The sequence below is a fragment of the Podarcis bocagei genome, assembly GCF_964188305.1.
Source record: "Podarcis bocagei genome assembly, chromosome: 5".
In the NCBI taxonomy this organism is placed as follows: Eukaryota; Metazoa; Chordata; class Lepidosauria; order Squamata; family Lacertidae; genus Podarcis; species Podarcis bocagei.
The window spans coordinates 102440543-102511090 of NC_138129.1; the positions used below are offsets into that span (position 1 = coordinate 102440543).

Genomic DNA, 70548 nt, shown 5'->3' on the forward strand with positions numbered 1-70548 from the left:
GGTAAAACTTGCAAAAATGTATAAAACATGCAAGAAATGTTGGAAATATAAAGAAAAGGATGATACTTTTTACCATATGTGGTGGGAATGTAAGAAAGTGAAGAGCTTCTGGGAATTGATATATAATGAATTGAAAAAAATGTTGAAATATACATTTGTTAAGAAACCAGAGGCCTTTCTTTTAGGGATTATAGGAAATGAAATAAATAGAAAGGATTGTAAACTTTTCCAATATGCAGTAACAGTGGCAAGAATATTACTGGTCCAGAACTGGAAACAAGAACAAGTACCAACATTGGAGGAGTGGAGAATCATAGAATCACAGAATCATAGAGTTGGAAGAGACCACAAGGGCCATCGAGTCCAACCCCCTGCCAAGCAGGAAACAATGAAGCTGATGGACTATGCAGAGCTTGATAAACCAACAGGGAAGATCAGATATCTACGAGATCAAAAGTTCATCGAGGACTGGGGAAAGTTAGTGGAATATTGGGAATGCATAAGTGACAATGAAATAATGTTAGTGGCATTTAAAGAAGCTCTGTAAAAACCTAAGAAATATTGTAAAAAAGAAAAATAGGTGTGGAAGGGTTTGTTAGAAGGCAATAGCTAATTTAGGAAATGTGTAATCAAAAAGTTTAATTCGGATGATTGTCAGAGAGGCTGAAGGAAGTCCAAAAAAAAGAGAAAATTTGTTAAAGTTGTAATGTGGTGTGATATGTATTTTTCATGATGAAAATCAATAAAAAATATTATAAAAAAGAGAACTGACAAGCCACTGTAGCTACAAGAAAATAGACTAATATTTCTAAGATGCAAGTTTGTCTCCTAGTCCAGTGTTTCCCAGCCTTTTTTGGGCAAAGGCACACTTGTTTGATGAAAAAAATCTCGCGGCACACCACCATTACAGCCCCGTGACGTCAGCGCGCAGCGTCACGCCGGGAGGGACGCACGAAAGTGAAAGTTTTCAATTTTTCCCCCTCCCCCTTGCCTTCCTTCTGTGCCAACCGCCAAAAAGCCAAGAATCGCGGGACCGCCGGCGGAGGGGGGGAGGGGGAGCGGAGGCAGCTGCGAGCCCCGTTCCTCCCCATCCGCCCCATTCCGTGCAAGGAGCGCAAACAGGTGTGAGAAGGGGGTCAAACCTGCGGGTAGGCGCCGGGGAACCTCCAAGCTTTGGGGGTGGGGGGGAAGGAGGCAGCAAAGCGAGGCAGGAAGGAGAGCGGGGCTTGGTGAAGTACTCGGCGGCGAAGGCCAGCAGGTCCGGCGGCCGGTGCCGCAGCACCTCCACCGTGTAGCCCTGCAGCAGCTCAGTCAGACCCGGCGGGATCTCGATGCTCATCTTGTAGCCGAGGCGCGCGGGAGACTCAGCGGACGGGACCGGGAGAGAGAGAGAGACACACGACAGAGAGAGAGCGGGAGTCCCTGCTCGCCGTTGCCGCCGCTACAACTACTGTGGCGGTTGGTCGTGGTCGCCACCGCCGCCGCCCACCTCTATCTATCTCTCCCCCTCAGCTTTCTACACGGGCCTGGAGCCGGAGGTGGGGGGTGGCCGCCGCCGCTTTCTCCGCCTCCACGTCCTGCCTCCTCCTCCTCGAGCCCTCCGTCAGCCCTGAGGGAACCGCCGCGCTCACGCCGCCGCTCTCTGACACGCGAGAAAGAGAAAGGAACAGAGCGGCGGGGTAGTCGGGGGAAGGAGGGGCCGGAACGGAAGCGCGAGGCGAGCTGCGCATGCCCAGCAGGAAGCGGCGGAGAGCGCCACAGAGAGAGAGAGAGAAGCAAGGGAGGGCGGGGAGTGGGCGGGAACACGCTTCATGCGTCACAATAACGGACAAGGGGTGCTCGAGAGATAGATTAGGACCTAATTTGACTTTTACAAAAAAAAAAAATCTTTTTAATTTTCCCCACGGCACACCAGGCATCATCTCGCGGCACAGTAGTGTGCCGCGGAACAGTGGTTGGGAAACACTGTCCTAGTCTGCACTATCAGAAATGTCTACAAAGCACTTTCCAAGTGTAGGAATTGAGCAAATGTTGACATACTATGGACAAGAGAGGAAGGGCTTACCAGCATCTTGATACAGTTGGTAGGCTGGGTCCTGGTCTCCTTTGAAAACCCCAATAATAATGACATCATCTCCATCTTTCACAAATTCTTGTACCTGTTTGACAGCCTGTATCTGTTTGGATGGAGGGCCAGCCTGTTCTATCATGTAATCAACAATGCCTGGTTAACAAAAAGAAAAACACAAACTTGTGTTATTGCTTGACAAAAAGCATTTTATTTTCTTAAGTGAAAACTGGTTATGTTTTGCAAGTGCTCTATTCTCTGAAAGAGGCACTAGGTGACCACTAAAAATTAACATGTTCCAAAGACTTGTTTTCCCCAGGGCTTTTTTTAAATAAAAAACCCTGTTGATAGTTTTATTATTGCTAGTAATTTTATTCTATTATGTAGCTGCTAACTATTGCCTTATTAGTGTTAAATTATAGTAGCAAATAAAACATCAGATGAACCATGTTGCAAGTTTTCAAACTGAAAGCAGTAATACATATTAAAAAATAAATAAAGTTTATATATGACCAAACACAACAAGCAGTGCCAAGATTCAAAACAATTTTAAAAGTGCTGTCATCATACAGTACGGAGTTTATCCTGGTTCAAAATGATATCCTTGTGCTATAGTTACTGCTTGTCTGATTATGGTTCCCTGGTGCTTTGCTAATGCCAGTGAGAAAATAGTGAAGCTCAAAAACCCTAGCAATCTTCAGAATACATTGAGGTTTTGTGTCACATCTTCAGGAGTTCCTCAGTTGGTGTGGAATGAGCTCTCAGGCTGGAAGCTTAAATCCACAGAAGAAACAAGATTCCACTCTCTCCCTCCATTGATACGTTTATGCCTTAGGCATGAAAAATGTTGGGCACGTCCCATCCTAATGCCCATGGAGTGTGCCAAAGCAACAGAGAAACACCAGGCAGATCTAGGAAGAGTCAGTTGCTTTACTGACAGCATAATGCATTTTCAGTTACACAGAATTGTAGATCCAGCACAGACTGACTAGGCTCTGGCCAAGAGCAAACTTGCCTTAAACACAACAGTATTTATACTATAGATTGTGGTGAGTCATTCCCACTTGCTTGACTAGATGCAGGTGCAAGACAAAACACACCCAAATTAAACAAAACACTGAAATTAACCATTTTGTCCTTTTTCTCTGCATGCATAAACCCTTATACATTAACAAAAACTTTCTATAACACTTCAAAATAAGGTGCAGGCAATTACCAATCACAGACCAATTATACAAATAGCATTAATAGAAACAAGAAATGCTGCCTAAGTCCAGGGCAGTTTCAACATCATCTTACATACATATAAAATGTAATTCTTAGCTCAGTGTCTATGAAACACAAACAGGTCCAAACTCATGTATTTACTGTGAAGAAAAAGAAGGTGCTTTACAAACCATACCGTATTTTTCTCTTGGACCATTGTAATCAAAAGGTTTGCCTTTGCGGAAGATCTTGAGTAATGGATATCCAGAAATGTCAAATCTCTTAGCAAGATCGGTTTCAGCAGTAGCATCAACTTTAGCAAGGGGAATTGGAGGCGTTCTCTTGCTCAACTCCTTGGCTGCTTTCTCATATTCTGGAGCCAACCGCTTGCAGTGCCCACACCTCAATAGGGAACAAGAATGGGTAACTTGGTAGCCAAAAGCTCTTAAAGATAATGGAGAGAAATCTATTCTCACTGCTTGAAAAGATAGCTCTGTTCCCCTTCCCCTAGTACTTAAACTTCCTGTCTTTTCTGAAGTGCCAATACTTTGATTGGGTAAGATAAAATATCACAGCATACATCTGTATCCATTTTGTAGGCAAGTGCCCCAGAGATGCAGCTGGTTTGAAAATACTGTCAATGTTTTGAGCTGGATCCTCAAGTTCCTATGCAAATTGCAGATAACAGGCATACACACACAGGACCTTGGTTATCCAGTGGCTGCTTAATAACTTACATAAGCAGTGAAAATTGCACATTTGCATAGAGGTTCAACAGACTGAATACTTGTCAATACAGTGGTACCTCGGTTTAAGAACAGTCCTGTTTAAGAACAATTCGGTTTATGAACTCCGCAAAACTGGAAACAGTATCCAGGTTTGCAAACTTTACCTTGGTCTAAGAATGGAATCCAAACAGTGGGAGGGCACCAGTGGCGGGAGCCCTCATTAGGGAAAGCGCGCCTCAGTTTAAGAAAGAATTCGGTTTAAGAACGGACTTCAGGAACAGATTAAGTTTGTAAACCGAGGTACCACTGTATTCAAATGCAGCAAACAGGAAGGCAGAAATAGAAAATGATCTTGCCAATCCTCATCTCAAGACATTACACGTTTTCATTTCATCTGAAGGTATGCCACAAAACTAATAAGATTACAGGTCTACTTCAAGTACTACCTAGAAGCAGCCCACATCAAAAACTGAATACACCATACATACAGCTATAATTTTTGTTACCCAGCCTTTTAAACAAATCAAACTCTTTGAAAAGATAAACCATGGTGTAATGTTTTTGCATATACCAGATAAAAGTGTGCACTGGAGATTACGGAGATACAGTCAGTCCCCTCCCACTAGCTCCAAATTTTTCCAAAGCTCTAAATGCAGCAGGAATATTGACTCCATAAAGCCAAACTGAACATGCCCTATAATTTTGTACCAGGGGCAGGGCACACAAAGTCTGCTTGCGGTTCCTATATCAAATGAAGGAATATATAAACACTGTGAAAGCTAAAAGGCAAAAAACTCTCTTTCCCTTTACCATGGAGCATAGAATTCAACCAGGATTATGTCAGCCTCGTTCACGACTAAATCAAAGTTTTCGCTGGTCAACACTAATGTGACTTCAGGTGGTGGGACCCAATCAGGCTGCGAAACTTCTTTCACTTTAGCCAAAATTTCTACAAAAAGAATATGAAGAGAAAAATGAGCAATGACAGGTGGAAGGGGCAGCTTGTCTACTGCAAAGTCCTTGCATGTGGAGAGGGAACCAGGTCGCCCTTACCTTGACAACAACTATCCCTTTATGCGGAAAGAACCTTGGCAGAATACTTCCTGCCGACTAATTCTATTACCTGCCTATTCTTATCTACATACACTCACCTTGAATTCTAAGTCATGTTACAGCATGTCAGCACACAGATAATTTTTTTTTTTAATCCATTATACTAAATGTTAATCACATAGAAACCTAATCTGTTTGTACACGGCACTATCAGTCTTCCAGCCACCCACTTAGAATGATGGAGAACTGGCAGGTTGGTCCTAGGCTCTTCCGGCTGAGCTATCCAAAAAGCTCAAGACCCTTAATCTCAGGACTGTGGCTTTGAGCCCCACATTTGGCAAAAGATTCCTGCACTGCAGGGGGTTGGACTAGATTACCCTCATGGTCCCTTCCAGCTCTGATTCTACTTCACATCCCACAGGAGTTAAAATGCACAAAAACAAGCCCTTCTTAACTGACTTTGCTCTGAAATTCTATGTTGAAGTTCTACAATTCCACAGAAAAAGGAATTTGCTACCACAGTACTGCTGATTACAAAAATCACCTACAGATTTGCTGCCAGCTCACCTAGCTTGGAGCTGGGGGCAGGAGGCATGGTTCCTAGAAAATCCTTCAGTTAACACAGCTTATTTTTCTGGTGATACTGCAATGTGTTTAAGCCATTTTAAAAGCTTTTAATGCAAAATACTCTGCATCAGGATTATTTCCATATTACAGTGCTGTGTTAAGCATCCCATGCATCCCTTTTCCGGAGCTTCTGCCCCAAGTGGAGATGAAGAGGCCCCTGGTGTGGGGACAGCTAGCACAACTCCCTGTGGAGGGAATTACACAATTCCTTTTGCATCATATCCAGAAACATGGATGTCAATTACGGTATACAAGAGTATTATGGGAAGTCAATTGTACATCCTCTATCAATGCAAACTTGTAACATGCCCTTGGAACCACAGATAGGACCCTCAGACCTCACTGGCTCTACTTCACAACTTGGGTGGTGTCCCTGACCTCTGAAAATGCTGCTGCCTTGCCTGGATGGAGGACAGAGGGGTGTCTAGGTGTGGGTGTAGAAGCTACCGTACTTTTCGCACCATAGGACGCACCGGACAATAGGACGCACTTTGTTTTAGAGGGGGGAGAACAAGAAAAAAAATTTCTCCCCCTCTCTGCCCAGCGCCCCTTCAGTGAAGCGGCAGGAGGCGCTGCACAGAGAGGGGGAGAACTTTCCCCCTCTTGTTTTCCCATTCTAAAACAAGGTGCCATTTAAGGTGCGTTCAGGCGGCTACCTTGGAAGCCTGGAGAGTGAGAGGGGTCGGTGTGCACTGACCCCTCTCGCTCTCCAGGCTTCAGGTTCCTTTCGACCTGCTCTTTGGGGCGGGGAAAGCCCACCACCACCCCCAAAGAGCAGGTCAGGGAGCAGCGGAAAGGCGCAGCGGAGAGGCTCCTGCCATAGCTGCGCGTCACCTCTCCAGCCGGGAGAGGGTTGCGGGGCTATGGCTTCTTTAGCCACGTGCGTGCTCTCCCGGCTGCAGAGGTGACGCGGGGCTGTAGAGGTTCCTGCCATAGCCGCGCGTCACCTCTCCAGCCGGGAGAGGGTCGCGGGGCTATGGTGTCTTCGCTCCATAGGACGCACACACATTTCCCCTTCATTTTTGAAGGGGAAAAAGTGCGTCCTATAGAGCGAAAAATACGGTAGTTTACTGCACAAAGACAAAAGGTATAGGCCTTGTTCTGCTCACTTTTCCCTCTGGCCCTTCCGCTACCACGGGCATGGGGGCCCCGGGCGGAAAAAGGATCCTTACCTGCCTTAAGCCTTCCTGTATTTTAGAAGACACCACTCAGATTTTGAGTGAATGAAAGGGTGTATTAAACAGCCTAAGAAAAGCCTGCAGGATCAGAAGTGTGCTGCTGCTCACCTGCTTCTGTTCTTGAACCCTCATAATCCACAGGCTGCCCCTTCTTCAGAATTTTGATGGTTGGGTAGCCACTCACGTCAAAACGCCCTGACACCGTGGAGGCTGCTGTAGCATCTATTTTGGCAACTGGGATGGGAGGGTCATTTTCTTTCAATGCTTGGGCTATTTTTTCATATTCTGGTGCAAACTGCTTGCAATGCCCACACCTGAAGAAAAACAAATTAATTCTGCAAGTGTTTAACTTCAGCACTCAGTTTCTACAGCACAACTTTTGAGAAACGATAGGGCTGATTTTACAACACAGCAGTCAGGTATGTCATATGTCTGGGTAGCTTGAACAGGTTGGCTCAAATTCTGGAAAGAAACAAAGTCACTGCCCAGAAGGCCAAAGCCCACCAGGAAATAAATTTCAGGGTCACTTAAACACTGGGGCTTTGCTGGCTGCAGGCATTACTGAAGCTGTGTCCAGCCAAGTGCTTCTGGTCTGCTCACACTGCTCCATACAGCCATGTATGCAGCCATACAGTCGTGTTAAGAAAGCAGTTTGACTAGCAGATTTTAGGTGTTCTTCAAAATGACTATGGACTACACTGTGCAAGCGCAGAGCTGTAAGCCATACCTGTGGCTGCAGGAAACAGCACAGCGTAATCATGGAAACTCTCCATTACTTTTTTAAAAGCAGTACCGAGTAAGTCAAGCCTGAGCACAGAAGATTTAGAATTGACCCACACGTTCAGAAAAGTCATAGGGTGCAGAATTCCCAAGACTGTGCCACTTCCGACAACAGATGTGAAAACTCCTTACTTGTCAGATGTTCCTGTGAGGGCTCAGTGGAAGGGAGCAGCTGCCAGGATCATAGAACAGTGGTCTTAAAGGACCTATATTGGCTCCCGGGATGTTTCCGCACACAATTCACTGCTGGTGCTGTCTTTTAAAGCCCTAAATGGCCTCAGCCCAATATACCTGAAGGAGTGTCTCCACCCCCATCATCCAGCCCAGACAGTGAGGTCTTCTGCTGGTTCCCTCACTGGAAGAAGTGAGGTTACAGGGAACCAGGCAGAGGGCCTTCTTGGTAGTTGAGCCCCCACTGTGGAACACCCTCCCATCAGATGTCAAGGAAATAAACAATTATATGACTTTTGGAAGACATCTAAGGGCAGCCATGTTCAATGAAGTTTTTGATGTTTGATGTGATATTGTTTTAATTTGTTGGGAGCTGCCTAGAGTGGCTGGGGGAACCCAGTCAGATGGGCAGCATATAAATTATTATTGTTATCATTATCATTATCACCAGCATCATCAGTGCAGACATAACACACACACTTTTTGCAATTGGATGCAAGTGGACCACGAGATTGCGCACTCCCACTCCAGCATGCACATTTTAACAGCACCAACCATATTTTTTTCTTCTGAACACTTTAAATCCCCTCCATCAACAATTGTGCTTAAGTACAGAAAAGGGTATTTAATAGATAGCACACTGATTTAAAATAAATACAAAGAGGACTAAGTAGCTTTCATCCTGTTTTATGGGAACTCACAGCGGGAAGAAGAAACATCCTACTGCAGCATGGCAGACATGAAATATGAATTAACTTCAAGGAGGAGGATGGAAACACTAGAACCAGACTTACCAAGGGGCATAGAACTCCAGAAGCACAGTGTCCTTTCCTTCAACAAAAGTATCAAAGTTTGCATCATTCAATACGACAACACCATTTTCCTCTTTGATTTCTGAACTATCATCTTCATCATAATCATCAATGTCCTCGTCATCATCAACACTGGTCTCCCCTGGGGCAACAAAGTCTAATTAAGGGGGAGGGAAAAATATAATATTGTTGTCACTTTTTTCATAATGTAAAAAACCCCCATAACATTAAAATCAGCTATAAGAACAAGAATAAAATAAGAACCTAAAATGCACATAACATAGAAATATATTAAATGACAGATCTAAACCACCCCCAAAAAGATGAGCACAGCAAGAGACCACAAACGTACCCAAGTACCCTCTTAATTCATGACCCAAAATCTGGTGTCTAATAATAATAATAATAATAATAATAATAATAATAATAATATCTTTATTGTCATTGCCCCCTCTCGGGGACAACGAAATTACTTGGCTGCTCCATCCACCCAGGTAGGGCACTCCACACAAAATCAAAACAACTATAAAAACACTAATTAAAACAATACAGTATAATACAGCAAGGAAGATTAGATGACTTTCAAAGTCCAGGCTTCCCATTCAGGGCCGAGATCGCTCTGGAGAAGAAGCTGTTCTTAAGACGGCTCATTATTGTCTTCATCGTCCTGTATCTCCATCCCGACGGCAGGAGCTCGAAGAGACAGTGACCAGGATGCGATGGATCTTTTACTATGTCCAGTGCCTTCCTATGGCACCTTGTGGCATAATCTGCTCTAAGGTGGAGAGTGGGCAGCCAACAATGCTCTCTGCTGCCTTAACAACTCTGCACAACCCCAACCTGTCCTGGGTAGTACAGCTTCCGTACCACACAAATAAGCCATAAGTGAGCACGCTCTCAATGGCACAGTGATAGAAGGCTAGCAGCAGTTTCTGCGGAAGATGGTTTTTCCTTAGAATTCTCAAAAAGTACAGTCTCTGCTGCGCCTTCTTCACAAGCCCCCTTGTGTTGACACTCCAGGACAGATCCTCTTGTAAAAACAGAGGTGGTGTCAGTTGCCCCTCCCTGGGCAAATGGGGAGCCACCACTGAGAAGGCCTTCAAATGAAGAGCACAGGGTTTGGGTTGGTTCACTTGGGAAGAGGCAGCCCTTGAGATGTTGGGGTGCTGAGCTGCGTAGGTAAAAAAGGCAAAGGACCCCTGGGTGGCTAAGTCCAGTCAAAGGCGACTATGGGGTGCGGCACTTGTCTGTTTTTAGGCCGAGGGAGCTGGCGTTTGTCCAGACAGCTTTCCAGGTCATGTGGCCAGCATGACTAAACCGCTTCTGATGCAACGGAACACTGTGACGGAAACCAGAGCGCACGGAAACGTCATTTACCTTCCTGCCACAGCGGTACCTATTTATCTACTTGCACTGGCATGCTTTTGAACTGCTATGTAGGCAGGAGCTGGGACAGAGCAACAGGAGCTCACTCCATCGTGCAGATTCGAACTGCCAAACTTCTGATTGGCAAGCCCAAGAGGCTTAGTGGTTTAGACCACAGCGCCACCTGTATCCTTGAGCTGCGCAAGGCTTTATAAGTCCTAAGCACCACTTTGAACTGAGCCCCAAACCTAGTTTGTAGCCAATGCAGTCATGCCAAGATTTATACTTAGACCATTGTGCTCCAGTCAGCAATCTAGTAAGCAATCCTGGCCACTGAATTCTGCATCAGCCACAGTTCCCAAGTTGTTCAAAAGGCAGCCTGATGCATAGCACATTGCACTTGGTTTGTCATTGCAAGCCACGTTAAATCTATCAATACATGTCTTTTTTTTTTAAGCGCTATCCCCCCAGCAGCGTGGCAGCAAACGATGCACCTTTTTTTGCTGCTGCGCCAATCAGGTGTTTGGCGGGGTAGAGTGGCAGCAAAAGAGATAAATAAAAGAAACCAGAACAGACAATTCAGCTGCCCTGCCTATTGGTTCTTGGGCCTTCGCAGCCCAGTGTCTTTTACCCAGAATCAGGAGAGTCCCTCTCTCTTCCATTTATTGTGCTTCTATTAATGAACAGGCCTTACGGTGGAGAATGCTGTTAGTGTGGTGCGTTGGGAATCAAACAAGCCCAGTTCATCAAGCAACAAACATCAATGTGGAAAAGATAAGTCATTCTCTGAACAAGAAACATGCTGCTATAATATTTGGTCACAAAAAAATAGGCATAACATTCACTACTATTATCATGCCACCTGTACAGCTTCTCCAACATCAACAAACCTGAATTCAAGCTTGCTATCCATCTTGTGTTAGAATAGAAAGGTCTCAGTGGCTAATAATCTCTCACCTCCTCACCCCTTGCCTTTTCCTGTAAGACCTATTACAGTCGTTAAGAGTCGTCAACAGGCTCATCTCAGCTATCTGCCAATCTCCGATTCCCACCACCCTTCTGAGTAATACCCCTCCCCACCTTCTCAATATATAGAAGGATCTGGCAACTTCTATTTCAGTGTATCTGAAGAAGTGTGCATGCACACGAAAGCTTATACCAAGAACTAACTTAGTTGGTCTTTAAGGTGCTACAGGAAGGAATTTTTTTATTTGGACAGTGGCTAATAAACTGAGAGAAAAGAAGGTAAGCCATGAAGGACATTTATTTTCTAGCTTTCACAGCCCTGATCTACAATCATTTATAGAAGATTCTTACAACAGAACCCATGCTGAAAGGTACTTGGATAATAATAATTTATTATTTATACCCTGCTCATCTGGCTGGGTTTCCCCAGCCACTCTGGGCGGTGTCCAACAAAAGATTAAAAATACATTAAAACACCAGTCATTAAAAACTGTTAAGCACCTTTTCCAAAATTAGAATATTTAATTCTAAAGGTCCCTAAAACACTGACCTTGGAATAACTCGTAAGTTTCTTCCAACAAGATGAAATGAAAAAGAATTCTGGGATAACAGCAAATTGTGTGAGGGAGAAATGATTGTTTCATACCCAGTACAGTGGTGCCCCGCAAGACGACCGCCTCGCGAGACAAAAAACTCGCAAGACGAAAGGTTTTTTCGTTTTCGAGTTGCTTCGCAAGACGAATTTCCCTATGGGCTTGCTTCGCAAAACGAAGCTTGCCCCGCAAGCTCCGGGGATAGCGGGGAAGCGCAGCGCGTCTTCCCCGCTGTCCCCGGACCTCTTTTGAAGGAAGGGGCGGCGGGGAGAAGATCGCTTCTCCCCGTTGCCAGCCCCGCAATCTCCAGGGACAGAGGGGAAGGCGCGCGCGCCTTCCCCTCTCTCCCCGGACCCCTTTTGAACCAAGGGAAACCGTGCTTTGCAAGACGAAAAACTCGCAAGAAGAAAAAACTTGCGGAACGAATTAATTTCGTCTTGCGAGGCACCACTGTATATAAATGAAGAGCTTTTATCCTGAATTTTGCCATTAACTCCAATTTACACATGCAAGCTGAACTGATAATAGGGTTTAGGCGGATTTAATTACATGTGTTTAAATCAGTATGGTTAAAATTGCAAACAAGTGTCTCCAGAGAACTCATTTGTATAACAATGCAAACAACTGGCACAATCCAGTATGAACATCTACTGTGAAAACACAGTGCCTCAGAGCAGTACACAACACAACTCTGGTTCCATTTTCTGCAGAAGAGGATGCAAGTAAAAAAAACAACAAAGTTGTGCGCACAGGAAGCTGTCTCACAATGTCAGACCATAGTTTTTGCTTTGTCTTCAATACTAAATAGCAGCTGCAGCTTTCCAGGGTTTCTGGAAGGCATCTTCCCACTCCTACCAGGAGATGCCATGAAGGGAACCTGGGACCATTTGCATTTGAAGCATGTGCTCTGCCACTGTGTTAAAGACCTCCCTCCCCGAAGGTCACTCAAGTCAGAAACAGATCTGGCAATTAATAGAAACTTGCATTCAAATATTTCATTTACTGCCTTTTGGTGCTCCTTGTGCCTAGATTTACGTACATAAGGAGGCAAGAATCATCTTTCCAGATGAGACAAAGGGGTTCAGCACTCTTTTCTACATCTTCCTGCAGGAAGAACCACCACCCCAGACAGAGTATTTGTGGCACCTTAAGAGACTAACCAATTTACCACGCATGAGCTTCCCTAGAGGGCAGACCCCTTCCTCCGACGCCAGAGGTGGCAGCTCTGGCCTGTTGCTGCAGCTGCCCTGCAGCCCGAGGCAGAGAAAGCGGCAACCACTGGACGGACCTAACGCTAAGGAGACATTGGGGCCGTTCTCCAGTCAGCCCCGGGAACTCGCTTCCGCCAGTCTTGTCAGAGGCAGGCGAGAGCCCGGGGCGCCTGGCCGGGAAAGAGGCTCTGAAGGCGCCGCGGGGCCCGCAAGCCCGTCCATCCGCCCGCCCGCCCTTCCCGCCACCCCCCTCCGCGCTCACCGTCCGCGGGGCCCTCGCGCTCCGCCTGGGCGCTGGCGGGCGAGGCGAGGCTCGCCACGGCCAGCAGCAGCGCCAGCACGAGCACCTTGGCCGCGCCCATCTCGCTCGCTCGCTCGCTCCCCGGCTCCGGCTCCCCGCCAGGCGGCCTCGGACCAGGCGCTCCGCGGACTCAGCAGGAGCAGCGCAGCCCTTATAGCCGCCAGGCGCGCTCGCCTCACGCGCAGCCGCCGCTCCGCCGAGAGGGGGCGGGGCGGGTGCGCGCGCAGCGGGCGAGGCCTTCCCCTTTGACAGGCGCACGCACACTGCAAGCATGCCCTGAGGTGCCTCTCTCGGATTGGACAAGCCTGGAAGACCACCAATCGCGGCCTGCCACTCGGGGGGAAGCGCCGGCAAATCCTGAAGGGCGGGGCGTGGCAACGAGGAGCCACTTCTCGCGCCGCGATTGGCTCGAGGGTGGCGACGTCACGAGGGAGGCCCTTGAGCTGGGACGGGTCGCCGGGAAGGCGGGAGCCGCTGAGGCGCCTCCACGTCAGCCGGGCGGGCGGGCAGGCAGGCGGGGCGGGATAGGCGGGCGGCGGGCGCGCGCGCTGCCAGAGGGGCCCCTCTCGGCCTCGCCGCGACCAAGGCCCCCCGCCGCCCCCGGGAAGCCCGCCAGCGCGAGGACGTTGCCTGCGCATCCCCCCCGCGGGCCTCTCGCCCCCCAAAGAGGAAGCAGAGCCCAGTTAGGACAATTAGTCAGGCGGGTGTGAGGAACTGGGGAGCTTCCAAGGTCTGCTGCTCATTTATGGCTTTCACATGGGTTTGAAAGGTAAACTCGGTATTCTTCGATATGCCAAGTGATAAAATAGTAAAGGAAAACAGCAATTGTAAATCTCTACCTAAGCACCTTGGGTAGCTTTTTCCTTTGTGTGTTTTTCTGAGAAGATAGGCAGGGGTCAAGGTCTCTAGCTTCATATCAGCACAATGAGATGATAATCCTCTCAGACTAGCCTGCCAGCTTGTCAGAGGAGGAGTTGTGCAAAATGCAATTTGACACTTGAGGGAACTTTCAGCGAGCGATCTTTTGTATCCTTTTGTGTAGCATTGTGGTTGTTGTGGCTTGGCTCTGCTCTTTTGCTTGTCCTTTCATGCTGAGACAAGTACACAACCATTATTAAAGGGTTAACATTTTTCTGAAGGATAAGTGTAGAATGCATATACTTCACTGAGCAGGCACTGGGAGCTGGGGGATGTAGCTCAGTGGTAGAGCGCGCGCTTCGCATGTGTGAGGTCCCGGGTTCAATCCCCGGCATCTCCAGTGTTTTTTCTCTTGTGCAAATTTTCCAATTTCAATCCCCTCTGTCTGCCATTACATATAAAACATGCATACTTTTGTCTATTGAGTTTATGTGTTTCTAAGACGGTTTGAAATTCATTACTTAGAACATTGAAAATACAGGCTTATACGTGAGTTTTCTTCCTCATTTTAAGTAACACAGTTCTTGCGGATTTTCTAGATTGTAAGAAAACACTTGTTACAATATATTATGAATTTGTAATGTAAAAAAAATAAGTTGCATTGGCCGGGAATCGAACCCGGGCCTCCCGCGTGGCAGGCGAGAATTCTACCACTGAACCACCAATGCACATGCTTGAATTTATTCCTCAGATGCTCCTTCTGGGAAAAGTTTTTCTGCCTTACTGACCTAACTAGAAGCTATTTCATCAGTTCCATGAAGTGTTATATTCAATTGGTAGGTGTCTGTATACATGTTTGTGGAGGGGGGAATGTAAACAATGAGGTCAAATGGAATAATAATAATAATAATAATAATTATTATTATTATTATTTATACCCTACCCAGCTGGCTGGGTTTCCCCAGCTACTCTGGGCGGCTTACAGCATATATAAAACATAATAAAACATAAAACATAAAAAACTTCCTGATACAGGATTAGAGATGAAATGGGGAAAAAATGCAGTTGGGCAAATTTGTTAAAATTTACATGATTGCAAAATAAACACAGTAATTTGCAACAGTAGGATTTGATAACTCAAACATCCCAAAATTACTATTCAATCCAGAAATTATAGATGAGATTCTGTGGCTTCATGCTGATGTCACCCTTTTTTTAAAAAAAGGTTTCTTTGTTAAAGACTGGCCCCTTACAAGTCCACAGGAGAGTGTCAAAAGACGCTACAAGTTCTTTTCTGGTTTATGAATATTTCCCTTTATCATAACAGAGTGCCATAGAGGACGTTGAGCACAATGAATTAGAAGTCTTCAGGCAGATCTCTAATTTAGCAAGAGAATGGAAAGCATCAGTACAACCTCTCCCATCCTCTCTGCAGATTTTATATCCAGGAAAAAGCCTTCTTACTGCCAGCATTAGCACACCACTCCTTTCCCAAATGGTGGCAGCTGCTGTCAGGAGGGGCTGCTGGCCTTCCCTAGGCTGGCCTGGTATCACAGTGGCTCAGAGGTCCTGGCGAGGTTTACTGGTATGACCTGGGAATGACCCCAATCCTCTTTTCTCCTTTTGTTTCTTATAAGGTCCTGGAACACCTCTTGCACCCGTCATGGGGTGCTGCAGAAGCTGTGTGGCCTCTCCCTTCTTTACTCTGGTTGAATGAAAAGGAATATTCCATTAAAGTGGGTATTAAAAAGAAAGCTGTAGTGTAGGGAAAAGGATGATGAGATTAGCAGTGGCAGCTGAAATGGTCCCTGCCTTGTGCATTCACATGGGTAGATGGACCCGTGTTTTAGAAATCAGGATGAGCTCCAGGATGATGATAGCATAGGGTCACCTCCTCAACAGGTAGGAAACCCTATTGGTGGCAATGCTTGACAAACTGCAGACCTCTACAAGACCTGGCCATCAGAATGGCTATGGCTGATGGTCAAGCACCATGACCCTGGAGGGCTAGGGCATAAAGTAACCCTCAGAACAGCTCTTACTCCTAGGAAGAAGGGCGATAAGAGAGAGAAATGTTCCCTTATACCAAGATGAGGGATTCCTTTGGAATGCAGAAAGAGTTAATTGATAAGAATAATGATCTGTTGTGAGCTTGACGGAAGTGTACAATAGATGAGCTTTCCTGCTTTGGCTCATCTTCCTTTTTTTTCTTTTCTTTTATCTTTCCCATAGTTGCTTATGTTCTGTGTCATGTACTTCGATATTTTTTGTAGTTTGAAAAGTTTTTTTTCCTTACTATTAAGGAATTCTCCTTTGTAATTTTGGTTGTCTATATTTATATGTACCTGTTTATTTGTACCTGTTTAAAGCAAAATAAAAGTTTATTTTTTTAAAAAAAATAAAAAATAGAGCACTCGTGCTGGATATGTGGTTGGTGCCAGCAGACAGGAACTCCACAATATGCACAGACCATCCAGCATCACAGGTACAGGAGTCTAACTGGTCAAATGGGTCCATGGTTATGTCCATGCTTTGCCTCTTCAGAAGACTCAGATGTACAACATAGCAAGGTGGTTGTTGGCACAGGTACAGTGGTACCTCGGGTTAAGAACGTAATTCGTTCCGGAGATCTGTTCTTAACCTGAAACACCACTTTAGCTAATGGGGCCTCCTGCTGCTGCTGCTGTGCCGACGACATGCGATTTCTGTTCTCATCCTAAAGCAAAGTTCTTTGTTGTTGTTTAGTCGTTTCCGACTCTTCGTGACCCCATGGACCAGAGCACGCCAGGCACTCCTGTCTTCCACTGCCTCCCGCAGTTTGGTCAGACTCATGTTTGTAGCCTCGAGAACACTGTCCAACCATCTCGTCCTCTGTCGTCCCCTTCTCCTTGTGCCCTCCATCTTTCCCAACATCAGAGTCTTTTCCAGGGAGTCTTCTCTTCTCATGAGGTGGCCAAAGTATTGGAGCCTCAGCTTCACGATCTGTCCTTCCAGTGAGCACCCAGGGCTGATTTCCTTAAGAATGGATGCGTTTGATCTTCTTGCAGTCCATGGGACTCTCAAGAGTCTCCTCCAGCACCATAATTCAAAAGCATCAATTCTTCGGCAATCAGCCTTCTTTATGGTCCAGCTCTCACTTCCATACATCACTACTGGGAAAACCATGGCTTTCACTATACGTACCTTTGTTGGCAAGGTGATGTCTCTGCTTTTTAAGATGCTGTCTAGGTTTGCCATCGCCTTTCTCCCAAGGAGCAGGCGTCTTTTAATTTCGTGACTGCTGTCACCATCTGCAGTGATCATGGACCCCAAGAAGGTAAAATATCTCACTGCCTCCATTTCTTCCCCTTCTATTTGCCAGGAGGTGATGGGCCCAGTGGCCATGATCTAAGTTCTTAAAGTTCTTAACCCGAGGTAATATTTCTGGGTTAGCAGTCTGTAACCTGAAGCGTATGTAACCTGAGGTGCCACTGTATTTTCCTCCAGAGCGGACTGACTGTGGGAACCAATGAGCTCTTAGAACAATTGGTCTTTAGTTTTAGGTTTATGGGAGGCTGCACCCCCTTACTCCACTCACCAACACCTTGCCATTCCCCCCACGTTAACCCCCATGGGCTTCCCCATAATAATAATAATAATAATAATAATAATAATAATAATAATAATAATTTATTATTTATACCCCACCCATCTATTTTTTTATCTTGCAGGTAAAAGTGAAACACTAGAATTACATATATCAGATTTAATCACGACATTTCTCTCTAATTTCCCTGTTGTGGGTGAATCCAGAAGTGTTAAGAATGTGGGCCGGCAGGATCCACAAACAAACAAACAAACAAACAAACATATATATATATATATATATATATATATATATATATATATACACACACACACACACACACACACACACCCCGCCCATCTGGCTGGGTTTCCCCAGCCACTCTGTGGGGCTTCCAACACAATATTAAAATACAATCCTTCAGATATTAAAAGCTTCCCTAAACAGGGCTGCCTTCAGATGTTTTCTAAAAGTCTGGTAATTTGTTTGTTCCTTTGGTGGGAGGGTGTTTCACAGGGCTGGCGCCACTACTGAGAAGGCCCTCTGCTTGGTTCCCTTGTAACTTCGCTACTTGTAGTGAGGGAACCGCCACAAGGCCCCCGGAGCTGGACCTCAGTGTCCGGACAGAACGATGGGGGTAGGTATACTGGACAGAGGCCATTTAGGGTTTTAAAAGTCAGCACCAACACTTTGAATTGTGCTTTGGAAACATACTGGGAGCCAATGTAGGTCTTTCAAGACCGGTGTTGTGGTACTGGCGGTCTCTCCCAGTCACCAGTCTAGCTGCCGCATTCTGGATTAGTTGTAGTTTCTGGGTCACCTTCAAAGGTAGCCCCACGTAGAGCGCATTGCAGTAAGCCAAGTGAGAGATAACTAGAGCATGCACTACTCTGGTGAGATTGTGGGCAGGTAGGGTCTCAGCCTGCGTACTAGATGGTAGACAGCTGTCCTGGACACAGAATTGACCTGTGCCTCCATGGACAGCTACGAGTCCAAAATGACTCCCAGGCTGCGCGCCAGGTCCTTCAGGGGCAGTTATCCCATTCAGGATAAGGGAGTCCTCCACACCTACCCATTTCCTGTCCCCCAAAAACAGTACTTCTGTCTTGTCCGGATTCAACCTCAATCTGTTAGCCGCCACCCATCCTCCAACCACATCAACACTCAACCATTACACTTTACAACTGCTAAGCTCACTTTCATCTTCCTAACCCCACTTCTCTCTTCTGTTCTGCATACCTGCTTTACACCCTTTTTAACATTTATGCCCATGCCACCTCCTCCCCTTCCTTTTGTGCACCCCAATGTCAGGGCCTCGCTGGATGAGGAAGAGTTGTGCGCATTAACCACCCAATAATGCCCCCCCTCCCTGGATGACACAGAAGAGGAAGCCCAGAGGGGCTCCTCCTCCTCGTAGTTTATGGCTGCTTAGGACGAGTCCAGAGGAAGAGGACTAGAAAGGGAAGGAGGGGCCACACAAGTCTCAGCAATGTATTCACCTTGACTTTTTTGAATTAAAAAGCTGATCGCACTTCAAATTTTCCTTCTGACCTGTGGATGAACCTGCCTTCCTGATATCCCAAACACCCCCTTGCACACAAAACTACCCCATGGCAACGTGCACCTTCCTCCTCCCGCATCCTTTTCTCCTTCTAATTATGAAGCCACCATACCCTTCTACTCTGTGGACCCTTTTATGCCCCTGCTTTAATCTTCACCCCTATTTTGATGCCTCTTACTCACACAGATATATGGGGGTATTTGGAGAGGGGTAGCACCTCTGCTGGTGGACACGTCATGTTCCTCCAGGGGTAGTTTGCCCACCTTCGGTCCCCATCATGCACTCAGCTCTCACCTTTGGCTCCTAGAAGCTGTCAGTATGCGATAGCAGCCACCCCCACCCCCCAGAATGGATTTATCTGGCCAGCTAATCCAGGTGAGGGGAGCCAATGGGTCTCAAACCCTTGGCGAGTTAGGAACTTCTCCTGCATGGAAAGGCAGGCTCCAGCAGATTGAGTGGATGAGAGCAAGAGGGGGTCCAACGATCAAGAAGGCAGTTTCTGCAGGTGTTGAGGTATGTGAGGGGCAGATGGGGCTTGTCCACCTGGGAAGGTAGCCCATCTAGAAGGAAATTGATCCTAAACCTCCGCTGCCTTGTGGGATATCTTCAGGAGAAGTAAAGACTCAGAAGTAAACCCTACACGAATCCGGAGTGGAGTCTCTAAAATGCTTAGATGAAAATGGTACGCATCTGATAACACCTGCAGCTGAACTGGTGCCAAATGTATTGCTCTGCTTTCCTTTGGACCATATCAGCAAGGCCAAGGGGTGGGGTCTTGTCTGGACAGCACAGAACCTCCATACACAGTCCAGGTTTGTGTCACAGGGAGCTCACTTCAATGCTGCTAACACAGGGGTTTGACTTCACCCCCAGAGATGCACTTCATTGTTTCTTGAGACAAGTTGGATGCCAACAATACTTGCACAGATCACCCCCATATCCACACCTTAGCTTCTCTCCTATTCTGCATCCCCCTTTGCATGCACCCATGATATGTTACTCCATCTTTAAGATGAATGGAATCTTAAGAGCAAGCCTCCCAGTTAGCTTCTTCAGTTAAGATCAGTTGGGGGTGTTGCACACATGTGGGTGGTTTGCTTGCTCACAAAATATCTCTTCTGCTGTAAATTACTACATTGAATCTTGCACTTAATGTTGAGCACACCACATTGTACAAGAAGTGAAATACATTGTGGGAAGGTATTATGGAATATTTGCAGGCTCTGCATCCTTTATCTCACACAAGACAGTTGAGCAATGGCAGAGAGAGATGTTTGAGTACAGCAAGAAGGGTAGTATGGTGAGAGGGGGAAAGTGGTTGTTTTAAACAATGGCAGAAGTTTGAATAAAGCAGTAATGGCCATACATAATTTTATTTGTTTCACCTTTTCCTAGTTCAAATCATGTTTAAGGCGGCTTACAACATGAAAAAATATAAATTGCAAACATAACGAAAGTGGTCATAAACAAATAAAACATCAAAAAGTATGCAACCAAATCAAACCATTTCCACATAAATTATGTAGTAACATTGAAAGGAGAAATGGCAGTTTTAAACAAAAGTAAAGGCTTGAGTAAAGCAAGGATGGTGGAACACAGGGATTTTTAAAAAGTTCTAACAAGAAATTAAAGAGATGGGTTCAACACAGACGCTAACTCCAAAAAGCTAACATTCCTAACTTCCTTCTTGTTGTACTCAAACCTTATTTTAAACAGTCACTTCCTCTCCTCAGTGTCACCCCTGCTTGCTCTACTTAGACTTCTACCATTGTTTAAAATGTCCCCTTTTTATGTCTCAGTGCTCCCACCCTCCCCTGCCATGACTTTATGCAAATCCAGGATTGCAATCTGGCAATGCAAATCCTCCAATGCAGAGATTCTTACATTTCTATTATATACAATGTTTGCATATAAAAAGATAACAAATGTAGCAAATGTGCTTTTGTTTTCCAAATATAGAATGCATGTAAACAAATGTTAAGTACAATTTGCACTATCTTCTGCCTTTTAAATAAGTTGTGACTGCATATTCATATTTCACTTTCTCATTCAGATAGTAGTAGTAATAATTTTTTGGCATTCTCCAGTGTCTTGCATTATCAGGTTCTAATATAAATTAGAAAAACAAACCATAGATGGCTCCCAAGAGGATGGTGTTTTGGAGATCAAAGTCCAACCCTGAGAAATTCTGCTCTGGAAACAACATTGAGCAGCAGCAGCTGGAAAATATTATCCTTTATACTGTCATGCTAAATATGTACCGTATTTTCCGGCCCATAGGGCACACCTAGTTTTCAGGGGGGAAATCAAGGAAAAAAATATTATCCCCCCCCCCCCGCAGCTCTGTTTTGTTTTTTTTTAATAATCATATTTATTAAAATTTCCAATAATAGCAGAATAGAAAAAATAGAAAAGATAAAGAAAAGAAAGAAAAAGAAAGACCAATTTTAAACCCTTATTTTCATAACCTTCTTTCTGGGACTCCCTCCTTCCCCTCCCGACTGTATTCCCCTTTCCCTACGTTGGTTCCACAAGTTCTCATTCCCAATTTAAACCTAATATGATGTACCTATTAGCCAATTTAAATTACAATCTTAACATCACTCCTCATCTTTAACAAAATAGAACAAAGATTTTTTCCCCAAGATCTGCCCCGTTTCCTTCCACGAATTCCCCCTTTCCCCCCAAAAAACATGTTAAATCAAGATACCAAAGTTATATAGAAAGATAAAAGATAGAAGATAGAAGAAGATTCCAAAAGTTGGTTACATAGCCTTTGGATTCTAGAATTCCCCCTCCCTTCCCCGGTTTAGATTCCCCATGTCCATCAGTCTGTATGTTGTCGGCCTGGAGGTCTCAAGTCCACAACCAAATTTTCCTCAATCCATCTTGCCGGTTTTCTTTGAATTTGCTTGTTTTGATAATGTTTAACTTAAAAAATCCAGTCTAATAGAGGCCTTTAATTTCCCTTGGTCATTGTTGCTCCTCCCATTGTTCTTTCCGTGGCATAGTTGGTCCTTTGCTCTTTTGTTTCTTACTTTCTCAGGTTTCTGTCTTGTTCAGCTGCAAAACCATTCTTATTCTGAAATCTAGTATCTCTACAGAGGTTTGTTATTCAGGAACAAAAACTTACGTCCAGTTCCTACCTTACTTCAATAGAAAGATTCTATTGTGTTGTCACCTCTGTAGACAAAACAATATTTCAGTTTTGCTACTTTCCCAGGAGCTAAGACCAGTACACATCCCGGAGTAGTTTTCCACATACGCCACTTGTAATGTCCCAAAGTCCCTCTAGGGGGGTTGCAGTAACTTTGTGTCCTCTAATCCAAAAGTCAAGTTGTTGTTTCTTTTCCCCCCCGACATTTTGTATCCATATTTATGTCCAATTGTAACAAAATTAACCAGCAAAATACTTGTAACAAAGTCCTCTTTGTATTCTCAAGATTTGACAGCTACTTTGACAGCTGTCAAACTCTCCATCTCTCTCCGCCAGGTTCTCCGAATCGCCCCGGTTCCCAGGGGGGGTTTGCCTTTTCCCTCTCACCCTCGACTTTTCTCCTCCAGCACAATTCTTGTAATATCCCATCGTGAAATTGATATTTTTTGTCAGCAATAAACTTCTGAATCGATCTTGGTTTCTCAGTCCTTGTTTTAGCATGTTTACAATCAGGTAGGGGACTGACTTCCTTTTTAGATCCCCCCCGCTCGTGCCGAATCCGAAAAAAATTCCTTTTTTTCTCCTTTTATACCCGGTTACCCAATTACTCACGGGTTGTTGTTAAATGTCCGAATTTCCAATGGAAGAAGCCAGCGCTCTCCGACGAATGGCATGCGGCTGCGCTCGGCAGGGGAAGCGATAGACTCACAGTACCACGCCGCTCCCCGGCACCCGATCCGTAGCCTTTAAAAAGGCTCCTTCACGAGTCGGGAGGGCGCTGACGGTACCAGCCGAGTCCCCATGTCCACGGGCTCCGTGCCCGTGGTTTTTGAGGGTCCCCGTGTCGCCGGCGCGGTAGGACCCAGCCCCTGCTGAGCAGACTCCCTCCGGAGCTCGGAGGGAGTCCGCCATTCGGCGATGGCGCCAACCCGGAAGTCCCCCCCCGCAGCTCTGGGAGCAGCGGACGGGCTGCACGCAGCCTCTGCGCTACTCCAAGACCTTCTTCCTGCTTTTGCGGGAGGTGGCGGAATTCCCCCACCTCCCGCAAAAGCCCACAGGAGCCACGCGCGACTCCTGCGGGCTTTTCGACCAGGAGGGAGAAGGGACTGAAACGGCCAGTCAGTCCCTTCTCCCTCCTCGGGGAAAAGCCCCCAAGAGCAGCACGCTCTTTAAAGGCTGCGCAGCTCCTGCGGGCTTTTCTACGAGGTGGGGGAATTCTCCAACCTCGTAGAAAAGCTAGCAGAAGCCGCACAGCCCCTTTAAAGAGCGCGCGGCTTTTGCCTGCTTTTGCGGGAGGTGGGGGAATTCCCCCATCTCCCGCAAAAGCCCACAGGAGGGAGAAGGGACGGACTCGGCCAGTCAGTCCCTTCTCCCTCCTTGGGGAAAAGCAGGCAAAAGCCGTGCGCTCTTTAAAGGCTGCACGGCTCCTGCGGGCTTTTCAACCCAGCTTGTGGGGCTGGCGATGGGGGGAAGCACTGCCTTTCCCCCACCGCCAGCCTCAAAGCCAGGTCGGAGAGTTGCGCGCCTTCCCGCTGCCCCCCCGATCCTCTGGGGCTGGCAATGGGGGGAAGCGCTGCTTTCCCCCACCGCCAGCCTCAAAGAGCAGACTCTTCTGGCTTCAGCGAAAGCAACGTGAAGCCTCCGGAGCGCAGGCTTCCTAGGCTTCGCGTTGCTATCGCTGAAGCCAAGGAGCCTGCATTCGCCCCATAGGACGCACACACATTTCCCCTTCATTTTTGGAGGGGGAAAAGTGCGTCCTATAGAGCGAAAAATACAGTACTTCTAATGCTTTTATATTGTGCTTTCAGTGTTAGCTTGCTTTGACAATTTTAACAGAAAAGAAGGGGATAAACTTAATCTACTCTAAAAAGAAGTCAACCTTACTTTAGATATATTTTCAGTGGATGCGTCGATTTTATATAATTTTTGTGTACAGCCGTTTCATAAAACTCCACTTGTGGAAGGAGGCATCACTCCCCCTCTCCCTGCAATGACCTGCTTTGCATTCTATAACAGTGTGCATGTTACAGGCATTATAAAAGCACTGTTTTCTATATGTTCTCTAATTAAAATGGTAGATGGGGATAAAACAGCTGGTGCCAGAACCTGAAATGTAGAAATCGATTTGGAACTTTCATACCATTTACATTCATGAGGTTCCTTTGCTATAACTGTTTTCAACACCAGTTAAATACATGTGTTTGGATGAACCTATCCAAATATGTAAAGTTAGTGTGTATTTTAATGTGCAATTTTATTTTATGATGTATATTTTAAACTGCTTATTTTATTTATATTTTGAGTTTAAGGTAAACTTACATTAAACTTGACTTTTATTGTTCATTTTTGTGTACATTTTAGATTCTCTGTAAACCCAACGTAGTAGTTTTTACAATTAAGTAGCATACAAATTATGATCAAATAAAATTCTATTTTCAATTTGATACTACTACTCACAGTCATCAGGTTACTGGTCAACTTATAATTGGAACAATGCATAAACCAGTAGCTAAAGCAAGAGTAGGCAAACTTTGCACCCAACGGCTACATCCAGTCCAGTGGGGGGGGGGGCAGTTGGGGTCCATGTGCCAATGGTGTAGTTCACGTGTGTGCAAGTGTGCATACAGGAGAGCATAGTCTTTTCAGCCTGCTAAACAACTCTTTGAGGCATGTGGACTTTATGAGGAGGAAGAAGGCACAGGATGGCGACTTTCAACATGTGTCCTTATCATCATCATCATCATCATCATCGAAATAGATTGTCTCCCCCCCACCCTTCATGTGAAGATCTCAGGGTGGTTCACAGCATAAAAAGACATAATAAAAACAAGAACAAAAAAACACACCAACCTACTGCCTCTCAGCAAACTTTGCAGGGGGGAGATAAATTTGGCAGGTGGGAAGGCAGCTTGGGCACCCACAGCCTAAACAGAAAAGCTGGTGTTTAGTACATTTGACCATGTGGTCTCCTGTCATAGTTATTTATAAATCTGCTTTGTGGTTTATGCAGCATCTATGAGTAGTTGAGATTGTAAAGCTACCACACACCGTCTCACCAGCAAGAGACATTAAGACTGCCATCCTCTGCACACTTTAGAATAAGTCCCCATTGAACACCTCGGCCCCCGTGGTGCTGAATTTTCAAGGCAGGAAATGGCAACGAGCTGTAGTACATTTAAGAATTTTAACAGTGTTCTTGACCAGTTGCATTTGTGGCATATAATTTTCAGGTCTGGATTGGAAGTGAAAGATTTGAGTCACTTAACCTAAAAAGCAAAACGTACAAAGGGCAATTGTTAGTGATTTTGGTATTTTCAGAACATGAAACATATAATGCTCCAATTGGTTTTAGACAACCTACTCAAATATGTAGCAGTTTTTAGTGTTCAGCAGAAATGCTCCATTTGCTGAACAATATCATACAGCAAATTCACTCTTACTGTTGATAGATGGATAATGACACTAGGACAATCATTATCTCCGTGGCAACAGTACTGCATATGTCAGAGGAACATTGCACATGGAGCGGATGCTACTTTTTACAGTCCTGCCTCGGCTTCCTCAGTCAGATACTCTTTCTGCAAAGCCAATATGCCCAGAGTACAAGAGCAACTAAGGGCAATTCCAAGGCTGCAGATTTACTGCAATGAATGGATAAGCTTGGCATGCCATGCAAATGAGTCTTGTGATACCTTCAAAACCAACAAATTGATTGTGGTATGTTTTGGTAGGAGCCTGTACAAATGCTACTGAAGGTGGCCCGTGCCTACAAGTTAAAACTACACATGCACTAGTCTTTAAAGAAGCACAATAGTGTTGCTTTCTCTGTGGTCAGCCAACATGGGTACCTTTCTACAATTTATTCAAAACACTTAGTAAATGTTCAGTGCTGATGGTTTTCAACAGCAGACAGCCATATGCTTCTGCACAGCCCATAGGCGAATATGAACCAGCCATTCTTCGAATTTTGTTCCCCACTCCTAGCAATTAGCACGCCAAATAATACCACCTCTGGTCCTGGAGGCTCCATTTAGCAATTGGAATGATCAGCAATACTGATCTTCCCAGACTAGTTTCATATTATGTCCCAGTTCTATTAAATTCAACTGAACACATTTCCATTAATATTAACTAAGATGGGAAGTACTTGCCTTTTTGAGAATTTGGCCGTTCTTTACTAACTTCCATTCCAATGAGTCAGCTCATTGACAGCTTATTGCAGTTGGTTTCAGGCAGGAATTCTAGGTCAGTGTCAAAGGTAGCCATTGATATGCTCAGTGAAGAGGTAATTTTGTTCAATCACAAAAGCAACACCTGAAATAAAAGGTAGAACCTATAAATTGGGGCTCTTTGCAGAAGACCTAATGGTCACAACACCAGACCCCCTAAACCAGGGGTCAGAAAACTTTTTCAGCAGGGGGCCGGTCCATTGTCCCTCAGACCTTGTGGGGGCCAGACTATATTTTGAAGGGGGGATTAACAAATTTCTATGCCCCACAAATAACCCAGAGATGCATTTTAAATAAAAGCACACATTCTACTCATGTAAAAACATGCTGATTCCCGGGCCGTCCACAGGCCGGATTTAGAAGGTGACTGGGCCGGATATGGCCCCTGGGCCTTAGTTTGCCTACCCATCCGTAATCAGGGAACTTAAGACATTTGCAACAGTGTCAGGCCTACGGGTAAACTTTGCAAAGTCTGAGGCTATGTGCTTCAACACCCCCCCATACCCAAAAAGAATTCACAAACATCACCAAGATAAAACTTTCCCGCACCAAGTTCAGATACCTAGGGGTACAAATAACCAGAAACCTCAACAAATTATACCTCCACAACCACAACCCCTTGTGGCGACAAATCAACTAAGACCTGAAGAGATGGAACAATACCAGCTTCATTCTCTCAGACAAAAGTCATGATCAAAATGATCACCCTCCCAAATCAACCTACCTGTTCCAAACTCTCCTAATCTGAATTCCCCCAGCCCAACTTCACAAATGGCAGAAAAAAATACACGTGCCCTATTTTTCACTGTAAGACGCACCAGACCACAAGATTCACCTAGTTTTTGGAGGAGGAAAACAAGAAAAAAAATATTCTGAATCTCAGAAGCCAGAACAGTAAGAGTGAAAGCAGTGAAAGCAGCAATCCCTCTTGCTGTTCTGGCTTCTGTGATAGCTGCGCAGCCTGCATTCGCTCCATAAGACACACACACATTTCCCCTTACTTTTTAGGAGGGAAAAAGTGAGTCTTATAGAGCAAAAAATACGGTATTTATATTCTCACATAATAAACCAAGAATAAGCCCCAAATACCTGCACTTCCCCTCCTCAGAAGGAAGATGGGGAATCCCCAACATAGAATCATATTACACCGCCAACCAAGTATGCCACATAATCCCATATATTCTAGAAGACGAGATGAAACAATGAAACAACACGTGGAGAGAGACACAACTGAAAATACCCCCACCACAGCATACCCATTCCTCCCAAACAAAATAAGGGAAATCCCCACAACACTAAACAGGTTTACACAGACCATGCTTAAAGCATGGAAAGAATAAGTAGGTAAATTGTCCCCAACCCCATCCCCACTAATACCCCTGGCACACCACCCACTATTCCACCACGCAGAACAAAACCTTCAGATAAAAACCTGGCAGGCCAAAGGCTTATACCTCCTAGCAGACTTCTACGAAAACAACAAATCCATATCAACACAAGAAATAAAAGACAAACTAGGGCATACCCAGATGCCCTGGCTAACACACCACCAATTACATGCCCTCCTAAGCAACCCAATTGTAAAATCAGCAGCAACTAGGCCCTTGACAACCTTCAAAAACCTCCTTCTAACAACAAAGGGACATGGCAAAGGGCTGGTATCCACAATATACAAAATACTGCTCCAAAACCCCACAAACCCCCTTGACGTAATCAAAAAACAATGGGAGGATGACATAGGCTATGAGATTAACCAACTCTTCTGGACAGCAGTCACACAAGAAATATACAAAATAACTAAACAAGTATTAGAAGTCACCCCAGAACTGGCCCTACTAAAAATCTTCCAATATAACAATGCCCACTCATACCACAAAGAGCTCATAACCCACCTACTCTCAGCAGCCAGAAACATGATAGCCAGACACTGGAGAGACCTGTCAAGAGTAAGCATGGACCAATGGTATCAAATAGTATGGGAAACAGCCTTCTTAGAAAAACTAACCAATAAACTGAAACTGACACAGGGACAAATAGAAGATGCCTTCACCGCTGTTTAGTTCCCCTTTATCACATACATAACCCAACAAGACAACAACAAAAATCCCCCAACAGCATACAAATCAATCTGGCTAACCTGATTAAGAAATACACTCACTCACAGCTCACACACAAAAACAAATCTCACTACAGCCAACCAAAGACAACCAACCACACCCTAAGCCAACCAAAGACAACCAACCACATCTCTCACCGCCAAGGAAATACAACAATTGAATAGCAAGTAATGCTGACACAACCCCTCAGACACACTGAGTAATAGAAGCATAATCACCCAACTCAATCACACTTGGCACTCTCCTCCCCCCTTTTCTTCTCCTTCCTAATTGTTTAAACCAATTCATAAACCAAGAACTTATACATTGACCACTAATGATGCAACATATGTTGTAGATATTTATCCACATTTATTATGCTATTTTTTGTGATATACAAATAACATGAGGAAACTTGGTATACTTATTTGTATAACGATATTCTTGTTTATAAAACCCAATAAAAAAGAAAAGAAAAAAGCAACACCTGGATAGCTCAGTTGGTTTAAGTGTGATGCTGATAATGCCAAGGTTTGCAGGTTTTATTTCTGTGTGGGACAGCTGCATATTCCTGCATTGCAGGGGGTTGGAGTAGATGGCCCTTGTGGTCTCTTCCAACTCTATGATTCTATGATCCTTAGGGTCCCTTCCAACTTTGATTTATTATATAATCCAAAAGGCTTGCAGGCTGCCAAAGAGAAAAGATAACCTGAGTGCATGGTGCAACAAATTCTTGAGTTTCCATTTACCAAAGGGGCTGTGGAATGTTAGCGACCAATATTGCTCTACAAAACTGATCAGCGCCAGAGATTAATTTGAACTTAAGGCATTATGCATGCACAATGCAAATAACAACAGGTTGTGGGCATCCATCTGTCTCAGAAGACAATGGAGGAGTGTGCCTTTGAGAGTGAGGTCAACTGTTGGAAGGTTGCAGCGTCTGCTGTGACAATAGGGTCTGATGATGATGATGACAATAATAATAATAAAAGTAATAATAATAATAATAATAATAATAATAATAATATTAATAATATTAATAATAATAATATTATATTATTATTTATACCCCGTCCATCTGGCTGGGTTTCCCCAGCCCCTCTGGGCAGCTTCCAACAGAATATTAAAATACAATGGTCTATTAAACATTTAAAGCTTCCCTAAACAGGGCTGTCTTCAGATGTCTTCTAAGAGTCTGGTAGTTGTTTTTCTCTTTGACATCTGATGGAAGGGAGTTCCACAGGGAGGGCGCCACAACCGAGAAGGCCCTCTGCCTGAGTTCCCTGTAACCTCACTTCTCACAGGGAGGGAACAGCCAGAAGGCCCTCGGCACTGGAACTCAGTGGTACCTCAGGTTACGAACTTAATTCGTTCTGTTCTTAACCTCAAACTGTTCTTAACGTGAGATACCACTTTAGCTAACAGGGCCTCCCGCCGCCGCACAATTTCTGATCTCATCCTGAAGCAAAGTTCTTAACCCAAGGTACTATTTCTGGGTTAATGCAGTCTGTAACCTGAAGCGTCTGTAGGCCGAGGTACCACTGTACATACATATGTAAACAAACTGTTTTAACTCATGTTATTTCTTGAGAAGATTAGTCCTCTCCAAGGAGATAACGTAAGTGACCAGAGGAGAAATTTACATCTACTTATTTACAAAGCATAAGAATGAGTACCATACTGTAGGTACTTTGAACAACCCTAGCATGGCAAATGGGTGGCGCTGTGGGTTCAACCACAGAGCCTAGGGCTTGCCGATCAGAAGGTTGGTGATTTGAATCCCCGCGACGTGGTTAGTTCCCATTGCTCGGTCCCTGCTCCTGCCAATCTAGCAGTTCGAAAGCACACCAAAAAGTACAAGTAGATAAACAGGTACCGCTCCGGCGGGAAGATAAACAGCGTTTCTGTGTGCTGCTCTGGTTCGCCAGAAGCAGCTTAGTCATGCTGGCCACATGACCCGGAAGCTGTACGCCCGGCTCCCTTAGCCAATAAAGCGAGATGAGCGCCGCAACTCCAGAGTCAGCCACGACTGGACCTAATGGTCAGGGGTCCCTTTACCTTAGATGTTCAGAAAGCACTACACACTTCTGATAAAGAGCAAATTAAGCACATGCTGTTGAATTGTACCAAGGGGTTCATATGACAGTAAAGCAAGACCTGGTTCTGAATGGAGAGATTAACCTGTGATGTCAGCGAGTGTGGTGAAAACCTGGATCTAGAAGTGTCCAATTTATCTGCACCACCACCAGATATGAAAGACAAATCTTTCCCCACATCCCATCCATCATATCAGAGACAAAGATGGGTCACTCTGATAAAGTCTAATGGGCACACCACCACCCAAAAATTGCCTTCCATGTCACCTCTTGGATTTTCGCTGAGTTTTTGAAGGAGGACGAGTCCACAAGCAGTCTCACATACTATATAGTCATTCATCTTTACCCCCAATTTTTAATGCTCATGCAGGGCCGATAGTTACATTGATAAGGAGCTTATAATTCCTTGAGGCTGCCCCTTTGAAGTCTAGAATACAGATCGCCAGTAAGTAGGAAATGAGCGTAGTTATTTCTGCACATTTACTACCCTTTGATTCCTAACATTTTTTGCAGACTGAGGAAGGTGAAAGGACTAAAGGTCTGAGTCGGTAGCAGGCAGCTCCTGATGTCCCTACGAACCTTGTGGGCTGCCGTAGAGGAATACGGGGTTGGATGACGGGCGGGAAGCGCCTTAAACAGAAAGCGCTGCACAAATACCTTCTTGCTGTCTCCTTGGTCCCACAAGCCCCATCTCGGCCGACCTCGGGCTGCTGGGACTTCCAATGGGTGGGGCGGAGGGGTTCGGACGGACCCCAGGCCTCTTCGCCCGGCGCAGGGCTAAGCGAGGCGGATCCCACGGAGGATGCGACGGACGCGGGCCGGGCTGCTCTTCTCTGTGCTCTTCCCGAGGGGCCGGATCGGGCGGGCGGCGGGTCTGAGGCGGCTAGACGCTTAGCCTTGAAGCCCTTGGAGGCCGGAAAACAGAAAACAAACACACCACCACCACGCCGGAAGCGGAAGTGCCGCCGCCGCAAATCTCGTTTCTTCAAGACTCCAACTTTCCCCGCCTCCCATGGGAAAGTGACAGAAAGCCCCATCAATCACAGCACAGCGCGTCGCGGTACTTCCTTTGCGCAGTCATAGGAGGCAGCAACAGCTCCTCTACCGCAGGAGAGATTTTATTCAAAGGACCCCGTGCGGTGCGATTGGCCACTGGGGACGAATAGGAAGCGGCCGGCCGGCCTGGCCTCAATAGTCATTGGTAGCTTGAGTTCGACTGACAGGAATGCCTGCCTTTCCGTCGCGGCGCGTACGGGGCGGGGCTAAGGAAGCGCAGGCAGCCCCGCTTAAACATTATTGGTAGCCCGAGCGTGAGTGACAGAAGCGGAACCGTGGCCTGCGTCCCTTTGGCTAGGCCGCGAGGTCGCCTGAGGGAGCCTCCGGCGAGCCCGCAGCCATGAGCGGGTCTTTCTGCCGGCTGCCCGCAGCCCTGCGGCGGTGGCGCGGCGCGCGGCCCACGACACTCTTGGCGCGGCCGGTGAGCCAGGCCGGCCCCGGAGGCGGCGGAGCGGAGGGCGGCGAGGACGTCGCTTCGGCCGCCGGGTCGAAGGAGGCGGTGGGGCGCCTGGTGCGCGCTCACCCGGTGGTGGTGTTCATGAAGGGCAGCCCCGCGCAGCCCCAGTGCGGCTTCAGCAACGCGGTGGTGCAGATCCTGCGCCTGCACGGCGTCAGCGACTACCGCGCCTACGACGTCCTGCAGGACCCCGGCCTGCGCCAAGGTAGGCGGGCTCGGCGGAGGGGCCTCTGAGGGGAAGGCGGGCTGAGGCGGGCTTGCGGGGCGGCAGGGAAACCTCGTTGCTGCTGCTGCCCGCCTGCATTTGCCAAGGCCTGAGCAGTGGGTTCCCCCCCCCCCGCCGCCCCTCTTTCCTTAGAAGGGCCTGCTGTGGTTCCACGGAGTCTTCCTCATTAAGTTTCTGTGCCTGGCGGGTGGGAAGCGTGGCTGCGGGTTACGACTGTGTGGCCGGGCGTGGGACCCAGTTCTCGCTCCCCGCCACCCCTCGCCCAGTCTTTCCCAAGGAGCAGAACGGGGAAAGTGGGTGCTGCTGGGTGCCACTGCCTGCAGGCGCCCTGAGCCTCTTTCGGCAGAAGAGCACAACCCTCCTCTCTCCCCTTCAATCTGATGTTTCCCGAAAGGCTGTGTGAAGTGTTGCGTGTACACACGGACCCATCCAGGCTGCCGTAGCCTCCAGCGCTTCTCTCCACCGGCCTTTCCTGCTCTCGAGTAATGTGAGGGGAAGCGGTTGCTCTTTGGTCCTGCCTTCCCCGCAACTTGGGAGCTGGGTGGAGATGTCCGTGCAAGTGCTCGGATGATCCTTGTAGGATCGCCAGTCTCTTTTTGCAACTCAGGAGGGCCCTGCGACCAAATTGAGATTTCCAGTTTGGGGTTTGCATAAGTTGTTCTTAATATTTTATTATTTATTAAATTTATATACTGGATACAGGATAAAAGCACAAAATAAATACTTAAAAACAAAGCAAAACAATGACACCCCCCTCCCACAAACACATTTAAAAGGCTGTAGAATATAAATCACCCAAAGGCCTGGTTGAAGAGGAACGTTTTTGCCTGGCTTCTAAAGAGTTATGAGATTGTATCATTTTCAGAGCACTTCTAGAATATACCCAAGAGCTTGCACCACTCCCTCAACTCCAAATGTCTGTCGGGAATAGATAAATAATTTGGACCGAGATAAAGAATTTGTATTTGCCAAACAGAGCAAATAGGTGTTGAAAAGCAGTAAAATATCCTAATTTTTTTTAAAATATCTTTGTTCAAAAGTTTCTGTTTAATGCATTATGAAAGTCTTGATGTAGTTTCTGTGAATCTGTTGGCCAGGGATCAGGGTTAGAATTTGAATCTTGAATGAGTTGCAAGAAGAAAAGTTTTAACGGAGGAAACGAGCCAATGCAGTGTTTTGAGTGTTAGCCTAGGACCTGGGAGACATTTTCACATTTCTACTCAATCATGAAGGTGACCTTGTGTGAATCAGGCTTGGCTGAACCTTCCTCACAGGTTGGTTGTGAAAATAAAATGTGGAGGTGAATGATGTGCTTTACCTTGAGCTCCTTGAAAGGATATGTGGGATATAAATGTAATAGTAAAGATAAGAATGCAGTGCTGTTTCAACATGCTAAGTAGCCACTGAATATAGAGAGACAATTGAAAAATGGGGCAGTGAGAGCAGAATATTTTGCTTTGGGGGAAAGTGGCTGGATAGAATCTGGAACCAGGGTTTCTACTTTTTGGAGGAAGGATAAACTGCAACATGTGTTTTGCAGGCAATGATTGATTTATACACGCCTAATTAATATGCAGCAGAAAAGAGGTTGGACTGGGGGGCAGAGTGGGCTGATGCACACTCCACTGATGTGCGCAGGGGTCAGGAACATAACCCACACACAAAATGGTTGTTGCCTCTATTGTAATATTTTTAAAAAAATCTAGATAGCAATTTTTTTTAATTGTGGGAATTAATCAAACTGAACTGATGATTCCTCAGGCCAGTGTTTCTCAAATGTTATGAGATTATCCTGGATCCTCCATACCCTAACACCAATCTTGGAAACTTGCTGTGTGTACAGGGGGTTATGTGTGCAGGGGGCTGGACTAGATGACCCTTAGGATCCCTTCCAACTCTATGATTCTATCTGTTTACAGCACCACACTAGTTTTCTGTAAGTAGCTAAAGTACAGTACTGGATTTGATTGTGGGGAAACCCCATTTCAAATTGCAATGGACAAGCTTAATCTATGGGGTTGTTGGAATGAAATGCTGCTCTGTTCCCCATATAGCTTAAACAATATACTACTGCTTTCCACTTGCCTGGCTCCAAAATGCCCTTGTATAGTTTTGTGTTTCTCCTCGGTACTTCTGTCTCTAATCTGAAATAATTGGTTCTGCAGCATTTTTTAAATTTGAATGAACTGATTCTATTCCACAATTCCATGCTTGGAAACCTCAGGTCTTTAATTAGTCAGTTTTGTCAGCTTAAATTGTGTTTTACACAGTAGCAAAAGGACAGGTCGCCTACCCCAAGTCGAGGAGGAGAAGAGAGAAGGTGATACAATAAGCCAATAAGATTTGCTAAAAGGCTATGGGTTGTGTGCTTCCTTTCTTTTCTCCAGTATAGTCTTAACTGCCTTGCCTGTTCAAAAACACTGTTATAAGTTGTCTAATGTATTTGGTTTAATTTGTCTTTCTGTTTTGATTCAGGAATCAAAAACTATTCCAACTGGCCTACTATTCCCCAGGTCTTCCTGAATGGTGAATTTGTAGGGGGCTGTGATATACTACTTCAGATGCATCAAAGCGGGGACCTAGTGGAGGAGCTTAAGAAATTAGGAATTCGCTCTGCACTTCTGGATTCGGAGAACAACCACGGAAAAAAATAAGCAAGTGACTGCTATGACTTTGACAAAGACAACTTTTGACAATTTGGTACCAGAAAAGCCTTATGCAATTTAGCTCAGAAAGGCAACTTTTTGAACTAACAATGAGGTTTTATCATTAAGCATTATGTTACCCACTCTACTGTACAATAGACTGATATGTGGCTATTCTGTCTTGAATTTTTTTTAAGCATAGCTCTGTAAATCAAATGTTTTACAATCAAAGTAAATAAGTAGTTCACTTCTATTTTTAATGATTTTGTGTTCATTTTGCTTGAGTCACCAAAAAGTGGAACTTCTTTTTCTGGGGTGTTTCCATACTAGCTGTTTATACTCCAGAACTGTTACTCTTATTTACTCACTTTACAGTATCATTAAGTTTTTGCTGTGCTTTCACTGTGGTTATTTCATATTTCCCTATGCTGCATAAAGTCTGACTTTAAAAGAAGAAAGAACAATGCTAGTTCCACAGGTGCAGATGGCCTAGCACTTCTCTTCCATTTTGAGATGTGTAGTGGCTATTTTTAAATTGGTGCTAATGCACTGTGGTGAAATTTAACAGATTAAAAATAAACAACAAGGAAAGGAAAAGACAAGCATTTAAGAATGGTGTGCGGCAATAAGTAACTATTTCCTGAAGCACCTGATGAGAGAGAATGAAACAATTTGAAGAAGTAATCAAATAAATTTAAAGTGACTGCTTTGGGATTTACATCAGGCATAGGTTGAATTAGGCAAGTTCAAGGTAATTTGTTACCTGACTACTCTTCTTCCACCAGCAGAAACTTACAAAGATTTATCCCAACACATATGCCCCTGAATCCCAACAATGCTAACAACAGGAATAAACTCCATTTAAACTCAGTGGGATTTTCTTCTGAGTAAATATTTGAAAGTAGGTCATTGCTGCTACTGTTTGTTTCTTCTCCCGTTGCTAGGGTTGTTGAACAAAAAGCAGGGTTGTTTTTAAAAGTTCCTTAAAGGGCATCTAAGTAATAAGACAGTTGCTCTTTAAAAAGCGCTATAATGCATTGAAACTGCTTTTAAAAATCCCATTGAGGAATTATTAATGAACAGTTGCCTGGATGTGAATTGTACTCTTCTGCACTGGTGTGAGTGTGAACATAGCTTAGTGGAGTGTTTATGTGGAAAAGGCACAATAATCCCTGCAGTGTGGAAAATCTATTTCAAGTCTGCTCATAACTAACACTATGTAAAGCAGTGATTGGGTAGGTCTAGGAGCTGTGCATCTGGAAGCATCCTTGGATCATCTTCATAATTTGCAAATTGTGTTCTAGGCATAGTGTGAGTTTCCTTTGCTTCTCAGTGAAAAATGAAGGAAGTTGATGCCTTCGTTTTATTTGTGTAGAGTTTAGGAACCTAATCAGCCTATATTTAGGGACACATATTAAGAGTGCAGTAACTTCTTAGCTTGAAAACAAATACCACAGTAGTCATAGAATCATAGAGTCATAGGGTTGGAAGAGACCACAAGGGCCATCAAGTCCCAACCCCCTGATTGTAGTCATGATTACTGTTTCCAAAGTCAATAAATGGGTTTGGGGGGAAAGCCAGAAGTTTGGATTAAAAGCCAGGAAGTAACTTCTACCTCTGCCCAAAAGACTGCCTCAATTAATATAAAGTCTATAATCAGTGCTTTAATATATATAAACTTAATTTTGTGGCTCCAAATGGAAAATGTGCAGTTTTGGTATCACAGACATAGTTTATTGCTAGTGTCCATTTTTATATAAGTGCACAAACCCCTTGGGATACAGCATTGGAACCAATAATTGGGTGTTTAACATTCTGAAATATTTTGTAAAGTTATGCATGGACATGTGTTTTTTCAAATCTGCAGTGATTTGTGCTTCACTGTGTTACGGTAAAATCTGGGTGCGGGGCTACTCTGCCACCCAGCTCGTCGGACTAAGTCCACGGGTCCCTGCGGAAGAAAAATGAGCTCAGCCGGAGACAGGAGCAAACTGCAGAAGATCCAAGTTTATTGCGCAACAGGTTCAAGGCGAGATTGAAGAGCGAGAAAGGGGTGACATGAACTTTTGAAACTTCCCTCCATGTCCCAGAATACAGTGCAAAATACATCCCAGTTACATCATGAATACATTAAGGAGAGGTTGGGTTACACAGGTTACATCATGAATACATTAAGGAGAGGTTGGGTTACACCGGATTAACATATGGAGGAGGGAGGGGGGAATATGCAGAGCTGGAGATATGTGCAGATAAGCACTTCCCGAGTGCCGGTGATGGGAAGACAATGGTCCATGTATGCATGGTCTGTCACCTGGCATCGCCCGGAGGAAGGGCTTGGCAGGGCGATTTGACCGGATTAGGGTCTTCCTGAGTACGTGACGCCTCGCTCGGGGGATCATGGAGGCAGGGGAGGTGTCATGGAGTCCCGAGGAGACTGAGCCGATTGACACCAAAAGCAAGGAAATCGGAGTTGTGGTTGATTTTATACGAATTTCTAAAGATTTTAGACCATTTTAGTCCATTTTATATTGGTGATTGAAGTCGGAAACAAAATAGATACATTGTAGCAAGATTTGACACTTTTATGAGTTCACAAGTTTCGGTTCCATTGTTCTCCCAGCGGGGAGCCGTCAGCAGCTTGTCAAGAGGTTAAATGAGGCGTTGTGGTCTTAGGTTACACCCCTTCTGTGATGTATGCATAATGTTTCTGGGGGTGGTCTTGATCTAGAGAATGGGAATTTCAAAAGTCTTTATAAGCCCTTGCACGGCATTTTAAGGGGTCCTCTTCCTCTCCTGCGTGTGAGGGGAGCACCCTGTTGCAACAGATCAATAAAGATCAGGCTTACTAGCTGCTTTGCTTCTCAATATTCTCTGGTTAGCCTCTGTTATTTTCTCGTACCAATAGGGAACCTATATAAGGACTCTATATGGGCTCTTGGATACCCCATAAGGGAAAAGGGCATATTTTTATTTACAACAGCGTGCAGGAGCTCGCTGAGCTAGCTCTGCAAAGCAAATGCATGGTTCTGATTGGATAGAACGCAGCCATTGAAACGAATGGGGGATACAGCTTCGGACGGTCAACCCACAGTGAGAGCGGGAAAGAGGCATAAGAATTTGGGCTTATTTCGCCCGTAATAGCGGATCGGTGTAGGAAAGGGAAAAGGCACTCCACTTATGGGGCCTGGGGCAGAGTGTGGCGCCCGTGCAACGGTGTGGGGGCTGAGGGGTCCACGTGGGGCTGGGAGCCCTTGAGGTCATCGCCTCGGACCCTCTGGTGGCCGGTAGAAGGGTGAAGGAAGGCATGCCCCCGCCCCCTTTTCGTATCAACTGAAATATATTTTCTATCCAGTTGAATGAGGAAATAAATCTGTTTCATGTTGGACTGAAAAATGTAGACAGCATAATATTTGTTGATTTTTTTAAAAAAAACACTCCATATATCAAGCTCCCTTAATGTTTCTGTTTCTAGGCACAAAAATATATTCATTGAAAGCTTACACATTGTTTTGTGCAGCTACAGTAGTAGTAAAATAAGGGCCCTCACTATTTTTAAATAGGCGAGCAGTTTGTACCATTGGATACAAGTAAATAATCTGAGATATTTGTCTATTATTGATCTGTGATTATTTCAAGTTTCCTTTTGAGGTAAAGGGCCTAGAACATTAATTTTAAAATCCTGTCTCTTCACTGATTCCTTGATATTTTTTAAAGCCAGCAGTATGATGGAAAGCTCTGAAAACATATAAGGAACAGTTTTAACATCACAATCCTAACCATGTCTTCTCAGAATTTAATAGGACTTATCAATATTAAGGAGCATGAAGGCTGGAGGGCATTGAGAAAGTGACATGTTGGAGTCATGTCACTTCCATTTCTCTGTGTACTTTTCACTCTCTCCCCACCCATTGCAGACATGTGACTCCCAGAAGCTTGTTCCTGATATGTAGGAACACATACTCCAGCACTGACAGAGATGTAGACGATAATAAAGTGAATGGAAATATGTTAGACAAAGTTGGCTTTGCTAACCCAAGGCACCCAAGACTAAAAATGATGCTGTCTAGTCTGCACTTGTGCAACATCACCCATAAGTTCGGTTTCAAGTCCAATATGATGGGAGAGCTTATGCTTTGCATTCACGTTCCCCAGGGTGCCGTCCAGCACCTTGAGAATGTGCTTCCAGTTGGAGCAGGCCACCTTGGACACGTAGCAGTACAGGAAGCAGTGCTTGTTATTCACCAGGAGGTGCTTGAGTGCTATCCGTTGCTGCCGAGAGCTCCCACATGCGAGGTGCATCTGCTTGACCGCACGCAGAACGGATGGTCCGGTTGCAGATGCCACGCAGAACCTGCACAGCCATGTCCTCCACCCTGGCGCTGCCACCATGCCTAGCCTCTGTAATAATAAAATTTAAGGTCATATAGATCAACACAGGAAGACTGACCTGAAACCATTTTGACTCCCAAGCTGACCAAATGTTTTTTCTGCAAGGAGGGTGGAGGTCAGGGAGCCCTCCCATTGTCTCAGGAATTGAGTAATCACCATTTCAAAGGGTGACAGACTACCAGGAAAGGCAATCAGATAAGGCATTATCAGATAACATGGCAGACAGGAAAAACAACATTCAAATTTCTGTTGTGGACCACCTTTTCTGTGATGTAGGTATGTTTGTGTGGGATGGTCTTGGGTTACACCCCTTCTGTGATGTATGTATGGAGGGGTGATCTTGAGTTCCAGGGCAGGGAATTTAAAGATCAATAAAGATCAGGCTCACTAGATGCGTTGCTTCTCAATATTCTCTGGTTGGCCTCTGTTATTTTCTCCTACCAATAGGGAACCCATGTAAGGACTCTATACGGGCTCTTGGATACCCCATAGGGGAAAAAGGGCAGATTTTGTTTACCACACCTGGAACTCACCTCAGAAAGGGTGCAGCAGTGGGGGTTCCACCTCTGCCAGAATGCCTTTCTAGATCATCAGGAGCAGGACGCTTGCCACCAGGATCACACTGAACATCAGCATGGAAGGCACAATGCAGGCATGAGCCGCTGGTGCCACCCAGCAAGCGGGCCTGGGAGACGCCCCCACGGGGTGAAAGAGCACGGAGACTCGGCTTGCTGGGCGGCCTCAGGCTGGAGGGGAACGCGGGTGCTGGTGCCACTTGATGGTGAGCCTGCCAGCCTCAGCCCTGCCAGCAGCCGCCTGCTTGGCTCTGGCCATCGCTGCCTGCAGAGGGCGCTTGGGCTGCGGGGCGGCTGGGCAGGACCTGCCCCCTGCTGCTCTTAGCGAGCAGGGCAGGCGCCAGGGCTGATGGGAGTTGTAGTCCAAGGCCCCTCTGAGGCCCCGCAGGAGGGGCGAGGGCGGGAGGTTGGGAAGCGGCCACGTGAAGGCAGGCAGGCAGGCAGGCAGGCAGGCAGGCAGGCAGACAAACGGCGGCCTGCTCGGAGGCGTCTCCTCGAGGCCGGAGGCGGAGCGGGAGGGAGGGAGGGAGGGCGGAGGCGCCGGAGGAGACGTCAACGCGCAGTCCAGCGTCGCTTCCTCGAGAAATCGCCGCGAGCGCCCGCATTGGCTTTCGTTGCACCACGTGCTCCGGGCGCTGCCCTTCCATTGGACGCTTTCTCTCGCGCTCCGAAGGCGGCGTGTGGGCAAAGCGGTGCGTGGGTCTCGGCGCCTGCTGTTGCTCCGAGAAGGGCAAGAGCCGCCTCCCGCCGCGAGGGTCCCCGAGGAGCGGCGGCCGAAGGAGCAGCCGGGCGCCGGGAGAAGCGCCGCTCCAGTCCCTCGCTCGGGCGGGCGCCAGGTGAGCCTCGGGCCCCGCGGGGCCTCCGCCGCCGAGAGGCCTCCCCCCCCCGCGCCCCTTCTCCCACGAGGGGACTCGAGGCGCCGCTCTTGCCCTCAGCCTCTCGGGAGTGGGCCGCCTCCCTCCCCGGGGCCCGGAAGCCTCCTTGGGTCGCCTTGGGCAGGTGTCGTAAGGAATAGTCATCCCACGAGGCCCCGTTTCTCTGAAACGCTCCCGCTCCGGCGCCTGCGGGGATCCGAAGAGCCTCGTGCCCTTGGAGCATCCCTGTGCTGAGCTTGGCTTTCCTGGTGCTGTAGTCCACAGTCTTGCAGAAATGCAGCTCCCAGTGGCAGCGCCAGGGTTAGCGAGGTTACAGGGAGCCAGGCAGAGAGCCGTCTCAGTAGTGGCGCCCGCCCTGTGGAGCAGCCTCCCCTCAGAGGAAATAAACAGCTACCTGACTTTTAGAAGTCATCTGAAGGCAGCCCTGTATAGCGAAGTTGTTAATGGTTGAAGTTTTTAATATTCTATTGAGTTCTGCTGGGGAAACCCGGCACGATGGGCGGGATATAAATAAATAATAATAATAATTCAGAAAAGCTAGGAGAAATGGCACCCTCAACCTAGGTTTCAGTCACCACAACAATACATACAGGCACGGTTTTTTTAGACAATTACTAAACCAAATGAGGATAAGATGGGGGATTTAGCTAAAGATGGAATAAATGCTGTGCACAAAAGACAAGTTATTTTGAAACAAAGAATCAATTAAGTCTCCTTCACTGGAGGTTTTAAAACAGAGGTCGGATGGCTGTTCGTTATGGATGCTTTAGTTGAGATTCCTGCATTGCAGGGGGTTGGTCTAGATCAGGGGTTGTTCCATCAAGCACTGGTGGGTGGTAAGGAAATCTTACCATCAAGAAAGATGCATTAGTGGGCGGTAGGTATAAAAAGATTGACTATGCATGGCCTAGATGACTTGGGGTCATTTCCAACTCTACAATTTTATGATTCTAAGTTGCAAAGCAGTTTCATTCCAGCAAAAGTAAAAACCAAACCTCTTTTACGCAATTAGAGCAGATAGCTTACTGAAACCTTTATCTTCATAAATTTGTAAAAAAAAACCTGCATAGAGAATTTATGTGGTCCTTTTTGTGGTACTTGGAGGGTACAGGTCGTACAGTGAACATGCACAGTGGGACTTAAGTTTAGGCATGTATGGGACAGTAACACCCATCCCTCGCAAGAGAAAAACAATTCATTTAACTGTGAAAGAGCTTTGTACAACAATGAAAGGGTTTTCTCTTCCTCAGCACATCAAAAGGAGCAAGTGGAAAGGGAACACTTCAGTTAGTGACACTGCTCTCACCCAGCCACAGGAGATTTCGGTTGCAAATCTCAACGGTTGCAAGGGGGGCACTCACTCCTGAGTTGCAGAAAGCAACTGATGACTGGTTAATTTTGAACGCTGGGCGGGACGCAGATAAATTGCATGATAATGGCTTCCCCCAAAGTCTTTATTCTAACACTGCAATCCTGAACACACTTACTAGGGACATGAATAAATGCTATTGAACAGAATGTGGTTTATTTCTGACAGAAGCATGCATAGTATTGTGCTGTACAATGAAGACCTCTGTAAGTGGTGAGGTTTTTTTTTAGCCTTGATGTGTAATGTGTATTTTTTTCTTTGCTCTTTTAGGAAATGGATGGAGCCTTTTCTTCATGTTGAATGTCTACTTTTCAGACTGATTGCTAAACTACTATGGCAGGTCAAAGAGGAAATCACATGCAGTTCCTATCCCCCTTGTCTTCTTCCACGGTGAACTGTCATAAATCTCCATCATGTTCAAGTAAAATTCATAGTATTTGCATGGTGTCCGACTTTTTTTATCCAAACATGGGAGGAGTGGAAAGCCACATCTACCAATTGTCACAGTGCCTAATTGAAAGAGGACACAAAGTTATCATTGTCACTCATGCTTATGAAGACCGTAAAGGCATTCGTTACCTCACCAATGGACTGAAAGTCTATTATTTGCCATTAAGAGTTATGTACAACCAGTCTACTGCAACAACTCTCTTCCATAGCCTGCCTCTGCTCAGGTATATATTTGTACGTGAAAGAGTCACCATTGTCCATGCCCATAGTTCATTTTCTGCTATGGCTCATGATGCCCTGTTCCATGCCAAGACAATGCAACTACGGACAGTTTTTACAGACCATTCCCTTTTTGGATTTGCTGATGTTAGTTCGGTGCTTACAAACAAACTCTTGACTGTATCGCTATGTGATACAAACCACATAATATGTGTTTCTTACACTAGCAAGGAAAATACTGTGTTGAGAGCAGCACTGAATCCTGAAATAGTTTCTGTCATTCCCAATGCCGTTGATCCTACTGACTTCACTCCAGATGTATCTAGAAGGAACAAAAGCACAATAACTGTTGTTGTTGTCAGCAGGCTTGTATATAGAAAAGGTAATGAGATCCAAAATATACGTGGCACTTAATGTAGCTTCTTTCTAATGCTATAGAGTTGATCAGAAATTGCCTTTCTGTTTGTATCTACCTTTTAAATTTACTTAAGTTTTGCTGCATGATATTATGGCTGGTTTTATTATTATTTTATTATTTACTAAATTTGTCAGTTGTTTTATCTTACCCAGGGAAGCCCAAAGTGACTTACAGCCAAACAAAAAGACAATAAATCCCACACAGATGCATTGAAACAAAGAGAATAGAGAAATACATTAAAAGCATCCCACCCACTTCTAAAAGGTCACAGATAGTTAAAGGCCAAAGACCTGGTTATAGAGGAAAGTTTCTGCTTGGCACCTAAATATTTTAAGACTTGGCAAGCATAAAATCCTGTTTAGATGTGTGGCAGACCGCATGCAGTTGCATATGGATTCACATGCTGCTTGGCAGGAACTGCGTGGGGCTGCCAGTTTTAACAAGTGAAACTACATGCTGTGATATCATAGGATCATGATGACCTGAGCAAGAGCTATTGTTGTTGCAGGTAGAGGGCATAGAAGAACGGTCATAATGCATACAGTTGGTTCTGTTCCTCCAAACATGCAAATACATAAAATAAAAAGGAATGTTGTGAGATATAGGGGTGCCTAAACCAAAAACCTAGGATAGACAACAAATTCAGAGCAAAGAGCAAAAAAGGCATTGGCCCATTAACTCTTTCTAGCAGACATTTTTATCTTCAGCACTGGCACCAATGTTTTTTTTTCCTGGGATGCTCAGGGATACGCTGTACCGGCACCATTTTTTTTTTAGAAGAAAAATACTGACTGGCACAATGTTTTGCCTTTAAAAAAATTGCTGTCGTGTAAGTGTCACACTTACGGGACGCGGGTGGCGCTGTGGGTAAAAGCCTCAGCGCCTAGGGCCTGCCGATCGAAAGGTCGGCGGTTCGAATCCCCGCGGCGGGGTGCGCTCCCGCTGCTCGGTCCCAGCGCCTGCCAACCTAGCAGTTCGAAAGCACCCCCGGGTGCAAGTAGATAAATAGGTACCGCTTACCAGCGGGAAGGTAAACGGCGTTCCGTGTGCTGCGCTGGCTCGCCAGATGCAGCTTTGTCACGCTGGCCACGTGACCCGGAAGTGTCTCCGGACAGCGCTGGCCCCCGGCCTATAGATGTGAGATGGGCGCACAAACCCCAGAGTCTGTCAAGACTGGCCCGTTCGGGCAGGGGTACCTTTACCTTTACCTAAGTGTCACACTAAGATTGGGGAGCCAGTGTTGAAGTTCTTGCTCTGCCGTGAAGCTCAGCATGACCCTGAGTCACGTCATCTCTCAGCCTGTACTGTTTCACGGGGCTTTTCGTAGTATAAAATGAGGCAAGGGAAAGCCATGCACAGCTCCTTGGAGGAAAGGCAGGATATGACTGCAATTAATTTAGGGGGAATGATTGTGAAAGTGCAGTGTGCTACCTTCCATTCACCAGTACAAGGCATGTTGGTAATCCACCTACACAATATCTAGTGCATTTTCCTTTTGGACTGTTGCCTCTGGGCTAGTAGTTTAGATACTAGTAGAGAAGCCATCCCTGCTACCTTTTCTCTGTTAGTGGACTTTATTCCCTGCTGTTCCTGACAGTAGCCATGCCACCTCACGGCTTCCAGTCTTGTGTTACATGGGAGTAAGTTCTTCTGAACCCAGGAGGACTTACTTTTGAGGAAACAGGTTTTCTAGTGCAACTGCTAGAAGAAAGTAATTGTTCAAGACACTTTATCTTCTCTTTCTCTTAAGTTTTGTTCTGTCTTATATATTCTCCATTAATCCTCCCTGCTTCTGTGGGTAGGACATATGATTGTTGTCTATTTCCCAAAAAGCAGCTTTTGCACAAAGCTTTGCTTGTAGTGTAGCAGATACTTAGAAATCAGGTACCACTGAGATCTTGCAGCAGTAATGAAATTTTTATGGAGTAAGATAGAGTTGAAGTAAATTTGTAAACTTCAGAAATAAACTCTAAATCTGGTCACAGTAAAAAATCAAGGAACCCAATACAGTACACTATAGTTTTTTATTTGCAATTTTATTAACACAGTTTTTTTGTCATTTTCTTTTGATGCTGACGTATGATGGAATGCTTTGTCAGGTAGATAAGTAACAAATCTGAAATACCAACTGCCTCTAAATATTATGTCTTCAGGTATAGATTTGCTTAGTGGTATAATTCCTGAACTTTGTCAGAAGTATCCAGATTTACATTTCTTAGTTGGAGGAGAAGGACCAAAAAGAATTGTATTAGAAGAGGTACGGGAAAGATACCAGCTGCATGACAGGTACTTGCCTTGCTCTTGTTTTATTACTGTTGTGGTGATTGAAGGGTCAAAGGAAGAATTGGGTGAGCATTGGGAGGAAGGCTGCAAGGGGGAGGTGCATATGGCTAATGAAATTTGCATATAATTTCCACCATCCTGCCAGATACTGAGCAGCACTTGGTAGCATGCTGTGATTTTTCTGGAACATTCTTGTTTTGGAAGAGTGCTCTCAATTCTGGCATATTATAAATTCGTTTAGGTGAGTCACTCTTTTCCATGTATGCAGCTCAGTGCACATGGGGGTGGGGGATGGCACACCAGTCTGATAATCCGCTGTGGATAATCCCCCAAATATGTAAATTTGTAATCTGGAAGGTGCTTGATGGTCAATCAGTATTCAGTTCTTCAAAATCTTTTCAAAATTGCTTTCTTGCTCAGTTTAAATAAGATGTCCAGTTACTTTCTTAAGATACTTGTATTTCTTCTATTCCTTGTTGGTCCACATTGAGCTTCTTCACTGAACTAGCCACTATAGCCCCAAACTCTTGTTCCTAGTCATTCACTACCAGTCCAGATTACATTAGCATATACAGTCAAACTTCGGCTCTCAAACACCCCCATTTTGGAACATTTCGGCTCTCAAAAGCCGAAAACCCAGAAGTAGAAGTTTGGGTTTTTGAATGTTTTTCGGAAGCCGAACACCCAACACGGCTTCTGCTTGAGTGCAGGAGGGTCTTGCAGCCAATCAGAAGCCATGCCTCAGTTGTCGAACATTTTGGAAACCAAACGGGCTTCCAGAATGGATTACGTTTGACAACCGAGGTTTGACTGTATGTGAAGTTTGGATTTTTTTTTATTTTTTTTTTGCCATTTTACTGTCCATTCACCCAGTTTGGAGAAATACTTCTGCAGCTCTTCACAGTCCCTTTTTGTTTTGTTCAGCTTGAACAACTTGGTATCATTAGCAAATTTGGCTACCTCCCTGCTCATTCCTAGCCCTTGATCATTTTATGAGCAAGTTAAAAAGCAAATGTCATAACACTGATCCTTGGTGAACTCCCATTTTCTGCATCACTCTTTTGAAAGAACTGTCCTTTTAATTCTACAGTCTGCTTCCTGTTTCTTAACAAAATACTGATCTGCAAGAGGACTTCTCCTCTTACCCCGTGAGCCTTTGGTGAGGGACTTTATCAAAAGTCAGCTCTTTACTTGGCACAAAAGTCTTAATGTTGGCATTCCCTGGGGAAGAGTGTTCCAATAAGCATACTTGCTCCTTTAGGAGGAAAGGCAGGGTACAAATTTAATAAAATAAAAAATTAAATGAATAAAACGGCAGCTAGTTGCCCATCTCTTTAGGCGAGTGAAAGTGGAAAAGGAAAAATGTATATACGGTCAAACCTTGGTTCCTGAACAGCTCCATTTTGGAATGTTTCAGCTCCCAAACCATTTCCGCTCCCGAATGGTTTTTGAGCGTTTTTCGGAAGCTGAACATTCGATGCGGCTTCCGCTGAATGCAAAAAACTCTTGGAACCAATCGGAAGCTGCACCTCAGTTTTCGAACATTTTGGAAGCCGAACGAGCTTCTGGAATAGATTATGTTCGACAACCAAGGTTTGACTGTATTGGCAAAGAGCAATCCTCTAAGTAACCTGGCCCCAATATGTTTAGGGCTTTAAAAAATAATGCTAGGACTTAAAATCAGGCCCAGAAATGACATGAAAACTAGTGCAGATAACTGCATTGCTCTGTTTTGGGCCTGCTAAACTGTCTGCACCATTTTAAAAGTCAGCCTCACAGTACATGACGGCAATCCATTTTGGAGACTATCATAATGGATACCCATCACAAAGTTTTCTCTATGTGGTGTCATTAAATGTTGGCTGAATTATGCCCGTTATGGATTGTATCCGAATGTGTGAACCAATGCCATTTAAAAGCATTGTGGAGCTTGTTTTGATATGCAGTCCAGCCCATCAGTGTCAGTAGTGTAAATAGCTAAGAAAGTTCATAAGCCACAAAATTAGTGATATTGACAAGTGCTTACGTTTAACTGTGATCATACACATGGTTATGAAGACTTTTGCAAAGATTACCTTTAAAAAACTTGTTTTCTCTAATTGCATGCAGAGTCCGTCTCCTGGGAGCTTTAGAACATCAGGATGTTAGAAATGTCTTGGTTCAGGGACACATTTTTCTCAACACTTCTCTCACCGAAGCATTTTGCATGGCAATTGTGGAAGCTGCCAGTTGTGGTTTACAGGTAAAAACAATTTCCTTGTTTAGAGAGACTAGTTGGACATTTTCTTAATAACATAATATACAACTACGCATTAACAAGCAGACTTTTGAATAACATATCTGACAGAAGTGTCTACACTTATAACTACAAGTTCTTTGGAAATGAAGAATCAGTTTGCATGGGACTTACAACTTGATTGTCAGTTCTCTGTATTCATTATGTAGAATTTTAACATAACTGGCTTGCATATTTCAGGAATACAAGGTGTGTTTGAACCTTGATTATTTGGCTTATTCTCATCTTTGATTCAGAAAGAAGCATTTGGACAACTGAAGACTCAATCATTATCCTTAAAAAAATTCATTGACAGCTTTAAACATTAGATTGCCACATTGTGTATCTAGTGAAGGAGAGATTATACTACAGTTTAGCAATATAGGAGAAAGAAAAACAATATAAAATGAAAATGTTGAGGTAAAAGATTGAATTAAATCAAATTTTATTTTGGTTCATTTGGAATATCACTCACTGTTTGGATTAAATTTAAAAAACCATTTTGAGTCTCTGAATGTTCTCAAGTAATTACAGACTTCCATGTTTTCTGACGTGGCTGCTAGATTAAGCTAGGCAGAAAAGAGTGCAAGTCGCAAGCACTGCTGAAACTGAACAGGAGGAATTATAGATTCCTAACTGGCTCTTTTTATTCTAGTAATGTTTGGCTGGCATAGACCAAGGAATGGGTGAGGAGCAATCCAGCTCATCTATTCATTGGTTCTGCCTGCTGCAAGTTGTTGAGATGGTGCTTCTACAGCAAAGGGAAGGAGTTTGGTTTCTCCTTGCATCTCTCTGAAGCGGCAGGGAGGCTGGAGTCTGAGGTCTCTGGACTCTTTGGTATCCTTCAGCCCTGCAGAACTTTGGGAGAAGCCCTCTCTCTGTTTCTCAGGGGTGTGACTGCTCACAGCTCCAGTGGGATGATGAACCCTGAAAGGTGCATTTCCACCTTTGTCACATAGATCTCAATTTATGATCCACCACCTATGTATTGTGTCCTGCCAGGTGATTGATAAACTGCCCCTTCTGGCTATTGCAGGAAGACATAAAAAATGTAGCCTCTAGGAACTGCTATGCATATCTGTTGTGCTGCTCAGTTTTGAGGATTCTCCTGTGCTGGCCTTTTCTACTCTATTTAATATTTTCACGTATGTTCATATAAAATTGGCTTAAGAGGTCATAAAGTACACTGATTACTTCATTTGATTAATTCATCTTCATTTGCTTGATTTATTTACATCCAACCTTTACACACACACACACACACAGAGTGCTTTTTTCCTGGAGGTATGCAGGGGTACGCATACACCTAAACATTTTGTGAATTTTGTACTTTTGTCCATTTGTTTCCCCCGATTTGAACTATAGAATGGTGATTTTCTTGAGTCAAAATGAGAGTACCCCTAAATATTTTTAAAGAAAAAAGCACTCTGTGTGTGTGTGTGTGTATACTTTTCAGCATACACTACAATTAAAAAACAACTAATCCAAATAATAAAAAAGAAAAGAAGAAGCATAAAGGGGGGGGGGGATAGAAAGCCATCTTTCAGAGGTGCAGCTTAGCTCTTGTCCCCCACAGAAGGTGAGGGGCCCTCCCAGCTCCCACTTGGGAGATCTTCCCTGCCTCTCACGCATGGTCTTTCACCTTCCATCCAACACCTTTTGTGCATACCTTCATTAATCCAGAGTAGAGAAAGCAGGAAATAAAGGTAATAAAAAATAAAAAGAAAGAGAGAAAAAAGAGAAATAAAGATGACTTTCATCTCTTTAATAGAGAATTGCATTCCTTTCTTATGCTAAAGAAATTGTTTTCACTTTTGTAGCACTTCACAAAAAGGACAGAGCATTAAAAGTAATATAAAATAAAGATTATTAAGCACCCTTATCCGTTTATAATCTATCTTAACCACAAATAATTAAGATATGTTTTATTTTTATTTTTCTGGCTGTTAGGTAATGTCTCATCTTATGCCAGCAGTCCATTTGTGTTCTAGGTGAAAATTAAGTGGTGGATAGATTCACGTCCGTCGTAATTCATCCCAGTCTCAGAAGTAATTAAAAGAAGGGAGCTTTAGCTGACCTGATGTCCCAAGGACTAACCTTCAGGGCTATTATGCAGGCACAATGGTGATTCCTTGCTCCCAACACGTTCCCTCCATCCAAAAACTTCATCTAGTCCAACCCTTTGCAATGTAGGAATCTTAGCTAAAGCATCCATAACACATGGCCATCCAACCTCCGCTTAAAAACCTCCCAGGAAGGAGAGTATCACCTCCTGAGGGAGACCATCCCATTGTTGAACAGCCCTTACTGTCAGCACTGTTTAGTTGAAATCTCCTTTCCTGTAACTTGGAGCCATTGGGAAAACAAGCTTGCTCCATCTTCCATGTGACGGCCTTTGAGATATTTGAAGATGGCTATCATATCCCCTATCAGTCTCCTCTTTTCCAAGCTAAACATGCCCAATTCCCTCAACCATTCCTCATAAGGCTTGGTTTCCAGACCCTTGGTCATCTTGGTTGCCCTCCTCTGCACATGTTCCAGCTTGTCGACATCCTTCAATTGTGGCACCCAGAATTGGACAATGTATTCCAAGGCAGACCAAGGCAGAGTAGAATGGGATTACGACTTCCCTTGATCAGGACGTTATACATCTGTTGATGCTGCTGTATCACACGGTTGACTTACATTAAGCTTGTGGTCCTTTAATCTCCCTATCTTCAAAGGTAGAGAGTAATAACAAAGGTTTATGTTTTGCCTATTGTTAATCACAGCATAATTATCTTGTTGTAGTGTCAGCAGTCAATGACTAGCCAGCCAGCTTTTCTCCTGGAAGTCCCACATTCAGTCTATCTTCAAAAAGACTGAAGGAAGCTGATAGCAAAAATAAAAATATGGATTTATAATGTCAAAACGCCACCTTCAATCTAATACAAAAGAGCAAAATTAAAACAGCTTGTCTAATGGATTTGTAAGATATTAGTACTGGTGGAGGGTGTTTGGGCAAGAAGTGACCTGTTTTGACAACGGGGCGGGGGGTCAAAGGAGAGAGAAATGGCGCTGAATCCTTTCTTGAGGAGTTTCCACAGTCATGAGTCTCCCTGTGTAATTTTGGGCCATTCATATACTCTTCATCTGATTTACCTCACAGTGTTGCTATAAGGATAAAAGTTGAGATAGAAGCTGAGAAGGCCATTTATGCCACCTAGATGGAAGGGCAAGACAACACATTTATTTATACATTTACAGCTGATCATTTGGAGGTGAAACATTCATTACTGTGTTGTATTATTGATATAGTATTTTTGAAACTTAAATTGCCTGATAAGTATAAAATAAATTTTCCTGCTATTTTAGGTGGTGAGTACAAGGGTTGGTGGGATTCCTGAGGTGCTGCCAGATAATTTTATAATCTTATGTGAACCTTCCGTGAAATCTCTCTGTAATGGTTTGGAAAAGGCAATTCGTCAACTGAAGTCGGGATCGCTTCTGTCTTCAGAAATAATACACAACAACGTTAAAACTTTCTATACTTGGAAGGATGTTGCAAAGAGAACTGAAAAAGTAGGTGCACTTCCATATTCTGAGACCCATTATATTTTCCTGGTCTTTGTTTTAGTGTAGGGGGGGGGTGGAACCTGTGGCCCTCCAGGTGTTGCAATGCCCATCAGCCCCCAAAAGCGTGCTCAGTGGTCAGGGATGGTGGCAATGGCAGCCCAGCAGCATCTGAAAGGAGCAGGGAGGCTTGAGTATTTTTCAGAGTGGAGGGTGAGCAGCTCTACAAATATGTTGTTTTTATGTCATACTTTGTTGTGATATTACATAACAGAAATAAGTTCTCAAATTCCTTGTGCTGGTAGCATAATTTGCAAGCTTCATTAAAATTGCCTTCACCTGGGCCCTTGCATAACATCTCCTAGTTGTTTCACTATTTAGCTTGTTGGTGTGGAAATCCTTCTAACTAACAGTCTTTACTAGATACTCCTAACTTATTTCCACCAAAAACCTTCACATACATTGTACTCTGTACTGGAGCAACCCTAGTCAGATGAGTAAATTCTCCTCCCTAGATGCAATGTTATCGAGAATCAAGAGCCTCCCCTTGCAAAACAGTCTGTGGACCTGCTGCTGAGAGAGAGCTGCTACCTATGGACCTCTTTCTGAGATCTCTCCTAAGCCCCACAAGTGCTTGTGCATATGCAGAAGTACACCCTGTATTGGACTTAGAATATAATCAGCCTTATAAGCAGATGTCTTGCCTATTAGATGATGCAATCTAAACATTGCAGACAACCCTCATGTATTCCCCCCCCCCTTTCTTTCTTAGGTGTATGACAGAGTGGCAGGTGAAACTGTATTACCAATGGGCAAACGACTTGACAGACTAATCTCTCACTGTGGCCCAGTGACCGGCTGCATTTTTGCTCTTTTTGCTGTGCTCAGCTTTCTTTTCCTGATCCTCTTGAGGTGGCTGACACCAGATTACCTTATTGATGTTGCAATAAATGCTACAGGAGAAAACGGGGCATGGACTCGACAATATTTCCCCAGTAAAAACAAAAAAGAGAAGACTTCGTTCTGTTAAAGGTGCTAACAAACAGGACTGCATTCTCCTATGGTCTAGCATTGGCTGTTAGATTTACATTTGCCAAGCAATGTTTTTATAAATTATTGGACAATTTTTCTTGATCTTTGGAAAGAAGATGTTCTACCTCAGATTAGGATAGTCTAAAATGGCTTAGGATAGTTATGCTTGCCAAGACTTGCCACAATAGCTGATCACATTTCTTTCAACCTGAATGATTTTGTCTAAATATGGAGAATCTCATTGTGGCAATTACTGAAAGAAAGACTTGGGTGAATAGGTGGAATTTTACTGCTTTCCCTATTTTTAATATCCTTACCTTCCCCCAAGCCTTAAAGATGAACCTTCTGTTCCAGCGCAAACCAAGTGGAGATCAAAATTGTAACTCTAGATGTCAGGTGTGCTTTTTAAGGGTCAGACACCAATGTGAGACACAGGTCCCATAGAGGAGATTGGACTGAATCTTTCTTTAGGTTTCTTGGGCACTAATGAACAGTATGAAAATAAGCATATTTTAATTTTTTGCATGCTTTCCTGAATATACATTTTAAAATGTGTTCTTTGGAAGAAGTTGCTTCTTGCTGGTGTTACAATTTACTTTTTATGGTTTTGTTCAGACACATCTGGAAACTGCTTTCATGCTGTACGGATAAGCCCAAGAGAGCCTCCCTATCTCCAGGGTGCAACAAGGAGGTTGGAAGCTTCTGCTTTTATGTAAAAAAAACCAAAACCAACCCAAATCCTATGGTTCCCCTTTATGGATAAACCTGGGGGATTGTTATTCTGAGTTATTCAAACCATAGTTTGTTGAAATAAACCAGGATCAACCATGGTTTCAGATCCTGGTTTGTTAACTAGTGCAATTCTATCCAGCTCTGAGAAATCCAAATGGTTTACTCCCAAATCCGTTTGCATAGGATTATAAAATATGGCAGAAATAAACCATTGTTCCCTAAATTCATTAATTACAGGGAACTGTGGTTTGCTTTAAAGTAGAATTGGAACCTTCCAATTTCTTCATCATGCACCTGGCTTCCCAGTTTATCTGAACTGTCCCTATGTTTTGGCTATTTTGTTATTTTTAACATCCCATTACAATATTGATATGACAATCAACACTGTTCTCTGTGCTTTGGGGTCTGGGTGTTTAATTTGTCTCACTGTGGCTCCTAGCTGCCTCCTACTTTAAGGGTAGCAGGCAGACACCACTGGAAGAAGTCCCCACAGGGACTGAATATGGGTAAAATGCAAATCAGGTTAGAACCTAGTTGCTTAGTATTTTTAAGGGTGGCTCTTTTTTTTTGGCTGTGAAAGTATGAATGCAAAATTAAGAGATCATGTATGAATAATGATTACTGCATGTGCTGGATATGTGCTTCTGGAGGGGGGGACTGTATGGATGTTGTAAGGTACAAGTGCCGAGGTTTTTAATTAATTAATTAATTAATTAATTTTAAGATCCTGTTTATTGTCCATGCGTCTTTTCTGCCACCTTCTTCAGCTTAAAGCTACGTTCCTGTGCATCCTTATTGGGGAATAAAAGGTAAAAGACCCCTGGACGGTTAAGTCCAGTCAAAGGTGACTATGGAGTACGACACACATCTCGCTTTCAGGATTCGAACAGCCAACCTTCGATCAGCAAGCCCAAGAGGCTCAGCGCCACCCGTGTCTCTGTGCCAACCTAGCAGTTTGAAAGCATGCCAATGCAAGTAGATAAATAGGTACCGCTTCGACAGGAAGGTAAACGGCATTTCTGTGCGCTAGCCCAGTGTTTCCCAACCACTGTTCCGCGGCACACTAGTGTGCCGCGAGATGTTGCCTGGTGTGCCGCGGGAAAAATTAAAAAATTCGAAAGATTTTTTTATTTTAAAGTCAAATTTTCGATTGGGGCGCCGTCACTAGATGACCCCTGGGGTTCCCTCCCTCCCTCCCGCTCTGCGCCTCCCTCCTCCTCCTCCTCCTCCGGGGAGGTCCTTCATGGCTCTCGGCCAAGGCTTGGCGGCTGCCACTCACTCACTCGCTCGCCCATCCGTCCCTCCATCCCTGCACCCGGCCTCTCCCCCTCCGTCCCTGGCGCGGGGGCTGCCGGGATCCGTAGTCCCCTCGCCCTTGGGCTCCGCGCCCGCGTGGGGTGCGCGAACTACGTTTCCCAGCGTGGCCTGGCGGGCCGGGCATTTTGTTTGAAGCGCTCTTCTCCCGGCCATGGAATGAGCGCAGCGGCGGCGGCCGGGCGGGCAGGGGCTCTTCCGCGCAGACCCCGCGCAGCCTGCCTGCGCCCCCGCGGAGATCGGGCGGCAGGATGGAGCCCGGGGATCCTCGCGGAGGCGGAGAGGCGGAGGCTGCCCCCCAGGTAGAGCTGCGTCGGGGGGGTTTTATTTTTGCAATGCTGCATCTGCGCCGGAGGGGACGCATCGGACCGCGGGGAGACCCCTTGGCGGGCGTGCAAGGCAATGCATGCGTGCAGGCGTTGCATGGAGTGCAGTGCAATGCAATGGCAACGCGGCGCCCTGCATGCATGCATGCAACTTCCACCGGCGCTCCGGACTTGGCAGGTGAGGGGGGTCCCCAGTGGGCGGTAGAGAGAGCCGGGAGGGCGAAGGGGAGCCGGGGGGGAGCAGCGCTGCTCCCCGAGCCGAGCCCGGGGGGAAACTTCGACGTCGTTGCGCCGGGTGTTGGAAGCGGAGGCTGGCGGGGGCCCCTCACCTGCAAAACCTGGTCGCCTCTCATATATTTCGTGCATTGCATTCATCGCCCGCTTTCTCCTCCAAGGAGCTCCCGGGGGCGCGCGTGGTTCTCCCCGTGTTATCCCGCAACAAAAGCCCTGCGAGGTGGGTCAGGCGAGTGGCCCAAGGGAGCACCCAGGGATTGTCCTGGCCAGGTGGGGTGATTTGAACCCTGCTCTCTGCCCGGTCTTCGTCCTCATTTAGCCCCCACATGTGCATGACTGTGCATGACTGAGGTTTTCCCCCCTCGTCTTGGCTATGGTGTGAGTCTGTGCTGTTAATTAATGGGGTTCTGCCTTCGGAGAAGATGAGCCAGCCCTCAAGGAGGTGATTATGTAATTTGCTAGCAATTCATGTCCCTCCCGGCGTGACGGTGCCCGCTGACGTCACGGGGCTGTAATGGTGGTGTGCCTCGAGATTTTTTTCATGAAACAAGTGTGCCTTTGCCCAAAAAAGGTTGGGAAACACTGCACTAGCCATCTGTTGACAAACGCCAGCTCCCTTGGCCTGAAAGCAAGATGAACGCCACACCCCCAGAGTCGTCTGCGACTGGACTTAACTGTTCAGGGGTCCTTTACCTTTACCTATTGGGGAATAAGTTCAGTGGGACCTAGTGGCTGTGTTCACATTTAATGCTAAGCCGAAAATATGAATTCCTACTTTGCTTCTGCCTTCTGCAAGTGGGGAAACCAAACCACAAAGTGGTTGGCTTAGTATGTCATCCAAACCTGGAATCATACAGTGGTGCCTCGCAAGACGAAATTAATTCGTTCCGCGAGTTTTTTCGTCTAGCGAATTTTTCGTCTTGCGAAGAACGGTGTCGGAAAAGTTTTGGAAAAGCTTCAAAAATACCAAAAACCTCAAAAAAGGCTACCACACCGTGTTCTATGCGTTGCTCCTCGAAGTCAAGTCGCAACTGTATTAACGGTGTTAAGAAAAAGGAAACAAACTTGCAAAAAACACAAGACGTTTTCGTCTTGCGAAGCAAGCCCATAGGGAAATTCGTCTTGCGAAGCAGCTCAAAAACTGCAAAACCCTTTCATCTAGCGAGTTTTTCGTCTTGCGAGGCATTCGTCTTGTGGGGCACCACCGTAGTTGTTTCCCACAAACAAACCACGGTTGCCATGACTTCAAGTTGGCTAGTGGTCATGATTTGTTTGAGTTCAAATGTCACAACCCTCCATGGTTTATTTTCCTGAAGCAGGAATGCCTGTGTCAGTGCCTAGCTTGAAGTTTAATCCCTAGTGGTTTAATAAACTTTATTTTCTGGCTTCGCATTACATGCAAACACAGCCTGTGGAACCTGATTCCAAGTAAACATGCAGAGAAGTGAGAAGTTGACAGGTTTGTAAAGACCATTGGAAATTATTAAGGAATTGAAACATACCTTCAGTTCACACAAATAAGCAAATGTTTTAAGCAAAGTATTTTCCTCTATTTTCAGTGTATTAGTACAAAGTTTTTGCATCCCTCAGGTGCATGCATGTACTTTTTTATGGGGTGAGGTGAAGGGGTTGGTGCTACAGGCTTGCTTAAGGTGGCATTTGGTGGCTTACAAAAAGAACTTGCACAAGTTAGACCAACTGTCAAACAAAATTGGAAGCTGAAAATTTGCATCTCTTACTGACATTACACATTGGTGAATGCAATGTTAATGTGACTTACCAGCTTTTATCTTGATCACCAGTACTCAAATAGCATTCCTATGTCCTTATGTCATAGAATTGCTTTAATAGCTGAAAATTCTAATTTTTTATTTTCACTATTGTAAGGCACTCCAGTTTCCCTGTAGTGTGAGATACTGAGTGAGCAAGGTTAGATCATTTTGTAATTTTACACATTTTTTCTGTTTGGGAAACACAGGTAGGAAAGAGGCACAATTTTTCAATCTAGTCAATAGACTATCAAAGGGATGTAGAGGCTTTTTGGAAGTGATCTTGGTCCATGCTATTTTCCATATGGCAAGTGTTCTATCACCAGTCGGGATTTTAAAAAAATATTTTATTAAAGTTTGTAAAAGAATACAAAGATTAATATCAGATATCTTTTTATCAGGGTAAAAAACTAATCTAAATAAAAACAGTCCAAAAAAGGGGGGGGGGAGAGAAGAGAACTCCTAACTTCTCAGGAGTTAGGTACCAATTTTACATCATTTTGTAATAACTCTCTTTTAAATCACAACACAATGTGTATTTTAACCATTTAGTCCACATTTGTTCCTGTTTCATCTGTATATTAGAACCATTTATTTTGCCCATTTAATCATGCATTATTTAACTTGTTTTTCTTGCATTTCAAATTTCAACTAAGTTTATATATTTCTGCAATAACATGTTTGTCATCTCTACGCAATTGTATTTCAATATGTGTCTTTTTTTGTTCTATACCAAAAGTCTTATTATCCAACTTAAATATTTCTGTTAATTGTAAATGAGAAAACAGTTGGAGGCCATAACCTTTCACTGTTTACTGTTCCCTTGTTTTAATTGTACAGTCTCCTTGATTCCACATTTTTCTCTCTACTGTCCTGTATTGGGGAGACCACGTCATTCCAGTCTCCCATAAGGCACAAATTTTCATATGAAAAGTCCATCAACCTGTCCACAAGTTCTTTATAAAATACAGATTTCTCTTCATTTGGGGCATAAATGCCTACAACCAAAGTTTCAATCTCTTAGATATTAATTTCCACCCCAACATATCTACCTTGTTCATCGGAAAATATCAGTTTGAAGCAAAATCGGGAATGTATATATAGAACTCCATTTTTTCTTCAGTCCTGCAGGGATAGATTCCTCACCTATTTTCTTTTATTATTTTTTTATATAAATTTTTTATTGCTTTTTTTTCCAAGGTCAGAAAACATCGTCAACAACATAACAAAAGCGATTTTACAGAAAAAAGAAGAAATTATAAAAGAAAATTCATTTTTCCAGATCTATTTTCGTAGTCAACTGGACTTCCCCAGATCTTCCATCCCTTGCTTTCTTTACAATAAAAATAAACAGCAAATTGATACCTTATTTTATGTGTTTTTGTGCTTTCATTTAGTTATATCATCTGTAATTTATACTTTTCAAAATCATAACTTAATTTCCATCATTTATAGATCTCAATGCTGAAGCATGTTTTTCCCAAAAACTTAGCAAATTCTCAACATTCATATAGCTTATAATGTTTTTGTAGATAGTCCTTAAATTTTTTCCAATCCTCTTCCACTGCCTCTTCTCCCAGATCTCGGATTCTGCCGGTCATTTCGGCCAGTTCCATGTAGTCCATCAGCTGCGAATGCCACTCTTCCAGCGTGGGTAGCTCCTGTGCCTTCCAATGTTTAGCTATAAGGATTCTTTCTGCTGTAGTTGCATATAAAAAGAAAGTTCTATCTTTCTTTGACACTCTCTGGCCCACCATGCCCAGGAGGAAGGCCTCTGGTTTCCTGTGAAAGGTGTACTTAAACACCTTTTTCAACTCATTATAAATCATTTCCCAAAAAGCCTTCACCCTCGGGCATGTCCACCAGAGGTGAAAGAATGTTCCTTCAGCCTCCTTACATTTCCAACATTTATTGTCAGACAAATGGTATATCTTTGCAAGTTTGACTGGGGTCATGTACCACCTGTATACCATTTTCATAATGTTTTCTTTTAAGGCACTACATGCCGTGAATTTCATACCGGTGGTCCATAACCTTTCCCAGTCTTCAAACATAATGTTGTACCCAATGTCCTGAGCCCATTTTATCATAGCTGATTTAACTGTCTCATCTTGAGTATTCCATTTAAGCAACAAGTTATACATTCTTGAAAGCACTTTCGTCTTAGGTTCAAGTAGTTCTGTCTCTAGTTTTGATTTTTCCACCTGGAAACCAATTTTTTTATCCTTTTTAAACACCTCTAGAATTTGGGCATAATGGAACTAGTCTCGCACCTTTCCCTTCAATTTTTCAAAGCTCTGCAACCTCCAAGTATCACCATCTCTTTCTATTAACTCACAGTATTTTGCCCAGCCACTCTCCATGTTACGTAGTTTAATGGCTTTAGCCTCCGTCGGTGATAGCCACCTCGGGGTCTTATTTTCAAGTAAGTCCTTGTATTTAGTCCAGACAATAAATAGAGCTTTCCTGACAATATGGTTTTTAAACAGTTTATGAGACTTTACCTTGTCGTACCACAAGTATGCATGCCACCCAAAAGCATTGCTATGCCCTTCCAGATCTAGGACATCAGTGTTTTCCAACAGAAACCAATCCTTCATCCAGCAGAAGGATGCAGCTTCATAATACAATCTTAAGTCCGGCAGGGCAAATCCCCCTCTTTCCTTCGCATCTGTTAGTATCTTAAATTTTATTCGGGGCTTTTTGCCCTGCCAGACAAACTTCGTGATGTCCTTCTGCCACTTTCCAAAACACTCCACTCTGTCCACGATCTGGAGGGTTTGAAACAAAAATAACATTCTTGGCAATACATTCATTTTCACTGCTGCAATCCTTCCCAACAAGGAAAGTTTCAATCTTGACCAAATTTCTAAGTCCCTTTTAATTTCAGACCAACATTTTTCATAGTTGTCTTTGAATAAATTCAAGTTTCTCCCGGTCAAGTTAACCCCCAGGTATTTCACTTTTGTTACCACATTTAATTCTGTTTCCTTCTGAAACCCCTCTATTTCTAAAGGTGTCATATTTTTTGCCAAAACCTTAGTTTTTTGTTTGTTCAACTTGAATCCCGCTACCCGACCAAATTCAGAGATTAGCTCTAAAGCTCTTTTTGTACTAGTTTCTGGCTCCTGTACTGTCAAAACCAAATCGTCTGCAAAGGCCTTCAATTTATATTGCTTTTCTCCGACCTGTATTCCTTCCACCTGCTGGTCCTTCCTAATCAAGTTCAGCAACACCTCCAGGACAGAAATAAATAACAAGGGTGATAGGGGGCATCCCTGTCGTGTCCCTTTTTCAATTTTAAACTCCTCTGTCACCACATTGTTTACTATCAGTTTAGCTTTTTGTTCTGAATAGATTGCTTCAATACCATTTTGGAACGCCCTTCCCACACCCATCCCTTCCAAATTTTTCTTCATAAATTTCCAAGATATGTTATCAAAGGCCTTCTCTGCATCTATAAAGATCAAAACTGCTTTTGTGTTCAAATTTGTCTGTAATAACTCCAAAACGTCCACAATGTTCCTGGTGTTGTCAGACAAATGCCTGCCAGGGAGAAAGCCTGCTTGGTCTTTATGTATTACTTCGTTTAAAACTTTTTTCAATCTGTTTGCTAAAATATCAGCAAAAATTTTGTAATCCACGTTTAGGAGTGAGATGGGACGGTAGTTCTTAAGTTGAGTCTTTTCAGATTCCAATTTTGGTATCAAAGTGATGAATGCCTCTTTCCACGATTCTGGTGCCCCCTTCCCTTCCATAATTTGATTGCATACCTCCATTAGTGGCTGAACCAGATATTCCTTCAGTATCTTGTAATATTTGGAGGTAAGTCCGTCTGGACCTGGGGATTTGCCTAATTGCATGTTCTGAATGGCGCTTTCAATTTCCTGTTGTGTTATTTTATAATTCAGGGCTGTTTGTTTATCTTGTGTTAGTTTTTGCAGGCCATAACTTTCTAGGAATTGGTTTATCTCGGTCTCTGCTTGGTGTCCTTGGGTAAACAATTTTTTGAAATATCTCTGGAAACACTTTCTAATTTCTTCTGGTTTCTGAATACATTCTCCTTCAACCTCGAGATTAGTAACAAAGTTCAATTTTTGTCTCTTTTTCAACTGCCATGCCAGCAGTTTCCCACATTTATTTGCCGATTCAAATGATTTTTGTTTCATCTGTTTGATTTTCCATTCAACTTCTTGGTTTATCAGTTTCGCATATTGTGCTTGATGAAATTTTATTTCTCTTAAAACCTCTTTTGATTTTGGATTTAATCTCAACTTTTTCTCTCCATCTCTTATCCTCTCCAAGATCTTGTCCTTTTTACTGTTCTGAAGTTTTTTCTTAATAGAGTTCTGTTGTATCAAAAATCCTCTCATAACAGCTTTGCTCGCGTCCCAGATTATTTTCTTTTCCACCGAGGTATTCAAATTTATTTCAAAATAGTCTTTCAACGTTTTTTGGGCCTGCTTTACAATCTCCTGATCTCTGAATAAAAAGTCATTCATTCTCCATCTGAAGGATCCAGCTGGTGTGAGTCTCAGATCCATTTTCAAAGCATTATGGTCGGAGCAGGTTTTAGGACAGATCTCTATTTTTTTTGCCTTAGGTGCCAGTCCTCTAGATATCCAGATTTGGTCGATTCTTGTCCAAGATAGGTGGGCTTCAGAAAAGAATGTTCCCTCTTTACCTAAAGGGTTCTTTGTTCTCCAAATATCAATCAAGTCCATATTGTCTGTAAGTTCAAAAAAAGTCTTAGGAAGTCTGCCATCATTGGTCAAGTTTTGGTTTTGTGACTTATCCATGTAAGTGGAGACAACCCCATTCATGTCTCCCATCAAAATGATGTTAGAATAGTCAATATGGTCCAGCATTATCTCATGCAGCTTCTTATAAAATTCCGATTTCCCATCATTTGGTGCATAAATTCCTACTATCAAAAATTTTTCTCCTTGTGCTTGTATTTCAATTGCCAAAATTCTTCCAAATTCATCTTTAAACACCAACTTTGGTGCTAGGCTCTCTTTTGCATATATCACTACTCCTCTTTTTTTAACCTTGTCTGATGAAATAAATTCTTGGCCTAGTCTCTTGTTGATTAACACTCTCCTGTGGAGCCTAGTCACATGTGTTTCTTGAAGGCAAATGACATCTAATTGTTCTTTTCTCAATATGTGAAATTTTTTTTTCCTTTTTTCGGGAGAATTTGTGCCATGAATGTTCCAACTGAGAAGCTGTAGAGACATCCTGGATCGGTTTATTAACCAGTGGGGGTGTCTCCTTTATCGTCTTTGACTGGAGGTGGAACCGGGTTAAGGCCAAACGAAGGAGGTGGCCTAGCTCCTGCTGTTCCTTTCCGGAGGTCCTCCCCGTGGTCGTTTAGGAACTTTTCTTGCTCTTCTGCTGTTCTTATTCTTACCTTCTTCCCTTTCAAAGTGAAGGATAGTCCTTGAGGGAATTCCCACCTGTAGGCAATTGTGTTGTTTCTCAGTAAGCTTGCTAGATCTTTGTATGTAGTTCTTAAATCCAACAACTGTTTTGGTATGTCTCTGAAGATTTCTGCTGTCTTTCCCTGAATTACCAATGAATTTTTAAAATGTAGGCCGAGTATATTGTCTTTTTCCTGCTTAGATCTCAAAATGATCAAGCAGTCTCTTGGTTTATCCTTCTTGGCCACTCTTCCCAATCTAAAAGCGGTAACAATTTTAAAGTCCTTCTCTTCTGCCAAACCCCAGAACTTGGATATTTCTGTAGTCAGAAAGCCGATCAAGTCTTCTTTTTCTGATTCTGGGATATTTCTCAACCGAAGATTGCTTTCCCTGTTTTTCAGTTCAGCCATAGACAGGTACGCTTGCTGGTCATTAACCTGTCTGCACAATGGTCTTACTTCCCCTCTTAATTCCTCAATCCTCTCTTTATTTTGGTCTGCTTTGGTATTTGCTTCCTGAGCTAATTTTCGATTTTCTGTTGTAATCTTTTCAATTTTTCCTACTGCCTGTATATTTTGAGCGACTTGATCTGTCAGTTTATTAATTGTGGCTGTCACCTTATCAAATTTAGCCGCTTGTTCCTCAAATTTAACTGCTTGTTCATCAGCTTTCTTATTTAATGCTGCCAACTGTTCCAATATTTCTTTAGAAACAGGGTCCAGCCCTCCTGCGGCCATATCCCCAAAAGTTGGCTGCTGGAGTTGTCCTTCTTGCAGACCTGTCACAATAGGAACAGATGATCTGCGTGGCTGCACCGGCAAAGTTGATTGCAAAAGTTCAGTTTGTTTTGCTTTCTTAGCAGCCCTTGTTTTTCCTGCGCCGCTCATTCCACAGCTGTCCAGGCGTCAAGGTCAAATTGTAAATCCCATGGGAAAGACAATCCAAAAAGAGATAAACATCCAGACATAAAAATTCCAAATCAAACAGCAGTTCTCAGAGACTAATAAATCCACAATCCAGCAGGGGGAGCTCCCCAGAGATTAGGGAGAAGGATAGAAAATTTCCACCATTAAGTTCCCAAAGAAAAAATAAGTAAAATCCAAATCAGAGGGGGAGTCCTCCAAATTCAATTTTAACTGCAGAGAATAAAAGTTCTTTGCAAAGGTGCATGCAACAGTTCCTTTTTTTTACAGCTTACAAAGTAGCCCAGCATAACTTTTTATGTTTTTATATATAGTTACCGCAGTCTGATGTTACTTTGTATCCAGACAGTCCGAGAGCAGGGTTTCATAACTTTGTAATCCACTGAAGGATAGAGAGAGGAATCACAGTCTTTATCCACTTATAGGTCTATTATAATTTTTCTTTAACTTTTAAGCAATCAAATCCGAATTTGCAGGGTATATTCCAACTTCTTTTGAGCTCCTTTTAACGCTTCCGCTTTAAAGAGTCTTTGCTCGATACTTTAAACAGAGCCGGAAGACTGACTTCCTTTTTAGCGTCTCCCGCTTTCAGCCAAATTTCGCCAAATTAGGTTCATATAAAGCCTCAAATTTCTTACTCACGAGTCTGTTGTTTCAATACAGTTGTTCAAAGAAGAAAGGTCAGCGCTGGTCAGCAGCAGCCGCGCGGCTTCGCTTCCGCGGAAAGAGCGATGGATTCACAGCACCGCTACCCCCTCCACGTTCCGAAGCCCCTTACGGGGTCTCTTCTGCGTTTCCGAGGTCGCTCCTGGTGCCCGCCGAACCCCACGGCCACGGGCTCACTCTACCCGTGGTTTGTCTGAATGGGTCGTCGCTGTGCCGCAGCGCACGACCCTTTTCCGCGGAGCCCCTCTTCAGCAGCTGAAGAGGACCGCCATTGCTGAACGCGCCGCCTCCGGAAGTCCTCACCTATTTTCTTTTAATCAAATATTTTATATCCCTTTTCTTGATATGTGTCTCTTGTGAACAAATTAGATTGTTTCATTTGTTTTCAAACCAATAACTTTTCTCTCTTTTGAGGAGCATTTGCTCCGTTTATATTTCACATTAAATATTTGAAATCCACATCTGGGCAGATTATTTTGTCAAGTCTGTACTTACAGCTCCCAGTTCTGTTCCTTCAGTCTCATCTATTTACATAACTGCCACACCTAGTTTAAATTTCTCTTGCTTTCTGTACTGAATCCAGTCAATATCTGTGATGTTTAAAGGTGAAAGTCACTCCCTCTGGTGTGTTCCATCTAATTTGGATTCTTTTCTGTGTAAGTTTATTTGACTTTCTTTTATGTGGTGTCTGCTGTGGGATTTATTTCAGTACAATCACATCTATATTGTCAATTTTCAACCTAGTCTCAAAATGCTGCTGCAGGACTTTGTCTCTAATTTTCTTTCTAACAGATTGGACCAGAATATCTCTTGGCACCTTTCTTAGCTTTGCAAAACGTGAATTACTTCTGTAGATTTTGTCTGTTTCTGCCTCCAAATCAAGAAGGAACAAAAAGGGTTTTCTTGTGTGTGTGCTTCTTTGTGGCTGATTAGCTGCTCTCCTTGTGCAAAGGTCAGAGGGGGCAGGGTTTCTGTTGAGGCAGGTGATTAGCTGTGGGAGGAGCTTATCAGAGCTTGCAGGGCAGCAGCTGAAGAAGGAGCAGTTTGATCCATCTTTTAGATTTAGGGGAGCTAGTCTCAAACGTTTGTTGGGGGAGACCTAGGTTTTTTTGGGGGGGAGTTATTTCACCTGTCTTCACGCTTTTTATGATGGAGGAACTGGAGGAACGTGTAGCTACGCTCCAAAGAATTAGAGAGCTGGAGCTCTTCTTGGAAGCAACAGAGCACACCGTCTCCACCAAGGAGGAGACAGGGGACTCCCCTGAGAAGGAGGCTAGTTCACCAACACAGGAGCCAGATATATGGAGAAACGTGACTCAAAGAAGGAGGAGGCCCAGGGTTCGCTCTGATTGTTTAGAAATACACAATCGCTTTGAGGTCCTCTCCCCTAGCATGGAAGACGAAGAGCAGACTCCATTTGAGGATCTCTCCCTCATTACAGCCGATCAGGTATATGAAGACGAGCAGCAAAGTCAGTCCTCAGGGAATGTGCAGGCGACCTTGGAACGGACAGCTCACGGAAGAACCCCGACCAAACCTAAGAGGAGGCATGTAGTGGTGATAGGGGATTCCCTACTGAGGGGAACAGAAGCAGTGATCTGTGGGCCTGACAAGATGTCTCGGGAAGTGTGCTGTCTCCCCGGGGCTAAGATCCAAGATGTAACTGAACAACTGCAAGGAATCATAAAACCCACTGACAAATACCCCTTCCTCTTGGTTCATGTGGGAACCAATGACACTGCAAGCAATAGCCTCCAGAAGATCAAGAGACTACGAGGCTCTGGGCAGGAAATTGAAGCAATTAAATGCACAAATTGTCATCTCATCTGTCCTCCCAGTTGAGAGAGGGAAAAATAGTGGAAGTGAACAGCTGGCTTCGCAAATGGTGTAAACAGGAACGGTTTGGATTCTTAGATCACAGACTGCAGTTTCTTGAAGATGGACTTCTGGCAAGCGATGGGCTGCACCTCACAACGGTTGGGAGGAATGTTTTTGCCAAAAATCTCAGAAACCTCACCAGGAGGGCTTTAAACTGACTAATGTGGGGGAGGGAGACAGTGCTCCTGAAGGCAGGAGTCTATCAATTGATGAAGATGATCATCCAAATGTCATAGACCAAATGGAGCAAACAGCACACAGACCTAGTGGTGGGAGGAAAAAATCCTTAAATAAGAGACACGGGGGAATGATTAATGGACTTCAATGTCTGTACACTAATGCACAAAGCATGGGAAATAAACAAGATGAGCTTGAGCTCTTGGTACAGCAAACTAAATATGACATAATAGGCATCACTGAAACCTGGTGGGATAAGTCCCACGATTGGAATGTAATAATGGAGGGATACAATCTATTTCAGAGAAACAGACCAGACAAGAAAGGAGGAGGAGTGGCGTTATATGTCAGGGATGTGTATACCTGTGAAGAGATCCAAGATTTAGAACCTCAAAGCCAAAGTGAGAGCATTTGGGTCAAAATTAAGGGAGAGAAGAATAACAGTGACCTCATTGTGGGCATTTACTATAGATCCCCAAGCCAAACGGAGGACATAGATGATGCCTTCCTGGAACAGATGGCCAAGCATGCAAAAAGAAGGGAGATAGTAGTAATGGGGGGACATCAATCACCCGGATATTTGTTGGATGTCAAACTCAGCCAAGAGCATAAGGTCAAACATTCCTCACTGGCCTTGCAGACAACTTCATTGTCCAGAAAGTGGGAGAAGCAGTAAGAGGAACAGCCATTTTAGATCTGGTCCTAACCAATGTTGATGACCTGGTTAGTGGGGTAGAAGTGGAAGGATCATTAGGCGCGAGTGATCATGCTCTTCTGAAGTTTACTATACAGCGGAAAGGAGGAGCCAAGCATACTAGGACTCAATTTCTTGACTTTAAGAAAGCCGACTTCATAAAACTTAGGGAAGTGCTGTTTGAGATCCCATGGACAGTAATACTAAAAGAAAAGGGAGTTCATGATGGCTGGGAGTTGGTTAAGAGGGAGATAGTAAAAGCACAACTTCAGGCAATACCAATGAGACGGAAACATGGAAGGTGCCTAAAGAAGCCAGGGTGGCTATCTAAAAAACTTTTAACTGAGTTAAGATTAAAAAAGGATGTGTACAAAAAATGGAAAAGGGGGGAAACCACCAAAGAGGAATTCAAACAAATAGCCAGCACATGTAGACACAAAGTCAGAAAAGCTAAAGCACAGAATGAACTCAGGCTTGCTAGAGAGGTTAAAAGCAACAAAAAAGGCTTTTATGGGTATGTTCGTAGCAAAAGGAAGAACAAAGAAGCAGTGGGGTCACTCAGAGGAAAAGATGGTGAAATGCAAACAGGGGACACAGAAAGGGCTGAACTCCTCAATGCCTTCTTTGCCTCAGTCTTCTCCGATAAAGAAAACAATGCCCGACCTGAAGAATTTGGAGCAAATGATTCAGCAGAGGAAACACAGCCCAGAATAACTAAGGAGATAGTACAAGAATACTTGGCTAGTTTAGATGTATTCAAGTCTCCAGGGCCAGATGAACTGCATCCAAGAGTATTAAAAGAACTGGCAGATGTGATCTCAGAACCACTGGCAGTCATCTTTGAGAATTCCTGGAGAACAGGCGAAGTCCCGGCAGACTGGAGGAGGGCAAATGTTGACCCTATTTTCAAAAAGGGGGAAAGAGAGGACCCAAATAATTACCGCCCAGTCAGTCTGACATCAATACCAGGGAAGATTCTGGAGCAGATCATTAAGCAAACAGTCTGTGAGCACCTAGAAAGGAATGCTGTGATCACCAATAGTCAGCATGGATTTCTGAAAAATAAGTCATGTCAGACTAACCTGATCTCGTTTTTTGACAGAATTACAAGCCTGGTAGATGAAGGGAACGCAGTGGATGTAGCCTACCTTGATTTCAGCAAGGCATTTGACAAGGTGCCCCATGATATTCTTGTAAAGAAGCTGGTAAAATGTGGTCTTGACTATGCTACCACTCAGTGGATTTGTAACTGGCTGACTGACCGAACCCAAAGGGTGCTCATCAATGGTTCCTCTTCATCCTGGAGAAGAGTGACTAGTGGGGTGCCACAGGGTTCTGTCTTGGGCCCGGTCTTATTCAACATCTTTATCAACGACTTGGATGATGGACTCAAGGGCATCCTGATCAAATTTGCAGATGACACCAAACTGGGAGGGGTGGCTAACACCCCAGAGGACAGGATCACACTTCAAAATGACCTTGACAGATTAGAGAACTGGGCCAAAACAAACAAGATGAATTTTAACAGGGAGAAATGTAAAGTATTGCACTTGGGCCAAAAAAATGAGAGGCACAAATACAAGATGGGTGACACCTGGCTTGAGAGCAGTACATGTGAAAAGGATCTAGGAGTCTTGGTTGACCACAAACTTGACATGAGCCAACAGTGTGACACGGCAGCTAAAAAAGCCAATGCAATTCTGGGCTGCATCAATAGGAGTATAGCATCTAGATCAAGGGAAGTAATAGTGCCACTGTATTCTGCTCTGGTCAGACCTCACCTGGAGTACTGTGTCCAGTTCTGGGCACCACAATTCAAGAAGAACACCCTCAAACTGGAACGTGTCCAGAGGAGGGCAACCAAAATGGTCCAAGGTCTGGAAACGATGCCTTATGAGGAACGGCTAAGGGAGCTGGGCATGTTTAGCCTGGAGAAGAGGAGGTTAAGGGGTGATATGATAGCCATGTGCAAATATGTAAAAGGATGTCACATAGAGGAGGGAGAAAGGTTGTTTTCTGCTGCTCCAGAGAAGCGGACACGGAGCAATGGATCCAAACTACAAGAAAGAAGATTCCACCTAAACATTAGGAAGAACTTCCTGACAGTAAGAGCTGTTCGACAGTGGAATTTGCTGCCAAGGAGTGTGGTGGAGTCTCCTTCTTTGGAGGTCTTTAAGCAGAGGCTTGACAACCATATGTCAGGAGTGCTCTGATGGTGTTTCCTGCTTGGCAGGGGGTTGGACTCGATGGCCCTTGTGGTCTCTTCCAACTCTGATTCTATGATTCTATTCTATGATTTTATCCATAGTCTTTTCCAAAAAGCATGCCAGGGAATTAATGACTTTAACCCTAATATCTTCACCCTTCTCTTCAGGAATTGTTCTAAATCATAGGTAGAACTCTTTGTCTCTCAATTCTAATAATGCCAAATTATCCAAATATCTTTCTATCTCTCTGTCTGACTTCCCAGAATTTCCACTTTATCATTTAATTGCTTCATTTCTCCAGACAGTTGCATATAAAAGGCTTCTATTTTATTAACAGCCCCTTTCTAACCATGTCAAATGTTCACCTGTTTTTTAATTCAAAATGTCCGTGTCCTTTTAAATTGCCTTTATGATTTCATTTTTAATTTCATTCATCTCTGCTTTAAGAGATTTTGCCTGTTTCAGCACCATCTGCTGTATGTAGAAGAGTCTGTTCCATGTCTTATCAGATGATAGTGAAATAGTGATAAATAGTGTGTATGCTGAAAATGTCAAAGAAGCAGCAACATTATTTGTTTTCAGTAGAGGAGACTCCTCACTCACATGGAGGTTGCATTCCGGGGCCCCGCACACATAAGTAAGATGCTTGTTTTCTGTCTCCCCCACTTTTGCTTGTAAGGGTAAGAGGGGAACAAGGGGCAGCGGAGACCCTCTTCCTCCCTTCTCACCCTCAATCTCACAAGGAAGGGCAGGGAAGCTGTGCAACTCAGCCGGCCGCAAGAAACAACTTCCCTCCCATCAGCTGTTGAGCGGACGAACAGAGCGCAGCAGCAGAGAGCGCTCCCGCCTGCCATTGTGCAACCAAGGACGGCGCGTGGTTGGCTCACATGGAAATCAATGGCAGAAAGACAACACATTAAGGGGGAAAGCTGCCATGAAATGAATCTGAAAAATCCTGGAATGAAAGGACAGAAATTGTGGCATCAAGGAAGCCATTTTATTTGTATGCCACTTTCCAGAGTTAAAACCATGCTCAAGGTTTCCTGCTTGGCAGGGGGTTGGACTCGATGGCCCTTGTGGTCTCTTCCAACTCTATGATTCTATGATTCTATGATTCTATGATTCTATGATTCAAGGTGGCTTACAACATACAGTACGCCCACAACTTACGTGTATTTGTGCACATTCAGCTTTACATGTGGGGCAAAAAAATAAAAAGGGGATGGGGTTTGGGGGGAAATGACTTTGACATTGCAGCCCACCATTGAACCCAATGTGTTTTTGGTATACACTATTTTGGCTTTAGGCGCAAGACCCTGGAATGTAACTCCCACATAAGTTGTGGGTTTATTGTATTAAAAAAACACCTAACTACAGACATACCAAAAGTAGTCATAAACAATAAACAAAACATCAAAAATTACACAACCAAATTGAACAATTTCCACATAAATGATAAGATACAAAATAAAGATACAAAAAATTAACAGAAACAAGAGCAACATCCCACCCCCAGGCACCACACAGCCACTAAGCAACACCCCAGGCCAAAAGTCTGTTCAAGACCAGGCCAGGTGGGAAAAGACCTGCAAGGCAGGAAGCAGGTCTTCCAGGACTCTCAGCTAAGTTCCATAACTACAGGTTGGGTGAATGCACTGCATGATTCATGAGTCAGCAAGAAGCAGGGCTGGAAAATGACGCTAATGATGATGCTAACCTTTCTGCCTAGCAAGGCTTTTTGGGAATCAGAACTCTCTGGAACG

At 44.3% G+C, this 70548-nt stretch overlaps 3 protein-coding genes and 3 long non-coding RNA genes across 8 annotated transcripts in view; 3 read left to right on the forward strand and 3 right to left on the reverse strand.

Annotated features, from left to right (window-relative positions):
* Positions 1 to 13196, reverse strand: part of PDIA4 (protein disulfide isomerase family A member 4) — a 22344-nt gene extending 9148 nt beyond the window's left edge. Inside the window, exons 1-6 of one of the 2 annotated variants that reach the window (XM_081193296.1) lie at positions 13021 to 13196; positions 8606 to 8780; positions 6969 to 7174; positions 4813 to 4951; positions 3471 to 3676; positions 2066 to 2224 (exon numbers count right to left, since the gene is read on the reverse strand). In XM_081193296.1, coding sequence (XP_081049422.1) covers positions 2066 to 2224; positions 3471 to 3676; positions 4813 to 4951; positions 6969 to 7174; positions 8606 to 8780; positions 13021 to 13120 — 985 coding nt within the window. In that variant the 5' untranslated portion in view covers positions 13121 to 13196. Of the gene's footprint in view, positions 1 to 2065; positions 2225 to 3470; positions 3677 to 4812; positions 4952 to 6968; positions 7175 to 8605; positions 8781 to 12715; positions 12857 to 13020 lie in introns of those variants that run through there. The other variant, XM_081193297.1, reaches the window with a different exon arrangement.
* Positions 13197 to 24515: 11319 nt separating this feature from the next.
* Positions 24516 to 31483, reverse strand: LOC308586618. Its single transcript, XR_014007963.1, has 3 exons — positions 31279 to 31483; positions 26352 to 26514; positions 24516 to 25466 (listed from the first exon to the last, which is right to left on the reverse strand). It is a non-coding gene; the product is annotated as an uncharacterized lncRNA (long non-coding RNA).
* Positions 31484 to 31966: 483 nt separating this feature from the next.
* On the forward strand, positions 31967 to 35265 carry GLRX5 (glutaredoxin 5). Its single transcript, XM_081193357.1, has 2 exons — positions 31967 to 32339; positions 34836 to 35265. The coding sequence occupies exons 1-2, from the start codon at positions 32018 to 32020 to the stop codon at positions 35012 to 35014; spliced, it is 501 nt and encodes a 166-aa protein (XP_081049483.1). The 5' UTR covers positions 31967 to 32017; the 3' UTR covers positions 35015 to 35265.
* A 1452-nt stretch (positions 35266 to 36717) lies between these two features.
* LOC308586624 lies at positions 36718 to 38942 on the reverse strand. Its single transcript, XR_014007972.1, has 2 exons — positions 38337 to 38942; positions 36718 to 36886 (listed from the first exon to the last, which is right to left on the reverse strand). It is a non-coding gene; the product is annotated as an uncharacterized lncRNA (long non-coding RNA).
* Positions 38943 to 40651: 1709 nt separating this feature from the next.
* On the forward strand, positions 40652 to 53180 carry PIGA (phosphatidylinositol glycan anchor biosynthesis class A). Of its 2 annotated transcripts, XM_081193320.1 has the most exons (7): positions 40652 to 40805; positions 42484 to 43264; positions 45454 to 45586; positions 47693 to 47825; positions 51213 to 51419; positions 52183 to 52442; positions 53058 to 53180. In XM_081193320.1, exons 2-6 carry the CDS (start codon positions 42547 to 42549, stop codon positions 52438 to 52440), a joined length of 1449 nt encoding a protein of 482 aa, XP_081049446.1. In that variant the 5' UTR covers positions 40652 to 40805; positions 42484 to 42546; the 3' UTR covers positions 52441 to 52442; positions 53058 to 53180. The 2 variants fall into 2 exon arrangements, with proteins under 2 accessions (XP_081049446.1, XP_081049445.1); XM_081193319.1 differs by having other exon boundaries at positions 52183 to 53180.
* A 15704-nt stretch (positions 53181 to 68884) lies between these two features.
* LOC308587342 overlaps positions 68885 to 70548 on the forward strand; it is a 4493-nt gene continuing 2829 nt past the window's right edge. Inside the window, exons 1-2 of the long non-coding RNA XR_014008321.1 lie at positions 68885 to 69823; positions 69922 to 70548. The exon at positions 69922 to 70548 is cut by the window's right edge and continues 502 nt beyond it. This is a non-coding gene — a long non-coding RNA (uncharacterized lncRNA). The remainder of the gene's footprint in view (positions 69824 to 69921) is intronic.

Excerpts from the sequence above, each read along its gene's own strand:
- GLRX5 (XM_081193357.1), top strand. The coding sequence starts at position 32,018 with ATGAGCGGGTCTTTCTGCCGGCTGCCCGCAGCCCTGCGGCGGTGGCGC. Across the intron at positions 32,340-34,835 it reads GGACCCCGGCCTGCGCCAAG|GAATCAAAAACTATTCCAAC; the intron begins GTAGGCGGGCTC and ends GTTTTGATTCAG.
- PIGA (XM_081193319.1), top strand. The coding sequence starts at position 42,547 with ATGGCAGGTCAAAGAGGAAATCACATGCAGTTCCTATCCCCCTTGTCT. Across the intron at positions 43,265-45,453 it reads CAGGCTTGTATATAGAAAAG|GTATAGATTTGCTTAGTGGT; the intron begins GTAATGAGATCC and ends TTATGTCTTCAG. Across the intron at positions 47,826-51,212 it reads CTGCCAGTTGTGGTTTACAG|GTGGTGAGTACAAGGGTTGG; the intron begins GTAAAAACAATT and ends CTGCTATTTTAG.